General features: G+C 36.1%; 4 protein-coding genes across 4 annotated transcripts; 2 read left to right on the forward strand and 2 right to left on the reverse strand.

The window, feature by feature from the left end:
* The first annotated feature begins 11380 nt into the window (after positions 1 to 11380).
* LOC124542629 lies at positions 11381 to 12190 on the forward strand. Its single transcript, XM_047120556.1, has one exon. The coding sequence runs from the start codon at positions 11381 to 11383 to the stop codon at positions 12188 to 12190; it is 810 nt and encodes a 269-aa protein (XP_046976512.1).
* Positions 12191 to 15746: 3556 nt separating this feature from the next.
* LOC124542630 lies at positions 15747 to 16559 on the reverse strand. Its single transcript, XM_047120558.1, has one exon. It carries the CDS (start codon positions 16557 to 16559, stop codon positions 15747 to 15749), a length of 813 nt encoding a protein of 270 aa, XP_046976514.1.
* Positions 16560 to 17888: 1329 nt separating this feature from the next.
* LOC124542631 lies at positions 17889 to 18887 on the reverse strand. The gene has a single exon (XM_047120559.1). It carries the CDS (start codon positions 18885 to 18887, stop codon positions 17889 to 17891), a length of 999 nt encoding a protein of 332 aa, XP_046976515.1.
* A 5620-nt stretch (positions 18888 to 24507) lies between these two features.
* Positions 24508 to 45597, forward strand: LOC124542632. The gene is made up of 5 exons (XM_047120560.1): positions 24508 to 24956; positions 35624 to 35831; positions 37507 to 38394; positions 44232 to 45004; positions 45045 to 45597. The coding sequence occupies exons 1-5, from the start codon at positions 24508 to 24510 to the stop codon at positions 45595 to 45597; spliced, it is 2871 nt and encodes a 956-aa protein (XP_046976516.1).
* The last annotated feature ends 26492 nt before the right edge of the window (positions 45598 to 72089 follow it).

The raw sequence follows: 72089 nt of genomic DNA on the forward strand, positions 1-72089 counted from the left end.
TGGAGAGCTTCGGAGAATCAAAGTTCACGATTATTTAGAATCTGATAATAATGCTGCTGATAAATACGAAGAATTTGACCGGGCTCTTACTGTATCGGAAAGGATCTTGGTACAGAAATTTAAAAGAGTTATCATTAGGGGCAAGCGTGGGCGTGGCGTTCCAGTTTTATTTAGTTAGGAGGTTCAAGAGGACATTAAATTATTGCTCTCGATCAGAGACAGATTTGTGTCAGCATAAAATCGTTTTTTATTTGGTAATCCAGGTTTTGAAAATACAATCCATCCATCCATCCATCAGCCCATTTCCGTCCACTGCTGGACATAGGCTCTCCAATTGCACGCCACTGAGATCGTTCTTGGGCTACTCGCATCCAGCTCCTGCCAGCCGTCTTGCGTAAGTCGTCACTCCACCGTGCCCGAGGACGTCCTACACTACGTTTGCCGAGACGCGGTCTCCACTCTAGAACACGTTTCCCCCAACGGTTATCGGTTCTGCGGCAAATATGGCCAGCCCACTGCCACTTCAGCTTACTAATCCGGTGGGCTATGTCGATGACTTTGGTTCTCTGGCCTCGCCTCATTTCATCATCGGCCTGTGGTATTTAGCTACGTTTATATTGATGGTTATACCGCCATCATTCGGTCGCCAGAGCCTCGTTTGCTATTTGGCAGGATGCACCATGGGCAGGTGAGGTTGGCTTGGGGCGCTAAGATGTAATTTGCGCCCCCTTATGACAAGGTAGAAAATACAATATATGGTTACAAAGTACTAGAAAGGCATGCGAGGCTATCTGGAGCAAAAAATCCGAAATCAATTTCATCAACAAGGCTTAGAAGACATTTAGCCACGTTATCACAAATATTTAGTATGTCTGAAAATGACATGGAACAGTTAGCTACATTTATGGGCCATATAAATGATGTACACAATAAATTTTTATAAAAAAAAAAACCGCCTTCAAAAATGAACTAAAAAGAAAAAAATAATCAGTTACATCCATATCCAATAAACGATTTTTTAATCACCTCTCAAAGTCGGTGCCGACATTGCTAATATAGGTACATAATACATACATACAAAAACTAAATCTATTTATTGTATAGATGACACCATTAGACAAACCTTACTATCGATACAAATTAAATGATTTCAATATAGGAATTTATTTACTTTGTTGGCTGAAAGGACTGATTTAATTTAAGCATAATCTCACCAAATACACATGTTTTCAACCGACTTCAAAAAGGAGGAGGTTATCAATTCGTCTGTATTATTTTTTTTTTTTTTTTTGTTTGTTACCTCATAACTTTTTACTGGGTGGACCGATTGTGATAATTTTTTTTTTTGTTTGAAAGGTAGTGCTTCCCGTGGGGTCCCATTTTTCATTTTTTTTTTTATTTTTTTCCGATGATGGTATCCGTATGAAAACGACATAAGTCTTAAATTTGCATTATGTATATGCGTGACAAATAGGTGAATAACTCAAAATCACGTTAACCAATTTTGATGATTCTTTTTTTATTATAAAGGTGGTTTTGAAATTGATTGGTGAAAGTTTGGTAAGGTTCTGAGCACAGGATCCATGACAAAATAAGGGAACGGGAGGGAATGGAACAATTCTGAGGAGCACGTTAGCAATACTCGGTCGAGTCTTTTATTTATGGGTTACTTGGATATTTGAATCACCTTCCGGAACGTGGTTATGTTCATGTAATTATCATAATCGAATATTATAATCAACTAGCGACCCGCCCCGACTTCTCACGGATGCAATACTGATACTAAATATACTAAAGAATTTGTTTATTTACGACATCACATTGCAAACTTCTAAAATTGTCAGTGTTTCTTTACTATATTGTTCATTTATTATATACACAAACCTTCCCCTTGAATTACACTATCTATTAAAAAAAACCGCATCAAAATCCGTTGCGTAGTTTTAAAGATATAGGGACAGAGAAAGCGACTTTGTTTTATACTATGTATTGACGGAACTCCTAAAAGGCTTACAGTTAGGGTGCGATTTGGGGCAGAATTTCTTACTGTCTTTAATCAAATTTTGTATATATGATGTGATGTCATATGATGTACGACATAGCATACGAATAGCTCTTTTGCAAAGTTTTTTTACTGAGGTCGATTACAGCTCATTCGAGGGTGGTACCTTGTAGTTTATGCCGCATGACGTATTACAGCCGCATTTTCGAAAGTCTATTTTTGCTTTATTCGAAAGTTTCTTTTGAAATTGTCCCTGAAGTAGTATCTGATTCATATAAACGGCACGCTTAATCTATCTATATTAAGAAAATAATGTTAGTCTACATCAGCTTCACTTAAAATCAAAAAATAAATAAAATTTTAACAAAAAGAAAAACCGACTTCAAACAATAAAGTATTTTAAAACAAATTAAAATGCACTAAAAAGTAATAAAAATAATTGCATATTTAACACATTTTTGAGAGTCCTCCTAGGTAAAATGAAATGAAAACTATTAGACTACTTAAAAGTCGATTTACGATCATATAATGTAGTTATAATTATTGCTATATTTGGAGTCGGTGTCAGCCAACCCTCTCAAAAAACAATACGAGAATACTTTGAGAAATGTTTCTTACAAATTACCTTTTATACGATATTATACTGGGTCAATCAAGAGGCTCGTATCGCTTCTTTCTTTTGATTGTTGAAGCGTGTGCCTGTGGCTGACACCGGCTCCAAATATAACAATAACTATAACTACGTTATATAATCGTAAATCGACTTTTAAGTAGTCTATTAAAAATTTAATTTATAATACTAAAATAGTAAATAATAATTTATTGAAACTTAAGTAATATGGCGGTATTTTAGTTCATTTAGAGGAATCTGTCTAATAATTGATAATACACGAATAAATTAACTTAATTTATAATTTTGTATATCATTGTTAAAAAAAATATTTTTTAGTAAAAATAATATTTAGAAATTAATTCAGATCAAGATGCAGAATATAATTAAGAATATGATGGATTACAATAAATACATTTAAATGAATGATTTTATTGTATTTTTTATTTTATTTATTTGAATGGCACATCAACAGTACATACATTAAACACTTAAAATTAAACATATAAAACTGACACTTATCTGATGTATGTACCAATTACAGACGTACACAGCACTGCTGAAGATTACTGTCTAGCTGGTTAATAATAATACTTAACTATTGAGATTACAAAAATATTACAAAAATAAAATAAAGATAACAAAAGAATTTTCAAATACAAAAATATTACAAAAAAAAATACAGATAACATAAATAAAATTTGAACAAAAAGAAAAACCGACTTCAAACAAAACACTATTTTAAAACAAATAAAAATGCACTAAAAAGTGATAAAAATAATTGCATATTTAACATATTTTTGAGAGTCCTCCTAGGTAAAATGAAATGAAAAATATTAGACTACTTAAAAGTTGATTTACGATTATATAATGTAGTTATAATTATTGTTATATTTGGAGCCGGTGTCAGCCACGGGCGCACGCTTCAACAATCAAAAGAAAGAAGCGATACGATCCTCTTGATTGACCCAGTATAATATCGTATAAAAGGTAATTTGTAAGAAACATATTTCTTACAGTATTCTCGTATTGCTTTTTTGATAGATATAGTATAGGGTTGGCTTTGCTTTTTGATTGTTGGGGCAAGGGCACCGTAGCTGACACCGACTCCAAATATAACAATAATTATAACTACATTATATAATCGTAAATCGACTTTTAAGTAGTCTAATATTTTTCATTTCATTTTACCTAGGAGGACTCTAAAGCATATGTTTAATATGCAATTATTTTTATTATTTTTTAGTGCATTTTTATTTGTTTTAAAATAGTGTTCTGTTTGAAGTCGGTTTTTCTTTTTGTTAAAATTTTATTTATTTTTTGATTTTAAGTGAAACTGATGTTGACTAACTAATTTTTTTTAATATGGATAGATTAAGCGTTTCGTTTATATGAGTTTGAAATTACTTCGAGGACAATTTCAAAGGAAACTTGCGAATAAAGCAAAAATAGACTTTCGAAAATGCGGATTTAATACGTCACGCGGCGTAAACCACAAGGATCCCTCGAAAGAGCTGTAATCGACCTCAGCAAAAAAACTTTGAAAAAGACCAACTATATTTCGTACATCATATGACATCACATCACATACACAAAAATTGATTAAAGATAGTAAGAAATTCTGCCCCATATCGCACCCTAACTGTGAGCCGTATAGGAGTTCGTTCACTACATAGTATAAAACAAAGTCGCTTTCTCTGTCCCTATATCTTTAAATCTATGCAACGGATTTTGATGCGATTTTTTTTTGAAAGATAGTGTGATTCAAGAGGAATGTTTGTGTATATAATACATGAACAATATAGTAAAGAAACACTGATAATTTTAGAAGTTTGCGATGTGATGTCGTAAATAAACAAATTCTGTAGTATATTTAGTATCAGAATTGCACCCGTGCGAAGCCGGGGTGGGTAGCTAATTGATTATAATATTCGACAATGATAATTACATAAACATAACCACATAACGGAAGGTGACTCAAATATCCAAATAACCTATAAATAAAAGATTCGACAGAATATCGCTAACGTGCTCCTCAGAATTGTTCCGCTCCCTTCCGTTCCGCTACTTTGTCATGGATCCTGTGCTCAGAACCTTACCAAACTTTCACCAAATTACCCTTGAAGTATATATTTTATAATAAAAAAAGAATTATCAAAATTGGTTAACGTGATTTTCAGTTATTCACTTATTTGTCGCACACATACATAATGCAAATTTAAGACTTATGTCGTTTTCATACGGATACCATCATCGGAAAAAAATAAAAAAAAATGAAAAATGGGACCCCACGGGAAGCACTACCTTTCAAACAAAAAAAAAATATCAAAATCGGTCCACCCAGTAAAAAGTTATGAGGTAACAAACATAAAAAAAAAAAAATACAGACGAATTGATAACCTCCTCCTTTTTGAAGTCGGTTGAAAATATGTACATATTGCCCGTCACTTTCATTAAAAAATTGAAATAAGTCGTAACAAAGTAGAGGTACTGGAAAGTGTTTCTAGAAAGAACAAATTAGAGCTTGTTAAAGTATTTCATTTACAGTGAAAAGAAATTAAAAATTAATTAATTTGAGGGGTTAAATTAATAAATAACAAATAATAAAAAAAAAATTAATATTGAAAAGAAAAAATAGGGGTTTAAGTATTTTTAATAGAAAAAAATAATAATTTTATAGTTAAATATTACTGTAAAGAAAATTATAAATAATTGAAATTTAATTAAATAAAAAGTAAATTTAATATATATCTTGTGTATCAGAGTTTATTAAATATTAATAATTGTATTAAATAAATCTCGAATTTAAAAGAGCTAATTAATTAAAAAACTTAATGTTGTATAATTATTTTAAATAATTAATTAGCAATGAAATGTTAATCGTTTTTAAATATATCTAGTTTTTTTAGAAAAAAAAAATAATTTTAAATTTAAATAATTTTATAATTATTTAATTAATTATAAAAAAATAATATTTTAAGGGATAAGCTTTAAATTAAAATGTTATAATTAAAAAAAATAAAATTAAAATTTTTAAAATTTATATTGTTTAAAAATTATAAAAAAATTAATTAAAATAAAATTTAAATTAAATTAATTTTTTATAAAAAAAATTAATTAAAATAAAATTTAAATTAAATTAATTTTTTATAAAAAAAATAATTTTTAATAAAAAAAAATAGTAACAATGATAAAATTAGTATATTATATTAATAAAATAAAAATGTAATTAAAATTAAATTAAAGGAATTCGGCAAAATTTTATATTCACTTGTTTATCAAAAATATGTCTTTTTGAAAATAATTTAAAGTCTAATTTGCCCACTGATATAATTATTAAAGGGCTGCAGTATATTGACTGTACAAAGGTAGCATAATCATTAGTCTTTTAATTGAAGACTTGTGTGAAAGATTTTTTTTGAACAACTTCGAGGACGGTACCGTGTATCGCAATCAGTTCCGGTAGAACATGTTCATTGAACATGACCTTGGTTTTATCCAAGTTCATCCGTAGGCCGATACGCATAGAAGAATCAGCCAGATCGTTTAGCATTTGTTGTAGGTCCTGCAGCGTTTCTGCTACGATGACGATGTCGTCCGCGAATCTCAAGTGAGAGATGTATTCGCCATTGATGTTGATGCCACGTTCTTTCCAGTTCAGCGTCTTGAACATATCCTCCATTGCATTAGTGAACAATTTGGGGGAAATAACGTCCCCTTGTCTCACTCCTCGATGCAATGGTATGGGATTTGTTTGCTGATTCTGTACTCGGACGGACATGGTGGCGGCTTCGTAGAGACATCTCATCACTTGGATATATCGCCAATCCACTTGGCAACGCCTTGGCCTTCTAATAGTCCACGAATGCAAGACACAGGGGCCGATTATACTCTTGGGACTTCTGTATAATTTGCCGCACTGTGTGGATGTGGTCTATGGTGGCGTATCCGGTCCGAAACCCGGCCTGTTCTGGGGGTTGGAATTCGTCGAATCTTCGCACAAGACGGTTCGTGATCACTCTTGAAAACAGCTTATAGACGTGACTCAGTAGGGATATGGGACGATAGTTCTTCAGCAGGGTTTTGTCTCCCTTTTTGAAGAACAGGACGACCACACTCCTACTCCACGCCTCCGGAGTTCTCCCTTCGAAGAGGACAGAGTTAAAAAGCTTTTGGAGTTCCTAGAGTACCGGATTACCTCCTGCTTTTAATAACTCTATAGTAATATCGGGGCTTTTCCATTTTTAAGCTTTTTAAGAGCAATCTCGATTTCGCCAACACTGACTTCAGACAGGTCTTCTGAGAAATGGCGTGTTAATGTAGCTCTAGAATCCTCATTTTCGGGATCAGGTCGAGGTGCATGCGATGCGTATAATTGGCCGTAGAAGTCCTCTACTTCCGAAAGAACTGCCGTCTTGGAAGAAACGACTTCTCCACTTGATGTGGTCAACTTCGTCAGGTGGCTCCTTCCAAGAGATTGTACGAACACCTTAGACCCCCGATTCTGCTCGATTGCTCTTTCAATCGTAAGAGTATTGGAGCACCGGAGGTCGTGTCGTACGCGCTTGCTGATCTCTCGGTTTAGTTGCCGCTTCTCTGACGAAGTGACAGGTGGGTTTTCACGTCGTTTCTTCATTAGCCCTAAGGTCTCTTCTGAAAGTTTGGACTTCCTGCCCTTACGCTGCATTCCACAAAATCTTGTACCTTCTTCCCTGAGAATTCGAACTACATTTTCTAGGATCTGGTTTACGTCTGTTGTGGTTTTCACGGCAGCGAATCGGTTCTCCAGGTTTGACTGGAACGTTTCAGATCCCGCAATGGGTTGGAGCAGCTTTGGTCGGAGCGTGGACTTCATCAAACGGACGCACTCGGCCCTAAAATCGATATTCAGAGAGCCTCGGACAAGTCGGTGATCACTACCGGTATTGAACCTGTTAATCACAGAGACGTCTCTGAATATGTGCCTCTTGTCTGTCATGATGAAGTCTATCTCATTTTTGGTCATAGTGTCGGGGCTTTGCCACGTCCACTTCCTTTGGGGCTGTTTCTTGAAGAAGGAGTTCATCAAGAAGAGCCCCTCCCGTTCGAGGAAGTTGACAAGCATTTGCCCCCTATGATTCCTACTTCCAAATCCATGGGGTCCTACTGCCGATTCGCTGCAATTCTGTACTCCCACTTTAGCGTTAAAGTCCCCCATGACAACGTTGTAGTGGGTTTTCGTGGTGAAGTGGAGGGCCCTCGATATATCATCGAACAATTCTTCCACTTCATCGTCCGAGTGTGTCGAGGTCGGTGCGTACGCTTGCACTACCTTGAGGCTGTACCTCTCGATGAGCTTTATTACGAGGTACGCAACCCTGTTCGACACACTGGAGATTTCCACAACGTTGTCAGCTAGGGACTTATTTACCAGAAACCCAACGCCAACTTGGGATTGTTGGTCTCCCTCTCGGAAGTACATTAGGTGGCCCGAATCGAGGGTTACGGTGTCCTCTCCCTCTCTCCGGACTTCACATAACCCTAATATGTGCCACCTAATTTTCCCAAGTTCTACCTCAAGTTGCGCCAGATGCGAGTCAAGCCGTAGCGTGCGTCCGTTGTACGTCGCAAGGGTCAGTCGGTTGTGGTGGCCTCCCGTAGCCCGGTGATTCTTAGCACCCCCGTCCCGCCGTTACCATCATCGCCACCATGACGAGGAATAGCGGGGCTGCCGGGAACTGGGGGCCGTGGCTTGTGTGAGTGCTGCATATAGAGGAGATGTGCCCATAATCGCCACGCTGGGCAGGCGTGTTGGCGATCGCAGAACGTAGCTACTCGCACCGGTGACGCTGCTGCCCGTCATCGGCCTGTGGTATTTAGCTACGTTTATTTTGATGGTTATACCGCCATCATTCGGTCGCCAGAGCCTCGTTTGCTAGTTGGCAGGATGCACCACGGGCAGGTGAGGTTGGCTTGGGGCGCTTAGATGTAATTTGCGCCCCCTTACATAGTCCTCGAAGTTGTTCAAAAATATGTCTACCTTGGGCAGACTCTGCGATTTGGTAGAAACAACCTTGAGGACGAGGTGAATAGAAGAATTCAGCTAGGTTGGGCAGCGTTTGGAAAATTACGTCGAATCTTTACATCGTCGATCCCACAGTGCCTTAAGACGAAAGTCTTCAACCAGTGCGTCCTACCCGTCATGACATACGGAGCCGAAACGTGGACACTCACGGCAAGGCTGGTCCACCAGTTTAAAGTCGCTCAGCGTGCTATGGAAAGGGCTATGCTCGGCGTTTCTCTGCGGGATCGCATCAGAAATGAGGCGATCCGCCAGAGAACCAAAGTCATCGACATAGCCCACCGGATTAGTAAGCTGAAGTGGCAGTGGGCCATATTTGCCGCAGAACCGATAACCGTTGGGGGAAACGTGTTCTAGAGTGGAGACCGCGTCTCGGCAAACGTAGTGTAGGACGTCCTCGGGCACGGTGGAGTGACGACTTACGCAAGACGGCTGGCAGGAGCTGGATGCAAGTAGCCCAAGAACGATCTCAGTGGCGTGCAATTGGAGAGGCCTATGTCCAGCAGTGGACGGAAATGGGCTGATGGAATTGGAATTGAAAGATTTGATGAAATATAAACTGTCTCTAATTTATTAAATAAAATTTAATTTTTAGTTAAAAAGCTAAAATAAAATTAAAAGACGAGAAGACCCTAAAGAAGATTTTAAATTAACATGGTTATTTTTATTATTAAAGTTATTAATTTCGGGATATTTACCATGTTTTTTATTCACCGAACAAAAATAAAAGACCCTATAGAGTTTTATAATTAAATTATTTAATATTAAATATATAATTAAAGTAAAGTAAAGTAAAGTAACAGCCTGTACATTGCTGAGATAAGGCCTCCTCTTCCATTAAGGAGAGGGTTTGGAACATATTCCACCACGCTGTTCCAATGCGGGTTGGTGGAATGCACATGTGGCAGAATTTCGATGAAATTAGACACATGCAGGTTTCCTCACGATGTTTTCCTTCACCGCCGAGCACGAGATGAATTATAAACACAAATTAAGCACATATATATAGTGGTGCTTGCCTGAATGTATTTGCAATGAATGGCAACGGACCTCACAGGAAGACATTAAAAAGCTAATCAGGGCACTTAATAGGCGTATGCAGGCAGTGATTAGGTCAAGAGGAGGAAACACTCCCTATTAAAGTAAGACTTAGGCACCCAGATTTAAAAACAAACGGCATAATCGTTTTGTACACAAAAAAATATAATTGCGTAAAATATCAATTATTTATAAGCTTCTATATTAATAACGACTATTTGAGAATATTTTAAACCTCCATAGAAAATTGAATATAAATATATTATTATTAATTAATTTAAATCGATTTGAAGAAAAATCGATTAAACAACACCCTCAGATACGCGTTTTGGACATCTCTATTTAGTAACTTCGTAAAGTTTCGTGCTTATTACTCACACGTTAGCATTTTCGTGTTGCTATCTCTGTCTTGAGCACAGACGGTGACAAAAGTTTTCGTTGGTTGTTATTATTAAATTGTTTTTTTTTTAGTGTTAGTTCTTCAAAACGAAGTCATTTTTGTAGCTTTCTGTCTCAAAGTGTTTAAATATTTATTTTATTCGTACTTGGTCCCTGTATTAGTATATTTTTATTCGTATTTTGGTTTAAAAAAGTAAATGTCAATAACAGTTTTTTTACGAGTGTACATGCTCAAAAGATCGCAGAGCCTATGTTTAGACTTGCCAAGTTATTTCGGACGTATTGTATTTAGAACTAAGCAAGTACTTCTACAATTTAAATTTTTTTTAATTGTCACTTCAAGACAGGAGCCTACGTCACTAGAAAAATAATTCGAAAACTTGTCTCTTATTACATTTGCACTCATTATTCTTGCATTCAACGTCGGTAGGCTTTGTAGTTCAGAATCATCTATGATCATTTCTACGGGAGATTGTAATCCATCGCGGTTCAGTACAAAGTTGTGTAATATACAACAATCTTTAATAATATCGACTGCAAAATCAATTGAGACGTTAAGGGGTCAATGAAATACTCGCCATTTGTTGGCTGGTATGCCAAAAGCACACTCGACATATCGCCTCGCCCTACTCAAACTGTAGTTAAATATTTGTAGGCGAATTATTACATTTATTTAGTTTATTTTATTTATTACACTTTACATAAACATAATATAATATTTTATTTAATAATTATTTATGTATTAATATTATAAACATCTTACACATTTCACTAATACATACATACATACACATTATAATTTGTATTAAATAATAAAATATATATAAATAATTAATTCACAAGCATACTCGGGCGAAACCCGTAGTATACGGCGTTCGGATATTATTCTCCGACTACCGACTACTGCGGAACAAAAGTCACATACTTAGTCAGCTTTAACGTTCGATGCGATTTGCTTTGTTTCTCATCACTTTATACTTCGAGTTCCTAAGTTTTTGTGTTGTGCTATATTTCTATGTGTGACTGTCTATATTCTATTCTGTCTATCTTCTATTGACCTTTTGAACTTTCTTGTGTGTTTTGTGAACTGTGACTAATATACGTGTACTGGACTGTTAGCGTGAGTACTTTTATTTCCACTGTATAAGTACGTGTTTACGCACATTACCACAAACTGGTGACCCCATCGTTCACGCTTATTTAGAAGATGAGTAGCGACAGTGATTCACACGCTTCGCAAGTGAATACGCGTCCACGCCGCGTTAAGAAGATGGAGCGCGTTGAGTTGGAAAGCACGGATGCTCCTACCCTCACACTTGCTTCTGCACAATTCAGGACACCACCTTTTTGGCCAGAGAAGCCTGCAATATGGTTCGCACAGGTGGAAAGTCAATTTAAATTATTATCGATCACGGATGACGCAACAAAATTTTACCACATTTTGGCGAACTTAGATAGAAATTACGCTGCCGAAGTCGAAGATATAATAATTGGTCCCCCGGATTATAAGCGTCTCAAAACCGAACTAATTAAACGGTTATCGGTGTCTCGAGAAAATAATGTTAAACAGCTGCTGACACACGAGCAGCTCGGCAATCGCAAACCTTCTCAATTTCTTCGGCACCTTCAACATTTGGCTGGACCCAATATCCCCGAAGATTTCATTCGAACAATTTGGACAAGTCGTTTGCCAACGGAGATGCAACCAATTATTGCATCTCAACCAACGCTAACACTCGATGCTATAGCAGAGCTTGCGGACAGAATACACGACATCGCGGCACCCACCCGCCAAGTAGCGGCAACATCTTCTTCAACGCCTATTGAACTGTTGACGAAACAAGTTGCTGAGTTGACCAGACAGGTCAGCGCTCTCACAGATAAGGTCAATCAGCGATCACGATCCAGAGAACGCGGCCGTGGTAACGGAAGACGACGTAGTCGATCCCAATCACGTAGGTCTGACTCGAGTCATCGTCGGTACCCTCTTTGCTGGTACCACAGTAAATACGGCGTCAAAGCTAATAACTGCAACAAGCCCTGCGACTTCACATCGGGAAACGCTCCAAGCAATCGGTAATGGCGACTAACGATTGCGGGAGTTCGACGGGTCGCCTCTTCATCACAGATCACGGTACCAAAAGACAATTTTTAGTAGATACTGGTAGTGATATTTGTGTATATCCAGTTAGTGCAATTAGTGAACGTCGTTATAAGACATCATTCCAACTGAGCGCCGCTAACGGCTCAGCTATAGATACTTATGGTTATATAAATTTAACTTTAAATATTGGTTTACGTCGTAATTTTCCATGGCGATTTATTGTAGCTGACGTAACCAAAGCCATAATCGGAGTCGATTTTCTGTCTCATTACCGACTCGTTGTTGATATTAGTAATCGCAAATTAATAGATAGTTTGACTAATATTAGCACTGTAGCTTCTATAGATAAATCGCATAACCTTGTAACGAGCGTTAAAGTAACGACTGGCGGTGATAGTCTTTATCATAATATTTTATCGGAATTTCCAGATATAACCCGTCCCGCCGGTACTCCGGGTGTAGTCAAACACCACACGTAAGACCTTCATTTTTAAAGACCTTACCACATGCAGCCACGTATTCCTTAGGGAAGACGCGCTGCGTGGTTCACTGCAACCCGCATACACAGGTCCACATAAGGTTATAAGCAGAGGTGCTAAAACTTTTAACATAGACTTTAAAGGTAAAGTCGTGACGGTATCGATTGACCGCCTTAAGCCGGCCTATATACTGTCCGACGATTTGCCACAGCACATACCACCGCCTGACCTCGAACTACCAATTCAGCCACGATACCATAGTCCCCCCATAAAAACTACTCGGTCTGGGAGGAAAGTTCACTTTCCAGATTATTATCGTCCGTAGACACGGCCTCTGGAGGGGAGTAATGTAGGCGAATTATTACATTTATTTAGTTTATTTTATTTATTACACTTTACATAAACATAATATAATATTTTATTTAATAATTATTTATGTATTAATATTATAAACATCTTACACATTTCACTAATACATACATACATACACATTATAATTTGTATTAAATAATAAAATATATATAAATAATTAATTCACAAGCATACTCGGGCGAAACCCGTAGTATACGGCGTTCGGATATTATTCTCCGACTACCGACTACTGCGGAACAAAAGTCACATACTTAGTCGGCTTTAACGTTCGATGCGATTTGCTTTGTTTCTCATCACTTTATACTTCGAGTTCCTAAGTTTTTGTGTTGTGCTATATTTCTATGTGTGACTGTCTATATTCTATTCTGTCTATCTTCTATTGACCTTTTGAACTTTCTTGTGTGTTTTGTGAACTGTGACTAATATACGTGTACTGGACTGTTAGCGTGAGTACTTTTATTTCCACTGTATAAGTACGTGTTTACGCACATTACCACATATTCTTTGTTTCACGGTTAAATGCTTGCCAGAATAAGGGCGCATAACGTTATATGAAATAGAGAAAGCTTCGTCTCCTATGAAAACAAATGGGACCGGTTCCTGAAAGCCTTCTTATATACACTTACTCCTAAATATATGCATAAAATATTTTTAAACATATGAATGGTTTCTTTATATTTAATTTCATAGGGATACCAGTACATTAATATATTTTTATTGATTAATTTTGTATAATTTTACAGGTAATGAAGTATTAAAAAAATGGAGAGAGATCAGCGATACCTTTAAAAATTACGCAAAGAAACTTAAAGACGAAAAGCGATCTGGAACAGAAGCAAAATCTACCAAAGAATACCATCTGTACAAGCAGTAATTATTTCTTAAAAAAAAAATTTACAAAATGAGACAACAGATAGCATTAATGAAACGGAAATACAAGCATCACATGGAAAAGAGGATCAAGCAAGATCTGAAAAATCTCCAAGACGATACCAGCAGAAGCCGCGAAAAAGAAAGGCAAACGAGTTTGAAGATTAAATTATTAACATTATAAAGTAACCGGAAAATAGGGACTTGTCTTTTCTTAAGGGAATTCTACTGTCTCTGGAAAAATTGGATGAGTACAAAACACTTATTTTTTAAAGTCGTGTTCTCCAAACTTTAACAGACTTACTTCAGCCGGCATATCAAGGCTACCCACTCTATAGTTTCTCCTATCAGCCTAGCAACTACCAAACACCGCCGACACGCCCACATTTATCACACGAACAATCATCAAACGCAGGGGAAAATCAAATTAATTCACCTAGTGATAATTATTCTACCTATAGCGCTTTGTCAACGGAAGAAGAGTTTGATTTTACATAATATTAATTACTATTAACTGCTGATAATCATAAATTTTTCGCAAAAAAAAACAATTAAAATGTCAATAAAAATAAATTTTGTTTTACTTTACCTGATAGTCCTAGCATTTCCAAAGGCATAACAGGAATTCTTCATTTAAAAGAACACTTATACATAAAATTGAAATGTTGTAGATATATCGTGTTGACTAGACAAAATGTTAGTAAATATGTCAAATAATATATGTTCCTTGTTTCAATCGTTAAGTAAGAAATTTCTCTCAATGTATTTATTTGTTTTATAGGTAAAGTGTTATACTTCACAAATTCCCTAATCCTAAGAAGGATTCACAACGTTTTCAAACTTGGGTATAAGCATTGGAAGGAAACTTACATTCCTTAGTAAGATGCACGCGTTCTAACCACTGGGCCATCTCAGCTCTTTCTTCTCATTGATTAATAGGATAAAATTGAATTCCTTGAATTTTTTTATTAAAAGTAAATGGTAAAATAATTAAAATTAAAAGTGATATAACTAAAGCAATAACTCCTCCTAATTTATTAGGAATCGTAAAATTGCATAGGCAAATAAGAAATATCATTCTGGTTGAATATTATTTATTTTTTTGTCTTAAATTGTCGCGATTATTACACATTTAAATAAAGCTAGTTTTATAACGGATTTGAATCGCGTATATTAATTATTTTTGGCATCCCGACCAATGTTAGGGCTGTTACCCGGTAGTATTGGTACTGTGAGACTTCAAAATAAAACCACTGGGTATGTACTGCTGGTCAGATAGTGTAATTGTTCTCACTTTATGAAATTACAAAAATTGTATTGTACTTTAGAAAAAACATTTCTATAGCGCGATGTAAAATACATCTAACGCCATCTATTGACGAAATAATAAACTAAATGATTATTTGGCATAATGTCATTTGATCTTGATCATACCGCCCACCAAGGACGTTACTGAAGGAACGTCCTTCCGAGTTTACTTAAAAGTTGTACACATATAATAAGAAACCAGATAAAATATTTTGTTGAATACAATAATATACTGGTTTGAACTAAACTTAAAACTGAACAATAATAACTTAAAAATACTAAGTACCTAAAATTAAATAACAATAAAACATAAAATAAAACTATACTTAAGCTAGGTACATTTAAAGTAATAACATTTAGCAATAGTAAATATTATTTGGTCTCCCTATCTAATACAACTACATTTGTCCTAAGAATAATGTCCAATAAAAACATAACAATAATAATACAAAACTTGGACTAAAACACATGAATATAATATGATCTAATCACACAAACAAAAATTAAACATTCTTTTGTTCGGTAATTGGTAAAATGCAAATTTTAGACGTTGGTCTTTTAATTGTATTGGACTTAGTGCGTACTGTGACTACACGGGTAATATTATCACTACCAGGATGTTTATGTAATATACGACCTAACAACCAACGGCTTGGAGGTAAATTATCTTCCTTTATGAGAACTATGTCACCTACTGATGGTTCAGGAACTTGACAAGACCATTTATACCGGTTCATCAAATTAGACAGGTATTCGTTTGACCAACGTTTCCAAAACGATTGAACCATTCTCTGAACAAATTGCCAACGCGATAAGTGGTTCAACCCTGAACTTTCAAATTGATTATCGGGTACATTCAGTAACGGTTCGCCAATTAGGAAATGTCCAGGTGTTAAAGGTAATGCTTCACCAGGATCAGCGACATGAATAACACTCATGGGTCGCGAATTGAAACAAGCTTCCACTTGAGTCAGAAGCGTGGTCATTTCCTCGAATGTAAGGGTCGAGTCACCTATGACTCTTTTTAAGCGAAATTTTGTTGATTTCACCCCTGCTTCCCACAGTCCGCCGAAATTGGGACTGTGCGGAGGAATGAAGTGCCACTCCGTACCATTCGATTCTAAATGCTTTGCTATAGATGGTTGAATTGATACTAATTCCTGTAACTCTCTTGCGGCACCGACAAAAGTGGTACCGTTATCGCTCCACAACTTAGCATAGTGACCTCGTCTAGACACGAAACGTCTGAAAGCTGCCAAAAATGCCTGCGTGTTCATGTCCCTGACTACTTCTAAATGTAAAGCACGAGTAACCATGCATATAAAAAGACATATATAGCCTTTGTACAAATGGTGCCCACGACGCTTCGTTGTTCTAAGATTTATGGGTCCCGCGTAATCTACACCACTGTGTAAAAATGGACCAGCTGGAGTACATCTAACGGACGGTAATGAACCCATAAATTGATTATTTATATTTGCTCTTTGCTTAGCACACTTAACACACTTGTATATGTGGTGTTTGGCTAAGTTTCTAATTCCTATTATCCAGTAGGCTGCCCTCAAAAAACTTATCATCAACTGAAGACCTCAGTGCAGCGTTTTGACATGAGCATCTACTATTATAAGTCGAGTCACTGGACTACAGCAAGGTAATACAATCGGATGTTTGGTCTGTTCACTCAACTGAGCTTTCTCCAATCTGCCTCTAACTCTTATTTTTCCTTTATTATCAAGGTATTAACAAAGTGACTTCAATACACTTGATTTTATTTGTAAATAGCCTTTATCCTGTAATTGTGTATATTCATTTGTAAATATTTCCTTTTGTGTTTGTCTTATACAACATTCCAGCGCAGCATCTAATTCTACCTTTTGTAAATACATTCCACGATATATTTTGTTATTTTTCAGGAATCTTCGACAATATACAACAACTTTCATTAACCTTTTTAATGTAGCCTTTACAGTACCTTTTTAAAGTAACCTTTCGAAAATTGAATTATTTTGAACAACCGTTACATAAGATTTAACGCACTCTTCTAAATCCAAGTTTAATTTGTCTAAATTATTTGGTCTGTTATAGGCTGTTATGTTATAGGATATATTGTCCTTTTTCAGAATGATGGTCCTGAAAACCATAAATCACAGGTGAGAAGTGATTTCGGCGGTATTCCCCTAGATGCATAGTCTGCGGGGTTGTCCTTTGTCGAAACATGAAACCATTGAGATGCTTTCATGTTCGTTAGTATTTCAGATGTTCGATTAGCTACAAACGTTTTCCATCTACTTGGGTGGTCGTTTATCCAGGCTAGTACAACTATGGAATCGGTCCATGCTATAATTTGATCTTTGGGAATACTCAAGATATTAGCTGTTTCGATTAAAAATTGTGACAGAAGAACTGCTCCACACAACTCTAGCCGTGGAATACTAATTTGTTTTACAGGAGCTACTCTGGTTTTTGCAACAATAAGTGTCACGTGTATTTTACCTTCAAGGTCAATGGTCCTCAAATAAATCACGGCTGAGTAAGGTGTCTTCGAAGCATCACTAAATACATGCAGTTCCAGCTTCTGATTCAATGTAGTGCCTATCCAACGAGGTATGCGCACGTCGGTAAGTAATGACAGTTGCTCTCGATAGTCAATCCACTCCCTCCTTCACTAACTCCACGTTTAGTTCTTCATCCCAACTAACGCCGGTAAGCCATAACTTTTGTATGAATACCATTGCTAGTACTATACTTGGGGCTATCCAACCCAAAGGATCAAATAGCTGTGCTATATTTGAAATGATTGATCTTTTAGTTGCAGGTGCAGTCGTCAGCGGCGGGAGATTAATTAAGTACTGGAAGGTGTCTTGGCTGCGGTTCCAGGTAAGTCCTAATATTTTTATTGTACTATCTATCTTGATTTCTACTTCTTTTACTTCTTCGTATGATATTTCTTTAACCTTGTCTATGTTGTCCATATAAATTATGTCCTTGTTTGTTCTATTTATATATAATTGTTCTTGATCTTTCTCATTCTCCATTTCCTTAATTTCTTTTATTAACTCCTGATTATTAGAATTCCATTTTTGCAATTTTAATCCACCTTTACCTAATAATTCTGTTATTTGTGTATATATTTCTAATCCTTGATCCACTTCGTAACACCCTGTCATAAGATCATCCATATAGAAACAATTGAGTACAATATCTTTTGCAAGTGGATAGTTGCCTCCTTCATCAAAAGCAACTTGGTGTAACGTCCGAACGGCTTGATAAGGTGCAGAAGCTGTACCAAAGGTGACTGTCGTTAATTCATAGGCAACAATTTCTTTTTCCGGACAATCACACCAAAGTATGGGTTGAAACATTGCATCTCCTTCAGCAATTCGGACTTGACGATACATTTTAATTATATCTGCTATCAGTGCTATGGGATACAATCGCCATCTTAATATGGTGTGCCTTAAGTCAGCTTGCAATTTCGGCCCTACCATAAGATTATCATTTAAAGAAACTCCGTTACTGTTCTTCTGAGATGCATTAAAAACTACTCGAACTTTTGTAGTAGTTTTATCGTCACGTACAACCGCCTGATGAGGTAAGTAAAAAGCTTTATCTTTCTTCATATCATCTTTTGCTATTGGTCTCATGTATAACCTCTACGTACTTTTCTTTTAGTTCTTTATTATTTCCTAATCTTTTTTCTAATGACTTAAATCTTTTTTCAGCTATATCTCGTGAATTACCAGACATGCATAGTGTATTCTCTTCACGAAAAGGTAACCTAACAATATATCTCCCACTTTCATCTCTTCTAGTAGTTAGACTATAGAACTCTTCACATGCTTTCTCTTCCGGTGTAAGTATTTGCTTTGTACTAGTTTGTTCTTCTAATTCCCAAAATATTTTTAAAATAACATCTTCTTTATCTACCTGAGCATATAATACATTGATAACCTTTGACCTCTCTTTATCTTCGTTATCCCCCTTCCCCCCTTCGTTACCCGAGATGACCCATCCTAAGGTAGTATTTTGAGCGATTAAATTGCAGACAGGATTTTTTATTATCCCCTCAGTAATGATGTGGCTGTAAACGTCAGCACCTAATAAAATATCAATTTTATTGGAGGTGTGGAATCCTGGATCTGCAAGACACAGGTTTGTGACACTTAGCCAATTTAAGTTAGTGTTGACGCTACGTTCAGGTAAGTAGGATGTTATTGTGTTTAACACGTATGCCTTCACCGTAAACACGAAGTCAAAATTCACTCTTGATCTTATATTTAAACGTACCATAGACCTAGCAATGGTTGAACTATTTTCACCAAGTCCTGATATAACTCCTTGTATAGGTGTCTTTTTTAGACTAAGAAATTGAACTGCTGCTTCGGTTATAAAACAAGCTTGGGAGCCCTGATCAAGTAAGGCACGGACGGGATGATATTCGCCATTCTTCGACTTGACTTTGATTAGCGCTGTGGCTAATAAAACCTGTCTTGGCTTTGACACCCTTCCTGTCGACAAGCACGAAACTATCGGAGGAGAACTACTTGAGGAATTAACATTTTCTATCGTAGGCTTCACTGATGTGGTTTGCTCTGATTGAGGATTAAAATGAAGAAGCGAGTGATAGCGCTTCCGACAAACTCTACAAGTGGTAACCTTTTTGCAATCATATACGGTGTGATTACTACCTAAACAGTTAAAGCAGATTCGGTTCTTCATCACAAACTCTCGTCTACTTTCAACAGGCTGTTTAGTAAACTTCTTGCAAAAACAAAGTTTGTGGGGTTCTGAACAGTATTCACAGCGCATACTTGATGAGTTAGTGACATTACCTTTGCACCATGAGAATTGTTATAGTTATATTTTTTATTTACCTGCTGAGCCATCGATACCTATGGTTCTAAAAATTCTAAAGCACGGAAACGATTTTCAATAAACAGTTTGAATTGTTCAAAGGTTGGCAAATCGTTATTGGAATCGCTGGCGCAAACATTTAACTCAATGGGAGTTTACGAGTTTCACTATCTAGTTTTAGAGTAAAGCGCGGTCGCCGAGCAGGAAGAATTTCGTACATTGACCTGGTTCTACCTGTCTCCCTCTCTCACGCGTGAATAAGTTGCATCCCGCTCACACGATAGCGTCGACCGCGGGCATCAGGAGTTACAAACCTTTTGTGTGCTTACGTAAGGTTTATATTTGTATGCTAGTATTTTTTTGTCTTAAATTTTCGCGATTATTACACATTTAAATAAAACTAATTATAACGGATGAATCGCGTATATTAATTATTTTTAACATCCCGACGTTTCGAGCACTTTGCAGTGTTCGTGGTCACGGGTAGACTAAGATGACATTTGTCTATTTGAAGAACAAAGAAAATATTATTAACAACTACCGCCAACGATTTCTCAATTGATATCTTGAGTAACGTTCCGGTTGCACGCAGAAGGCACTGACTGTATCTTTAGGTCTTGCAGTCTGTTGGATTTGAAATTTTAAATTTTTAATAAGTGGATCCCAGGTGTTAGAAAGTCTCCAACCATCTTCTCTATTGAAGTTCGGATGTTTTTGAATTTCAATAGCCTCGCGTATCATTCTAGGAATGAATCTGTGTTCTCTAGCGAGGATCTGTGGTTTATCAAATCGGATAAAATGGTTAGGTTTATCCAGAGCATGTTCACAGACTGCAGACTTAGAAGAACGCCTATTTTTGACATCTCCTATATGTTCCTTGACCCTGGTACCGATGCTTCTCTTTGTTTGGCCTATGTAAGATAAACCACACTCACATTCGAGTTTATATACTCCTGCAGTTTGTAAAAGGATATTACTCTTGATAGGTCTCAAGAACTGGCTCACTTTCTTATGAGGCTTGTAAACGGTTTTAATCGAAGCTCGCTTCAAGATGTTGCCAATCCTGTCTGTAACTCCTTTCACATATGGTAGAAATGCAGGTTGTCGCTCAACTGTGGGTGGCTTGATACGGCTTCTGCGATGCTGGCGAGGCACGGGCAGCTTGTTCTGGTGGAGTGCAAGCTTGACCTGACGTAGCTCGTCCTCTAGGTGTTCAGCATCGCAGAGATGGTGGGCTCTCTGAAACAAAGATTTGCCAACGGTAGCTAACTGACTAGGGTGGTGGTGCGAGTCACCATTGAGGTATTTGTTGGTGTGTGTGGGTTTCCTATAAACTGTGTGACTTAATGTATTATCAGGATTCTTGATAATAAGGATGTCAAGGAAAGCTAAAGAATTATTTGCCTCTAATTCCATAGTAAATTGAATGTTTTTATTTATAGAATTAAGATGTACTAAAAATGTAGATGTCAGATCACTAGGTAATATTGTGAAAGTGTCATCTATGTACCGTTTATAAAACCTAGGTGTTATTGGTCCGGAGCGAAGAGCCCTCTCCTCCAGGTCTTCCATGAATAAATCGGCGACCACGGGGGATACTGGAGAACCCATGGCTACCCCGTCAACTTGCACATAGAATTCATCATTCCACAATAAATAACCTGATGTGAGGCAGTGATGTAACAGCTCTGTATATTCAATAGGCATGTTGTGTGTCTGTAGCTTCCTCTTAACAATTTCGATGCAGTCTTGTATGGGTAAGCATGTAAACAATGACTGGACATCAAAACTAACCATTGTCTCGTTGTTGGTTAATTTAAGGTCTTTGATTTCACCAACAAACTGGTAAGAATCCTTGACATACGCCGCAGTGTGTCCTCGGAGGGGTGATAATATCCTTGCTATGTGTTGAGCCAATCTATATGTTGGTGTATCGATTTGGCTTACAATAGGACGCAGCGGAGCACCAGTTTTATGGATCTTAGGTAACCCATACAGTTTTGGCGGCTTTGCACATGTAGGCACGAGTGATTTTTTGTCCAGATTTAATTTCTCTTGATGTTTTGATATTAACGCGGATGTCTTTTTAAGAATATTATTTGTAGGATCTTTATTTACTTTTTTATAAGTTTTAACATCCGATAAAATCGCGGAAATTTTCTGGTTATAATCACACGTATCCATCACAACGGTCGCGTTTCCCTTATCTGCTCGGAGGACTGTAATGTCTTTATTGTTGCGTAGGTTCTTCAGAGCAATAGATTCATCACGAGTAAGGTTTATTTTCGGTGGCCGGCTTCGACGTAAAACACTCGAGATGTCCTGTCGAATAGCTTCCGAGTCTTCCTTTGTGATGTTATTTTTGAAAAGACACTCCTCCACATTGCAAATAATGTCTTCAAACGGTATTTTGGATGGAGCCGGTGCAAAATTTAAGCCTTTATTTAATACCGCAACAGTTGATTCATCTAAACTTTGTTTTGACAGATTGACAAGTGACGTACGCGCAGGTTTTTGAATTTCCCCGGTGTTGCCATTATTGAAATTGTTATAATTTGATTTTACCCCGCTGAGTTTTTCGAACTTTTCTATTTGTTTTATTTTTAAGTTATTATATTTTGTAGCGGCTCGTTTATTGGTAAAATCGTTGCATTTTTGCCAATCTGTTTTTGATAATCGCGACTCGAGTTCTTTACTTAGGTTGTCAATTTGATCCGTTAACCGTCGCGCGTCAAATCGATGTTCTCGGATGAGTTGTAATAATAATTTCTTACTTGCCTGATTGAGTATTTTATCACCATGCCTTATGTCCTTCTTAGGTGCAATCCTTACACAAACCGGAATAAGATTATTGTCACGGCATCTTTTCAGGAAGTTCATGGACGTTACGAATCGGGCATGTTTGACTTTTAGGTACTCCAACCGGCGAATTTGATTTGATGTTTCCAGTCCGTACTGGTTCACATAATGTTGTCTTCAAATAGACAAATGTCATCTTAGTCTACCCGTGACCACGAACACTGCAAAGTGCTCGAAACGTCGGGATGTTAAAAATAATTAATATACGCGATTCATCCGTTATAATTAGTTTTATTTAAACAGTATTTTTTTGACCTTGAGTCAAGCAAGCCTATAACGCCCACTCGACGCTTTATCGCTTGTTCAAAAATCAAAATTTAACGGACGACATTCCATAACGGGATGCGCTAGTGATCGGTCAATTTGTTCGTAGTGAAATAGTTTCTGCAGACGTTTGTGTTTTGTTTTGTTTTCTTGTTAAATTACCGCTAAGTTATCGTTATTTAGTTTTCTTGTTAGTCGGTTCTACGTGGTTAAGTTTTTTTGAAAATGGAACCGGGGCCGTCTACCTCGCGTCCATTCAAAGACTTTGTTTCTCCGCGGAAGAAGCGTAAAATGTCGCACTTTAGTGAAAGTGAGAAGTTGATGATTATCAACGTCTTTAAATACGTAAAAGAATCTTGGCCTGCCGATAAATATCCTTCAAAACAGGAAAGATAAAACGGCCGTTATTCTGGGCGTTTCGAAATCGGCGGTGTACCGTATTCTAAACGAATACACTAAAACGGAAACTGTCAAGCCAGCTGCAGCACCAAAAAAACGCATGTCAATTATTGAAAAGATAGATGATTTCGACAAGTCGTGCATTAGAAAAATTGTGCATAGCTTTTATTTAAAAGGAGAGTTACCTACAGCAAAAAAGGTATTACAGGTAGTTAATGCCGATGAATCCCTACCAAGCATGGGCCTGACATCGCTGAAAAAAGTTCTAAAACATTTGAAATTTAAATATGTCAAACGAAGGAGAAATAATGCGTTAATCGATAGAGATGACATAGCATTGTGGCGTATAAAATATTTGAAAAACATGAAAACTTTTCGAGAGCAAGGACGACCAATATATTACTTGGATGAAACTTGGGTGAATGCAGGTAAGACTATATATTTGATTTACATTTAACCCGCGATTTCATTAGTTTAAAAACTATTCTACATATTTCTTATTTTTTTTAAATTGTATTTATTTTTTATTTTTTCTATTCAATTTAAACATATAATAAAACAAAAAATATATTTTCAGGGCACACTGTCGGCAAAGTGTGGGAAGACACTACAGTGAAGTCACGCAAACAAGCCTTTTTAGAGGGTCTGTCGACGGGCGCTAAGAATCCTACGTCTAAAGGCAACCGCTTAATTATTCTGCATATTGGAGGCGAAGAAGGATTCGTGCCGGAATCAGAATTGGTTTTTGAATGCAAAGGTTAGCAATAGGCTTTGCCTACACCTTTATGTAAACGTGTATTATTTACTTTAATGTAGGTTATTATTTGTGGAAATAAACACATTTGCATTTGTATTTAATTTTTAGGTACAGGCGATTATCACGAATCAATGAACGCCGCCAAATTCGAAAATTGGTTCAAAGAAATGTTGCCAAGACTTGAGCCGAACGCGGTGGTTGTGATGGATAATGCGAGCTACCACTCAAGGCGAAAGGAGAAAACCCCCGTCACAAGTTGGAATAAAACAAATATTCAAAAATGGCTCACATCTAAGAAGATTACTTATGAACCAAAAGAAACCAAAGTTCAGTTATTGGAAAAGGTGAAAGGTGTAAAAACAGAGTACCAATCGTACGTTAAAGATGAAATGGCGAAAGAAGTTGGTGTGGAGGTATTAAGATTACCTCCATACCACTGTGAGTTGAACCCTATTGAATTGGTGTGGGCAGACGTGAAGGGCTACGTGGCAAGAAATAATACCACATTTAAAATGGTAGACGTAAAAAAAACTGCTCCAAGAGGCGTTGAAAAACATTACACCGGAAAAATGGAAAAACTGTATAAGACACGTAAAAAAGGAGGAAATAAAATTAGGTGGTTTAGACAATAATATCGACAAAACTATTGATTCTTTTATCATCAATGTAACAGGTGAAACGTCGTCTGAGGAAAGCAGCAGTTCTGATACCACGGAATCTGATTCTGATTAATAAATAATAAATATTTATTTTTAAAATGATTTTATTTATTAACATCAAATCTAAAATACCTAATTATATTACCTATTACAAAAAACTGTCATAGAATAGAATACCTATTTCAAATAAAAATATTTATTTGCCACTTTTCCGTTATTCAACGTAGGTAAATATAAAAATCCTATATTTTTAACTAGTACACGACAAAAAATGTTTGTGACCACTGTCAGTAGGTAAATAGGTCAATGTACGAAATTCTTCCTGCTCGGCGACCGTGCTTTAATAATGTGCATGATAATAATATCCCATGTATTTACGTTAATATTTAAGTTTCTAAGTGCATGTAAACAATCACATGTGGTATCTAACAATTCTTTCAACGATGAAGCTGACTCGACATTTATTCGTTTTTGACCAAACAATCTTTTTAAAATACAATTAGTCAGATATTTCTTGTTATGATATCGTTTTTCTAATTGAGCCCAGCACTCACTATAGTTAGCGGAAGTTATTGGAGTGTGGCGAATGAGCTGTTCAGCTTCACCAGAAAGGTGACTTTTCAAATAATGCATTTTTTGTACATTATCTAATGAATCATTTTTGTGCACTAAAGATGTAAAAAGATCGTGAAATGTTGTCCATTCCCCGTATTTACCAGAAAATATTGGGATGGCGATCTTTGGTAGTTTAACAAAAGGAGTAACTGGTTTCGACATACCTGAAGTATTTTCATTTTCAACCGACTTCAAAAAGGAGGTTATCAATTCGTCTGTATTTTTTTTTTTTTTTTTTTTATGTTTGTTACCTCATAACTTTTTACGGGGTGGACCGATTTTGATAATTTTTTTTTGTTTAAAAGGTAGTGCTTCCCGTGGGGTCCCATTTTTTTTTTATTTTTTTCCGATGATGGTATTCGTATGAAATCGACATAAGTCTTAAATTTGCATTATGTATATGCGCGACAAATCACGTTAACCAATTTTGATGATTAAGGGTAGTTTGGTGAAAGTTTGGTAAGGTTCTGAGCACAGATTCCATGACAAATTAAGGGAACGGGAGGGAACGGAACAATTCTGAGAAGCACGTTAGCAATACTCGGTCGAATCTTTTATTTATGGGTTACTTGGATATTTGAATCACCTTCCGGAACGTGGTTATGTTCATGTAATTGTCATAATCGAATATTATAATCAACTAGCGACCCGCCCCGACTCCTCACGGGTGCAATACTGATACTAAATATACTAAAGAATTTGTTTATTTACGACATCACATTGCAAACTTCTAAAATTGTCAATGTTTCTTTACTATATTGTGCATTTATTATATACACAAACCTTCCCCTTGAATTACACTATCTATTAAAAAAAAACGCATCAAAATCCGTTGCGTAGTTTTAAAGATATAGGGACAGAGAAAGCGACTTGGTTTTATACTATGTATTGACGGAACTCCTAAACGGCTTACAGTTAGGGTGCGATTTGGGGCAGAATTTCTTTCTGTCTTTAATCAAATTTTGTGTATATGATGTGATGTCATATGATGTACGACATAGCATACGAATAGCTCTTTTGCAAAGTTTTTTTACTGAGGTCGATTACAGCTCATTCGAGGGTACCTTGTAGTTTATGCCGCATGACGTATTAAAGCCGCATTTTTGAAAGTCTATTTTTGCTTTATTCGAAAGTTTCTTTTGAAATTGTCCCCGAAGTAGTTACTGATTCATATAAACGGCACGCTTAATCTATCCATATTAAGAAAAAATGTTAGTCTACATCAGCTTCACTTAAAATCAAAAAATAAATAAAATTTTAACAAAAAGAAAAACCGACTTCAAACAAAACAGTATTTTAAAATAAATTAAAATGCGCTAAAAAGTAATAAAAATAATTGCATATTTAACATATTTTTGAGAGTCCTCGTAGGTAAAATGAAATGAAAGATATTAGACTACTTAAAAGTCGATTTACGATTATATAATGTAGTTATAATTATTGCTATATTTGGAGTCGGTGTCAGCCAACCCTATACTATACCTATCAAAAAACAATACGAGAATACTTTAAGGGGACTACATGAGCTAAATGCAAGTTTTAAAATGCCAAAAAGTATATAATCCAATGCAATAAACCAAATGAAAAAAATATATGTTAATCTTCAGGACAGATGCTAGTTATTAATTGTGTTGAAAACATGATGTAATTAATTTGGTACGATAGAAAAAAATCGCAAAGTTACCTCTAAAAAAGTATTTTTTTGTTTTTTAACTACACTTATATACCTTCAATAATTTTGGTCTTTTGTCAGATTATTCTACAAACAATATACTAAAAATTTATTATCTTAATTATTTAGTAAAATCAATAGATTTTTTTAAATCAGATTTTCTTATTTTCGACCAAAATGCGTAAGCATGTGTGCGTGAGCGCCTCGTACAGACACTGCCGGCCGAGGCCTGTTGCTATACAGACGTGTCGCTCTTTTCACCGCATCGTTGCGAATAAAATGTCGTAGATTTTATTTTTGTGTAATTTTAATTGTCGAATATTATTCTTTTATGTAAATAAATATATTAAGTTAAAATAGTCTAGTTGTAGTTAGCCATTTATTTTTTTGTTAAGTTATTTTTTATAAAGTTTAATTTTGTAAACATGGGAAATAAAGTACAATCTGTGAAGAAAACTAAAAAACGTTCATATAAATTAAAAAGCCGAACATATGAAAGATAATATGAAAATGTAAGAGTATTTAATTAGTAAACATATATATATAAATAATGGTTATTGGAAACATTTATTAAAAACAATGCAATTAGTTCGCATAGAATCAGATTTTTCGACAGATTTCTTACAGTCACCATGGAGTATTTGGTCAATGCAAGCAAGTCCAAGAAGAATGTGCGGGTTCGATCCCCGCACTCTGAACTAAAATTTTATTATTTTTAAAGGACTATATTTAAAAATATATGTATATTTTATAATTATTAAAATTTAATTCCTAACAACTATGCATTTATTTTTCCAGAATTAAGAAAATATTTCTATTACGTTAGAGTTTAATTTTATCAATTTTGTTTATAATAGGAAATATAGTTATGTATGGATGAAATTTAATAATAAAAAAAATAAATAAATACAAATTAGCACATCACATGAATATTTAGTGGTGCTTGTCTGGGTTTGAACCCGCAATAAGATGCGCGCGTTCTACCCACTGGGCCATCTTGAAATATGTAATTGTTGTGAACCAAAGAACTAAAATATTTAGAAGTGTCATATACGTAATTCAATATTTTTTAAAGATTGGAAATAGTATCAATTGAAAAATTTTAGCTCGTAGCTTTAGTGAAAGTGGGTGAAATATTGATTGCAAGTATCCAAGATATTTTAATAACGAACGACGACGAACGAATAATTAAAAAAAATATTTTAATAAAAAAATTGAAACGAATTTTTTTTGTTTTTTTGTTAAACCAAAAATAAATAAAAATATTTGAATTTAATTGAATCAGTTTTATTTCAAATATCAGTCAAAAACAATACAAATAATTCTAATATCCAAACTATTTTTATGAGACTGATATTAGTAAAACGAACAAACTCTACGCTTTTTGTCAGTGTACAAATTACGAACAGTTCCAATTTTATTTAATAAATCGCTTAACAAACTTACAAAATTTAAAAATAGGTACGATTTAATATTTAGCATTACAACTAATTGAATTGATACAGTAAAAATTAAAGAAAAAAATGTTTAAATTAACTATTTTTTGTACATAAAATAATAATAATTTAAGTTTAATTAATTCAGTTTAATTTTATCATAATTTTTTAAATGACACAAAGAAATTAAAATAATTCTGTTGTCCTGTCTATTTTTATGAAATCTATGATTGATAGAATTGATAGAATTGACTTCGCTTCGCTTTCGCTCGGCGCGGCGCGCGGCGGTTCGGCGCCATCTATTGGAATATTCAGGCGTAACCTCGCCGCCTCGCTAAGCGTAGTGCGCGGGGGGACATGCCGTTTTTGTCGTTAGTGTAAGTGTGTGCGCGTGATTCTCAAGGGCAATTAGCTCCTGTAGTCCCCTTAAGAAATGTTTCTTACAAATTACCTTTTATACGATATTATACTGGGTCAATCAAGAGGCTCGTATCGCTTCTTTCTTTTGATTGTTGAAGCGTGTGCCTGTGGCTGACACCGGCTCCAAATATAACAATAACTATAACTACGTTATATAATCGTAAATCGACTTTTAAGTAGTCTAATATTTTTCATTTCATTTTACCTAGGAGGACTCTCAAAAATATGTTAAATATGCAATTATTTTTATTACTTTTTAGCGCATTTTAATTTATTTTAAAATACTGTTTTGTTTGAAGTCGGTTTTTCTTTTTGTTAAAATTTTATGTACTGATCCCTTTGTCGAACAGATTTTGTTAAGCGTTGTTTTCATAAGACTTTTATAACTCAAACTCAAAACTCAACTCAAATATCTTTATTCAATATAGAAGCATTACACTTTCTTATTGATGGTCAATTGAAACACTACCGCCGGTTCGGAAAGAAAATACCCTGACCTGAGAAGAACCGGCGAAAGAAACTCAGCGGGTTTTTTTTTTTTGTTTGTCTTATGTATTATATAAATAAACAATTTAATATGAGATGAAATAGCCAGGAGGCGATCGTATCATTCCCAAGGTGTGCTATCGATCATAAACTCATTAATTGTATAATAACCTTTTGCACACAAGCGTTCCTTAATAATTTTTTTTAATTTGGCAACAGAGGCATTTTGAACGCTTTCTGGGATCCTGTTGTAAAACCGTATACATTTATATAAACTATATAAGTATTCTCAACATCATCATATATATCACCTACCATTTGTTCTATGTCCTCCAATTTAAATCTTTCATATAATTTAGTATTATTCTCTTTAAATATAGACCAATCCATTTCTAACAATTCTTGCTTGGTTTCAATATATTCTACTGTTAGTCTATCTTTACTACATTTTTTAAAGTTAATTAGACCTTTCTTTATTACATTTTGCGAATCTTTTAAAACAATTATTAACCTTCCATTTTTAAAATATCCAAATTATGAATTAAGATAATTTAAAAGCATGAATTTTTTTTTTCAAATCAAATCTCTAAAATTTTACAAGAGTTTTGAATTTTTTTTTCGTAAATTAATTATTCTAAGTCCTTAACTAACATGCTTAAAATTATAAAGTAAATCTAAATTAATCAATAAATTTTCTAAGTTTAAAATTCTTCGTAAATTTTCAAAGTTCAAAATTTCTTCAAATTGAAATATTATTAGAAATTCAAAGTTCAAAAGAAAGCTAACTTTTTCACTTTTGATTATTCACCAATAAATATTGAAAATAATGTACTCACAGGATTGCACTTCACACAAACACAATTTGTTGACCTGGTGTAAGTGGCGCCCTCTGTAGGTGGCGACACTTTGAACTAATCCGCTGCAGTTGCTCCGTCCGCCCACCAATGCACGGCTGGGGTCCCGCTGCTGCGGCCTCTGATGCGTGTTTCCTTACTGCAGCAATCCACTGCGGAGACACGGGGGAAGCGGCTTCACCGCTCACAAAAAACACTATCCGGCTCGACTGGACCAATGTTAGGGCTGTTACTCGGTAGTATTGGTACTGTGAGACTTCAAAATAAAATCACCGAGTATGTACTGCTGGTCAGATAGTGTAATTGTTTATGTTATTTATAAACATTTTATTGCACACAAAAGACAAAAGATACAGTGTACATAACATTACATGAACATATAACAAAAAAGAGAAGCGTGCAAAGGCGGTCTTATTGCTTAAAGCAATCTCTTACAGACAACCCTTTAGAGTAAGAATTTGTCAGTGGGAAACGGGATGGTGCAAACAAGCATGTTTTATTCTTAAACAGCTAAAAATTAATTTTTAAATAATGCAAATAATATATAACAAAATACATATATATAAGTTTAATAAATACATATGTATTATATGTACCAAATAATTATATAAATAAAATTATATATATATATATATATATATATATATATATATATATATATATAGCAGAAAGTTATACTAAACATATAATATAAAAATAAAACTTACGTACATAAAATATAATACTTAATAAATAAATACTAATAGTATGATAATATAGGAAATAGTATTTACGCAGATTGAATAGATAAATAATACTTATGTAACCTATTTTTAAATATATAAATTGACTCAGATTGACGAATTTCGGCAGGGAGCGTATTCCATAGCTTTGCAGCTGTCATCGTAAAGGATTCGCTATAGAAGTTGGTATGAGCGACCGGCAGTGACAGTTTGTTGTCAGAGCGTGACCGCAGTTCATGTGGATAGCTGACGTCAGTACCCATAAAACAGAACCGTTCCTTCAAATACGCGGGAAGAAGAGGATTATAGAGGATAGAGTAAAGAAGGGATAACATGTGCAAGTTGCGACGATGTCGAATAGTAAGCCACTTAAGTTGCGCCCGATATTCGCAGACGTGATCAAATTTCCGTAGACCAAAGATGAATTTGATGCAAACGTTCTGTAACCTTTCTAGCTTATTGAGTTGGTCCTCAGTAATGTTTGTGTAACAACAATCTGCGTAGTCCAAAATAGGAAGTAGAAGAGTTTGACATAACGTGATTTTAGTCTTAATGGGCAGAAAGTGTTTCCAACGGTTTAACAAATGAAATGTGGCGAAAACTTTTCTACTGACTTCAGCAACTTGCACAGTCCAGGATAATGTATTATCGATAAGAAGACCAAGGTTTTTAACGGAACTGCTAAGTGACAAAGGCGTATTGTTAAAGATGATGGCAGGTAGGTTGGCGTAATCAACTTTAGTAAGTAGTTTGGAGCTGCCAATAATAATGACCTGCGATTTATCTGGATTTACAAGAAGCCCGCACGTCTTGCTCCAAGTACAAATTTTATGCAATTCCTGGTTCAGCCTCTCAATAGCCCCTCCGATACCTGTTAAGGGAGCAGAAACGTAGACCTGCAAGTCGTCTGCATAAAGATGAAAGGAAGACGAGATGAGATGGGATACAGTATTAATAAAAATGGTAAATAAAAGTGGAGAGAGGATACTGCCTTGAGGAACACCAGATGAGAGAGATTCGAGGCTGGATAATTTATTATTAATCCGTACACATTGCTGACGACCAAACAGGTAGCTACGAAACCACTCACATGCATCGGAAGAGATATTAATCGACCGAAGCACTGCCAGCAGGAGATCTAAATCAACCGTATTGAACGCATTACTGAAGTCCAATAATGCCAGGATACTAACATGTCTGTTGTCCATGTTAAAACGTATATCATCGCATACTTTAAGTAGGGCAGTAGTAGTACTATGACCTCTCCGAAATCCTGATTGGAAATCAGAGAGTACATTGTACTCTGCTAGATACTTTGTTAATTGAAGATGGACAATGCGTTCTAACACTTTAGACAGAAATGGAAGGATAGATATTGGACGAAAGTGAGAGAAAGATATGGGATTTTTATTTTTGCGAATAGGAAGGATATAAGCCAAACGCCAAGTGGAAGGGAATTCGTTATGGTCAAGGGAGAAATTGAAAATGTGAAATAATATAGGGAGAACATAATCTAACACAGCAAGTATCATTCTACGGTTGATTCCATCACATCCCGTGGCATCGGATCTTATTGCAAGGATATTGGCCTTAACGTCACTAGCAGTAATTGGGGAAAAGTGAAAAGAGGGTCTGTTAGGAATAGGCAAGGATCTAAAATGATTTAAAGTACTAATTATATCACTGTTGTTCATTAGGACAGTACTAGCAAAAAATCAGTTCAGAGCATTGAGATCAACAGTAAGAGGGATCCTGGTTGCTTGTCGTCCAATACCTAGAGATTGTAGGAATTTCCAGGTCTGAGAAGAATTGCTGTTCTCAATCTTATTTTGTATATATTTACGTTGAGCATCTCTACATACTTTACGGCACCGATTACGTAAACTCTTATATTTCACGAGGTTGTCAATAGTTGGGTTTAATTTAAATTTTGATTTAGCTCTGTCACGCTTCTTCATTAACTTCCGAATGTCCTGAGATAACCAAGGTGCAGGTAGGTGTTTGAGCTTGATGGGACGGAAAGGAGCATGTTTATCGAAGAGATCATTTAGAAAGGAGTTAAAAATTTCAAGTTTCTCATCGATAGTAGAAGCGTTTAAAATTGAGTCCCAATTGATACCACTAAGATCCTGCATAAATTTTTCGTTGTCAAAATGTTTGAAGCTTCGACGCATGACCACAGTGGGTTTAAGTTTCGGCGGACGTACTTTGTACGACAGATATATTAGGTCATGGTACGAAAAGGCTTCAGCAGGTAGTTGTCCGTGAATTTCAACATGCTCCAAGGATGAAACAAAGGATAGGTCAAGTTTGCTTGGGATGCAGTTGGGAAAGTAATGATTGGCATTGGATGGGAGAACATTTAGATTGGAGCTATTAATTATGTTCAACAAGCGCTTGGCACAAGCGTCATTTTTGATAAGGCAGTTAATATTAGGCAAGGAATTTTCCAATCTTTTGAACGTGTCGAAGTAGTCTATGTGGAGCGAAGGACTGTAAAAAACACCGAGTAGTACCTTAATGTGTCCAAATATAACCTCAATGAGTATGTGCTCGGCGGATTCAGAGTATTGGGAATCGGATTTATTCAGGATAGTGAAAGGAATGTGGTTACGTAAATAAATAGCAACTCCTCCGCCTCCTTTTCCAGTTCGATCATTGCGGATAAGGTGAAAGTTAGGTAATGAGAAGGAGGAAGAAGGAAGAGATGGCTTGAGGAATGTTTCGGAGATAAGGATAGCGTGAATATTAGAGTTAGCAAAGGAAGATAAGAGATCAGGATAGTGAGCTGGAATACTCTGCGCATTCAAATGAACAACATTAAAAAATTTTGGGAAAAGAGAGAAGGTTGAATCAAGAGAAGAGGAAAGCGGGATGTAAGTACTATGAAAACTGTCAGCCGAAGAGGAAAGTGATACAAAAGTGTTATCATCGTCTGAGTCAATATTCAAATCAATGTTATCAATACTCATACTAAATAAATATAAATATATATATAATAAATATATTTAAAAATAATATGTTTGTATATTTAAACAAATGTATATAACTCGTAAAAGCTAATTTTATCAGACAAAAACTTACACTTACCAGCACTAACACAAGTTGATCATAGTTAAATGCATAAAATAGAACAAAAACAGTGCAAACAGTAACACCAAACCATAGCAAAAACGACAACAAAAAAAAGAAAAAAAAATAAAAAATTACCTGTTGCCTGTAAAGTCAGTATACGGGCGAAAGTTTTACGTGACAACGACTTTGAGTGGTAAAATAATTTTAATGTGAATATTCATTCGTATAGTAGGAAGGAGGATGAAATAATAGTAACAATTTAAAACATTTATTTAATTAAATTCAAAAACAACGACTTTTTATGTCTGTCTCTCTCGCTCTTAGGCGGGCTAACCATGCCCGAGTGGAAGGGACGCGTGCCTCTCACTCGCTCTCATTGTGAGCGCATAACGTGAGCGGAGCGTAACGCAGTTTCTTGAAGTGTCACCCAGCAAACCAATTTATAAGACGTTGTCACGTCAAAAGTAATAGAAGCAAACCATAAAACATTTAGGCACAAAAATCAATCAATGGATAGATAATAATTAAAACTCCTCGCTTAGTAGTTAGGTATATTCAGCGAATATTTAAACTAAATGGAAACAAATGACAAGTGCTTAAAATGAAAACAAATAGGTATTGATAAAAAACAAATAAATTAAATTACATTAATTTACAAAATATATATCTATGTTTTACCATGAAATAACAGTAGATATATGGTATCCATATTTCTGCTTAAAACGGAACGCTTTTGTTTATGGCTCAATATTTGTTTACTCTGTAATCTCATTTGTCAGTTTGACCTTTGAGTTTGACAGTCATTATAAAGAATGTCGGTATCGGTAAATAAATAAAAGAATTGTGTTCGTTAAATTATATCGCGAGTTGAAGTACTGAGATTTAATTATTATTACTCTATAATTCTAATGAGATCTCACAACAAGCACACACCGAACAATATGATTGTGACAAGTAACTAAGATAAATAAATAAAGAGATAAGCGGATAGAATTATTGCAACCGTAATGAGACAAATAAACAAACACCGCAGAAGCAAAATTAATATAAAACTAAAATAATTTATGACACAAAGATAAGGGATAATTAATAACATAAAACAAAAGAAAATAAAGTATTACTTTTTGACGGTTCTCTTTGGCCTGATGTTGGGGATTTTCAAGTCTTTTGATGCCAGGGTGCCGCAGCTAGTAGAAGCAGTAGGAGTAGTGTTTACCTCTGTGATGTCGGTGGATGAAGTTAAGGACTTTAATTCAGCCATCGTAGAAATCCTCTTCTTAGTGCCATGTGACTCTAAAACTTCCACAGTGCCGTTCTTAGTCCAGCACTTTGTGATCCCGAATCGCTGACGAGCCGCAACAAAAACCTCATGACGTTCTTTAGTGAGGAATTCAGATATAGTAATCCCAGTATTCCTCAAATTGGTTTTACTGAACCAGACCTTATTTCTAAGGTCAATATCTCGGAATTTGATAAGAACGGCACGTGGCTTGTCAGAGCTGGAGCGGCCGAGACGGTGACAACGGCTTATATCTTCCACTTTCAATTCGGGGATTTTTAGATGTTCAGAAAGAATCTTAACGGTACCTGACACCAATTTTTCTGATTTGCTTTCATGAATGCCGTGGACAAGAAGAATTTTTCTACGGGATTTCATTTCTAACTCATGATACTTGCCAGCCAAAAGCCCAAGTTGTAACTGAAGCCCCTCTAGAGCACCCATAAAAAAACTTCTGAAGACACTGAATTGAGCCGCAATATTGGAAGTAGGACTTGTGGCCGGGATGGAAGCACTTTGAAGATTTTTTTGAAACTCAGCCATTTTATTATCAAAGTGATCTCTGAGTTCAAATATTGTGTGTTTCAAGGCCTCCATTGTTCTGCTGCTGTTGTATTGTTTGAAGAATTGGAAAAAATTTATGAAAATTTTTATTGTGAATGCGATAGGTGTTTAGTGTAGACTATAATTGTTGTCATTAAAGGAATGTAATACTGGTAAGTGGCAAGACTTTCACAGCATATTTCTCATTAATTTAATAATAAATATAATATAAATAAAACGAGAGCATTAAAAAACATGAGTTCACTTATTTCACACCTACCCGCGAAAAAAAAAACTTTATGAAATTACAAAAATTGAATTGTACTTTAGAAAAAACATTTCAATAGCGCGATGTAAAATACATCTATCGCCATCTATTAACGAAATAATAAACTAAATGATTATTTGGCATAATGTCATTTGATCTTGAACACGAGCACTTTACAGCGTTCGTGGTCACGGGTAGACTAAGGTGGCATTTGTCTATTTGAGGAACAAAAGAAATATTATTTACAACTACCGCCAAAGATTTCTCAATGGGTATCTTGAGTAACGTTCCGGTTGCACGCAGAAGGCAGTTGTTTCAGAGAGCCCACCATCTCTGCGATGCTGAACACCTAGAGGACGAGCTACGTCAGGTCAAGCTTGCACTCCACCAGAACAAGCTGCCCGTGCCTCGCCAGCATCGCAGAAGCCGTATCAAGCCACCCACAGTTGAGCGACAACCTGCATTTCTACCATATATGAAGGGAGTTACAGACAGGATTGGCAACATCTTGAAGTGAGCTTCAATTAAAACCGTTTACAAGCCCCATAAGAAAGTGAGCCAGTTCTTGAGACCTATCAAGAGTAACATTCCTTTACAAACTGCGGGAGTATATAAACTCGAATGTGAGTTTGGTTTATCTTACATAGGCCAAACAAAGAGGAGTTTAGGTACCAGGGTCAAGGAACATATAGGAGATGTCAAAAATAGGCGTTCTTCAAAATCTGCAGTCTGAGAACATGCTCTGGATAAATCCAACCATTTTATTCGATTTGATAAACCACAGATCCTCGCTAAAGAACACAGATTAATTCCTAGAATGATACGCGAGGCTATTGAAATTCAAAAACATACGAACTTCAATAGAGAAGATGGTTGGAGACTGTCTAACACCTGGGATCCACTTATTAAAAATTTAAAATCCCAAATCCAACAGACTGCAAGACCTAAAGATACAGTCAGTGCCTTCTGCGTGAACCGGAACGTTACTCAAGATACCAATTGAAAATCGTTGGCGGTAGTTATAAATAATATTTCTTTTGTTCCTCAAATAGACAAATGCCACCTTAGTCTACCCGTGACCACGAACGCTGTAAAGTGTAGCACTCACACAAACCACGGCCCCCAGTTCCCGGCAGCCCCGCTATTCCTCGTCATGGTGGCGATGATGGTAACGGCGGGACGGGGGGTGCTAAGAATCACCGGGCTACGGGAGGCCACCACAACCGACTGACCCTTGCGACGTACAACGGACGCACGCTACGGCTTGACTCGCATCTAGCGCAACTTGAGGTAGAACTTGGGAAAATTAGGTGGCACATATTAGGGCTATGTGAAGTCCGGAGAGAGGGAGAGGACACCGTCACCCTCGATTCGGGCCACCTAATGTACTTCCGAGAGGGAGACCAACAATCCCAAGGTGGCGTTGGGTTTCTGGTAAATAAGTCCCTAGCTGACAACGTTGTGGAAATCTCCAGTGTATCGAACAGGGTTGCGTACCTCATAATAAAGCTCACCGAGAGGTACAGCCTCAAGGTAGTGCAAGCGTACGCACCGACCTCGACACACTCGGACGATGAAGTGGAAGAATTGTTCGATGATATATCGAGGGCCCTCCACTTCACCACGAAAACCCACTACAACGTTGTCATGGGGGACTTTAACGCTAAAGTGGGAGTACAGAATTGCAGCGAATCGGTAGTAGGACCCCATGGATTTGGAAGTAGAAATCATAGGGAGCAAATGCTTGTCAACTTCCTCGAACGGGAGGGGCTCTTCTTGATGAACTCCTTCTTCAAGAAACAGCCCCAAAGGAAGTGGACGTGGCAAAGCCCCGACACAATGACCAACAATGAGATAGACTTCATCATGACAGACAAGAGGCACATATTCAGAGACGTCTCTGTGATCAACAGGTTCAATACCGGTAGTGATCACCGACTTGTCCGAGGCTCTCTGAATATCGATTTTAGGGCCGAGCGCGTCCGTCTGATCAAAATCAAAATAAACTTTATTCAAGTAGGCTTTTATAAGCACTTTTGAATCGTCATTTTACAATTAAGTGAAGCTACCACCGGTTCGGAAAGTAGATAATACCGAGAAGAACCGGCAAGAAACTCAGTAGTTATTCTTTTTTAACATTTAAAAAATACAACGTCATGTTAATTAAATACAATTATTTCAATTAATGTATCCTGCTTGGAAGTCAACAGGTATTAACTCCACGCTTTTTTGTCATCTACAAAATCTTGTATCGAATAGTATGCTTTTTCTACCAATATATTTTTAACAAACGATTTGAATTTACTAAACGGCAAAGTTAAAAATTTCTGCGGAATTTTATTATAGAAACGGATACCTTGCCCCAAGAAGGATCCATTGACTTTGCGGAGTCGGAAACTTGGCGTTATAAGTTTATCCTTACTTCTAGTGCATATACAATGATTATCACTGATTTTATCAAAGTGATCAATGTTACTGTGAATATACATGATATTGTTGTAAATATATTGCGACGCAACAGTAAGTATTCCTACTCTGTTAAAAACATCCCGAAGAGAGTCTCTAGCTCCAAGATTATAAATAAACCGAATTGCTCTCTTTTGTAAAATAAAGACAGATTCAATATCTGCAGCGTTACCCCAAAGTAATATGCCATATGATATAATACTGTGAAAATAACCAAAATAAACTAAACGAGCGGTATCAATATCAGTTAGTTGTCTAACTTTTCTAACCGCGTATGTTGCGGAGCTGAGTCTTCCTGTTAGGGATGATAAATGAGAAGTCAACTGAAGTCTGGAATCCAATTCTATTCCTAAAAACACAGTAGTATCAGCTACTTCAAGACGGTCACCATTTAAAGATATATTATAATTTTGCTTGCTAACATTAGGTAGGGTAAAAACTACACATTTTGTTTTTTGAGCATTCAAAACTAAATTATTTACTGTAAACCAATTGTTTATCTGTGATAATGCACCGTTCACATCGTCATAGTCATTTTTTTTCCTGTCAACCTTAAAAATCAGCGAAGTATCGTCAGCAAACAACACTATATCACAAATACCCTTAACATAGAAAGGAAGATCATTTATATATACTAAGAATAGAAAGGGACCCAAAATTGAACCTTGTGGAACTCCCATTTTTAACGTAGATCCAGAAGACTTTATTCCATTAATGAAAACTTGCTGGATTCTTTGACTTAAATATGAAGCGATGAGATCAAGAGCTTTACCTTTAACACCGTAATATTTGAGCTTATAAAGAAGCGTTTCGTGTTCTACACAATCGAATGCTTTAGATAAATCACAGAATACTCCAATAGCGTTCTGTGATTTCTCCCAAGCATCGTAAATATGTTTGAGAAGCGCAATTCCCGCATCAGTTGTCGAGCGACCTCTTCTAAAACCGAATTGCTCACCATGAAAAATAGCATTTGTACCAAAATGGACGAGAAGTTGATTTAAAATAATTTTTTCGAAAATTTTACTTAAGGATGGGAGTATTGAAATAGGCCTGTAATTACCGGGATCGCTTCTGTTTCCAGTTTTAAAAAGTGGTAAAACTTTACTACATTTTAACAAGGTAGGAAATGAACCCGTGTCCAAACTCTTGTTAAAAATTGCTGCTATATACGGAGCAATATCGTATATGATGTTATTAAAAAAATTTACCGAAATGCCCCATATGTCGTTAGTTTTTTTAATATTTATAGTTTTAAATACTTTTATGACATCTATTGCAGAAACCGTTTCAAATGAAAAATCAATAACGCATTTAGAAACACTATTATTTAATAACCTAGCTGCATTTGATGTAGATGATTTTAAATGAAATGTTATTTTATGGGGTACTTTATCAAAAAATGATTCAAATAAATTAGCAACCTCTAATTCAGAACTCGTGTATCTACTACCTGTGTTCAATTCTATTGGTATCATTTCCTTTTTGGGTTTTCCACTAACACTACTAATAACATCCCATGTGGCTTTAATTCTATTATCAGAATTCAGGATTTTTTTCTTTAAATATAAGGACTTAGCAGAAATGCATACTGTTTTAAAAATTTTGGAATATTTAATGACGTATTCTAAAAAGCTACGCTTCGATTCCACCGCCTCATATCATATAAGTCGTATAATTTATTTCTACTTTTATAAATACCAACAGTAGCCCAGTCACTAAACTTTAATTTTGTGTTACTATAACATGATTTCATTTTAAATATATTGTTAAATTCTTTTAGTATTACTTCAAAAAATGAATTATAAAGCTCATTTGGATCCTGTGTCGTAAGATCTAGATTAGACAATTTATACGCCACAATATCTTTAAAACAATGTAATTTGTTAGCCGTTATTGGCCTGTATGTTATTTTTTTTAAATGATTTATTTCTTTGTGTTTTAATGAAAACTTCTGACCACAATGGTCAGAAGTTAAATTATTTATAATTGATACTTCATATATTTCACAGTCACAGAACACATTATCAATACACGTAGAAGTGCCGTCGGTTATTCGCGTCGGTTCATTAACTCTATGAGTTAAATTAAATGACATAAACAAGGCGACCAACCGAACACTTAACGTAGTTTCTTTAAGTAAGTCGACGTTAAAGTCCCCACATACAATTATATATTTATTAGTTTTACATAGCTTTTTAAGAATGTCCTCCATAGTGGTTTCAAACAAATAATAATCTCCCGATGGGGGCCGGTACACGCAGACTATAATGTACTGTGGAAATTCCACGCAGGATAGTTCGATAGTACGTTCGATAGAGAGGGCCACAATATCTTTTCGAGATTTACAAACGATATCATTCCGTACTAATATTAATGAGCCACCACGAATAGCACTCCCTCTTACGAACGCACTTGACAGTTTAAAGTTTGAAATATTAAATATGTCAAATTTTTTAACCCAATGTTCTGTGAAACAAAATACATGTATTTTATAACACTCCGAAAATAATTCTATTTCATGATCTTTGCCACCTATGCCCTGTATATTTTGATGTATAATATTTAAGTAAGAGGGCGCAGATGTTGTCGTTTTATTTAGTTTAAACTATTAATTTGAGTATTTTTAATTTTGTCGGTGTTAATATAAATTAAATTATTATTTTTATTATACATATGATCCTTGGTAACATTACTTGTAAAATAATTTTTGATATTGTAGGCAATTAGGTTACCAATTTGTCTTTTCGATTTCATTGGTAGGTACATAGTATCCTCTGTCCACTTAAATCTATGAATGAATTTATTAATGTCAAATAACATTAAATCATTACTGCAATGTCGAGTCAAATTATACAGACATAGGTTTAAGTCATAAATATGTAAATTCTGTGCATCTGTCAAGGTATGTGAATATGGAAATAAACTAATTATAAATTTTCATTTCTTTTGATTTTGGATTTCAATTAATAATTTAATATCCTTAATTAAACTCTTTTTGTTTAGAGACAAACTGTCACCATGCATTAATACTACTACATTATTAGAACCCAGATGCATAGAGTTTATTTTATTTATTTGGTATTGATAGGTTGCCCCGGGTGAGCATGTGTTAAATACATTTTTTATTTCACTTTTAATTATTGAGCCAAAGCCCTGTCCTAACTTATCCGATACTACAATAACATCTTTATTTACTTCTAACCCCAGTTTATTATGGTTATGGATCCCTGGTGCACATTGACTCAAGGCGAGGTATATTCCAAGGAGACGCATTAAGTCCTCTTTGGTTTTGCCTTGCAATAAACCCTCTCTCTTATCTCCTAAATAAATGTACTTCTGGGTTAAAAGTACCAAATAATAGTTTATCTTAAACTAAAATATCACATCTTCTCTACATGGACGACATTAAGTTATACACTAACAATGTAATATGCCTTTAATGGATCCCTGGTGCACATGGACTGAATTTGATAGGTGATACTTTGGTATTATTACTATTAGGAGGAACCAACTCATTTTCCTGAGTATGCATACAGTTACATTTATTCGATAAGGATTCAAATTTTTCTAAGTTGGAGGTGCATAGCTCAAGAAGATAGTTGGCTGTGTGTATGTGTTCCTCTATCTGTTTTTGAGCCAATTCATATTTTTTATTAACAAAATCTAAAGATCTTTGTAGGCTAGAAATTTCTAATTGCAGTTGTTCAATGTCATTTTCATATATTATTTTATTATTCTGCAATTTATTATTTGATGATTTTACTTTATTAATTAAATGTGACCGGTCTTTTCTCATTTTGCATATGTATTGATAGTTATTAATGTTTTTTTTTGTTTTACGGATGAATTTATTTAATTTTATATATTTTTTTATCTTATTATGTGAACTCATGGGTGTATGTTTAATTTTAGACTCCTGTAAGGTGGTATTGGAGTCAGGGGCAGGTATAACTAACTCATTATACAAACTTTCAGTCGCATCACATTTCTGGCTTGTTTGAATTTTTTCCAATTCTAATTCTGCCTTTTGAGCATTAAAAAGACTCACTTCCAGTTCTGTAATGCGACTCAAAGCTCTTTCATGTTCCTCGCTACACTCTTTAAATGAGGTCACAATCTCAAGAAGGTTGTCCCGCTGGCTAACAACATCTAAACAATGTTCGTTTAATTTAGCTAACTCGCTTTTGAGTTCAGTGTTTTTATTAACAATTTTTTGAATCTCTTCTTCACTGTCCTCACGCTCTTGAAGAAGTTGTCTGTTTAACTCCTTGGAAGATTGTAATTCTTTAAGAGTCAATTGGAATTTGGCCTCCATATCTTTCATTGAAATTTTGCGGGTCATGATAGTATACTCCATGATGTTAAACTGTAAAATTATAATAAGATGTATTTAAATACTCTTAAAGAAGTAATTTTATATAATAAGGGTTGTTCAGATCTATGTGTAAAAAAGATTATTATAGGTAGGTATAACAAGATGTTATTTCTTATTTTTTTGTCAGTTAAGGTACTAGCAATTAATTAAGGCAAACTTATATTATATGTGATATTTGGTATAATATTACAATAGTACTATGTGAATCACATATAATATAATGTTTTTAATTATTTTTTATTTTCTTTTGTAAATATGTAGGTATATAGTTATTTAATTTTTAATTAATTCAAACAATATTATAAGCTTAATGTACACTGAACACAAGGATTACAGCTTACAAAATAAGCTGAGGCCTATGCACAGTACATATATTGTGAAGAACTATCTGAGGACTATGTTAAAATCTTCAACTTTGCTTCCAACTATTTGTCAAGCAAAGTGAGACAGTAATCACGCCAAAGGAGCAGACAGATGCTATCCACAACATGCAAGCCTTGTTCGAATTAGGTTATAACGTGTAAAATATCTTTAAAACAAAATACTCCCCGGGTTTATGCAGAAGATTTCAAGTTAAGCGGCCGTTAGAGTATGACAGTCGATTCGATTCTTCTTTTGTTCAGATTTAGTTGTGTATATGCGTCACAAACACTATTGACACTGTTTTTAAGAATTGTAAGCCAGAATTGCTACCGTAAATATATATTAAAACACTTAAAACTAAATAATTTAAAATATTTAAAATTAATTTAAATTTGACATGTCACCCTGAGCAGTGTTGCCAGTTTCCGATGTCCACGCTCCGACCAAAGCTGCTCCAACCCATTGCGGGATCTGAAACGTTCCAGTCAAACCTGGAGAACCGATTCCCTGCCGTGAAAACCACAACAGACGTAAACCAGACCCTAGAAAATGTAGTTCGAATTCTTAGGGAAGAAGGTACAAGATTTTGCGGCATGCAGCGTAAGGGCAAGAAGTCCAGGGCAGGAAGGCAGGGGCGTGGAGTAGGAGTGTGGTCGTCCTGTTCTTCAAAAAGGGAGACAAAACCCTGCTGAAGAACTATCGTCCCATATCCCTACTGAGTCACGTCTATAAGCTGTTTTCAAGAGTGATCACGAACCGTCTTGCGCGAAGATTCGACGAATTCCAACCCCCAGAACAGGCCGGGTTTCGGACCGGATACGCCACCATAGACCACATTCACACGGTGCGGCAGATTAAACAGAAGTCCCAAGAGTATAATCGGCCCCTGTGTCTTGCATTCGTGGACTATGAGAAGGCCTTTGACTCGGTTGAAATCTGGGCTGTTCTGGAGTCCCTGCAGCGTTGTCAAGTCGATTGGCGATATATCCAAGTGATGAGATGTCTCTACGAAGCTGCCACCATGTCCGTCCGAGTACAGAATCAGCAAACAAATCCCATACCATTGCATCGAGGAGTGAGACAAGGGGACGTTATTTCCCCCAAATTGTTCACTAATGAAATGGAGGATATGTTCAAGACGCTGAACTGGAAAGGACGTGGCATCAACATCAATGGCGAATACATCTCTCACTTGAGATTCGCAGACGACATCGTCATCGTGGCAGAAACGCTGCAGGACCTACAACAAATGCTGAACGATCTGGCTGATTCTTCTATGCGTATCGGCCTACGGATGAACTTGGATAAAACCAAGGTCATGTTCAATGAACATGTTCCACCGGAACCGATTGCGATACACGGTACCGTCCTCGAAGTTGTTCAAAAATATACATATATATATATATATATATATATATGTATATATGTCTACCTTGGGTAGAAACAACCTTGAGGACGAGGTGAATAAAAGAATTCAGCTAGGTTGGGCAGCGTTTGGAAAATTGCGTCGAATCTTTACATCGTCGATCCCACAGTGCCTTAAGACGAAAGTCTTCAACCAGTGCGTCCTACCCGTCATGACATACGGAGCCGAAACGTGGACACTCACGGCAAGGCTGGTCCACCAGTTTAAAGTCGCTCAGCGTGCTATGGAAAGGGCTATGCTCGGCGTTTCTCTGCGGGATCGCATCAGAAATGAGGCGATCCGTCAGAGAACCAAAGTCATCGACATAGCCCACCGGATTAGTAAGCTGAAGTGGCAGTGGGCTGGCCATATTTGCCGCAGAACCGATAACCGTTGGGGGAAACGTGTTCTAGAGTGGAGACCGCGTCTCGGCAAACGTAGTGTAGGACGTCCTGGGGCACGGTGGAGTGACGACTTACGCAAGACGGCTGGCAGGAGCTGGATGCGAGTAGCCCAAGAACGATCTCAGTGGCGTGCAATTGGAGAGGCCTATGTCCAGCAGTGGACGGAAATGGGCTGATGGATGGATGGATGGATGGATGGAATATTCTTGATAATAAACATAATAATAATGTTTGAATTAAAATTAATAATCCTATAGAAAAAGGATGATTTATGAAAAATATAAAAATTTAAATAAAAATTAATAATAAGGATACCGCGCTAATATTTCTCGGGAAAACGTCGAAGAAAACCGGAACAAACTTGTGTCTGAAATCGAGTCTTCGTTAAACGAAGTCTCGAACTGGGGCCGGCTAAATTTAGTCAATTTCAACCCCAAAAAGACGCAATTTTGCGCGTTAACCGCTAAAAAAACACCATTTGTCGTATCTCCACGATTCGAGAACATCCCGATAGCCGCTACAGGTAGTATCGGAATACTTGGCGTTGATATTTCGAGCCTCGTTCAGTTCCGCGGTCATTTGGAAGGCAAAGCCAAATTGGCTTCAAAGAAGCTCGGTGTGCTCAGCAAGGCGAGTCAGTATTTCACGTCGGCCCATCGCCTAAAACTTTACAAGGCGCAAATTCGGCCTCACATGGAGTACTGCTCTCACCTCTGGGCGGGTGCTCCCCAGTACCAGCTCCTTCCATTTGACCGCATCCAACGTAGAGCGGCTCGAGTTATCGACGATCAAGCCCTTTCCGATCTCCTTGATCCTTTGGCTTTGCGTAGAGATGTTGGATCACTCTGCATCTTCTACCGAATTTTTCACGGGGAATGTTCCGAGGAATTGTTCGGATTAATCCCGGCTGCTGAATTTCACCTTCGGACATGTCGTCAAAATTCTAAGTTTCACCCGCACCATCTTGATGTCCGAAAATCCACAACAGCGCGATTTCTTAGACATTTTCTGCCTCGCACAACCACTTTGTGGAACCAGCTTTCGCCGGAGGTTTTTCCGAACCGATACGACATGGGAACCTTCAAGAAAAGAGCCTACTCCTTTCTTAAAGGCCGGCAACGCACCTGCAAGCCTCCTGGTGTTGCAGATGTCCATGGGCGGTGGTAGTCACTTTCCATCAGGTGAGCCTCCTGCTCGTTTACCACCTATTCTTTTTTGAATTTAGTAGTAGGTATTGTAGATTTATTTCAGTCATTTTGTCTTTTAGTGTTGCTGTTAAACTTTTGCGCACAATTTTCGTTGATTGTTTTATTTATCATAAAGTTTCGGTCATTATAACTCAATATGGATCCGCAATTTTTGTTAAAGGATGAAGTGGAATTTGAACTCGCGTGTCGAGGTTATACGCAACAGAGGGGATTAGTTTCTGCATTAAAGAAAATTCTAAAAAAAATGATGCAAGCAGAAAATCTTATGGAGGTAACTTACGATATAAAACCACCACAGTCATGCATTACCAATCCTAGCACGCAATTAGATATTTGTTCGGACAAAATAAGTAATATTCTATGTTATGTTTCTGAATTACTTGAGAAACCTGATAGGCAACTATATAAACGGTTAGTGTCGCGTTTATTTCATGTAGTTAATAGATTAAAACTTATCACAACTACTGATCAAATAGAAACAGAAAAGAAAAAGTTACTTTTAGATAAAGCAGTAATATTGTTAAAGGATTTGGAAGAAAAGGATGATATAGAGGATGATGACAAAATAACGCCCGAAATAAAAGAAGCATTGTATAACTCCTTAGGTGATGACAGTAAAAAAATTTTAAATGACATTGATGATGAGGATCATCTTAAAGATATAGTTCCTTCTACTTCTAAATCCTGTAATAATAGACTGCAAGATGAAGTTTTAGCGGAAAAACAAAATTTAGGCCAAAAAAGGGTTAGCTTTGCTCAAGAAGATTTTGATATTCCGGAATTTCATAGTCCTAACCCTTCACATGCAAAATTATTAAATTCAACTACAATAGAGGGAAGTTTTGGACAGCGTAAACTCAAATTGGTGTCAATTAGCCAATGGGGTGTACAATTTTCGGGTGACAATAAATTTAGTGTTAATGCTTTTATAGAAAGGGTTGAAGAACTTAAATATGCTAGAAATGCAACGGATCAGGATTTGTGGTGCCACGCTATAGATTTTTTCAAAGGTGATGCGTTAATATGGTTTCGCGCCAATAAAGAATATGCCAGGAACTGGGAAGAACTTGTATTACTTCTGAAACGTACTTTTCGAGAGTAGAGTTTAGAGAGTAAAGAGTTATTGGCGGAAGCGAAATCAAGAATTCAGGGCAGAAATGAATCAGTTGTCATCTTTATTTCCGTGATGCAAAATATGTTTAATAGGCTTCCTAACAAAATTCCGGAATCAGAGAAAATTATGATTATTATTAAAAAGTTACAACCTTATTATCAAAGAGCAGTATGTAGGGACACTTTCACGTCGATTTCTGATTTAATTAATATTTTAAGAATAGTTGAAAGGACAAAAATTAATTGTGAAAACTTTCAGGAACCTAAGACTTATATGAACTCTTTGGAGCCAGATTTAGCTTACAAGCCAAATCTTGGCGTTACAGATAAAAAATAAATTTTTGCGATTAAGAGCACGGAATCCAAAAATACTCCTAGTATTAAGATGAGATGTTGGAATTGTCGCGAAATTGGACATTTGTTTCGATCATGTTCAGTGCCAAAACAACGCCTTTTTTGCTATAAATGTGGTCGTTTTGGCGTAACTTCTGCGGATTGTATTTGTAAGGGAAACGCTACAGGGGAGGGTCGAGAACCTGCCAAGTGAGCCTTCCCTTGAATAAAAACGGTAATGAGTGGCAGGACTGGCTTAATTTTGTGCGCAATTTTATGTCTCATAATTCATTATCACAGTTAACAATAAAAAAAGAAAATGACAACAGACCGTATATTATTCTTGATATTTTAGGTTTTAAATGTGAGGGATTGTTAGATTCTGGTGCTTCGCGTTCAGTGGTTAACTCAAAGTTTGCGGATAACCTGAAACAGCTTGGTGTAAAATGTCAGAAAATTAAGTCTATGAACATTTTCACGGCAGATGGCACAAACCATTCGATTTCAAAAGTATGCACCGGTGCGTTTTAACAATCAATTTAATGTTATATCTATGTTACTTATGCCTAATTTATCGCAACTTTTAATTTTAGGTAAAGACCTTTTTAATGTTTTTAGTATATCATTTAATTTTAATAAAGAATCCTTGTTAAGTAAATGTAATATTAACACCATTTCCAATGAGCATACAGCAATCATAAGTTACGATGGTTTAAATGAAAATCAACACCAGAGACTTACAGAGATTATTAACGACATAAGGAACAGCATAGGATCAGGATTAGGTAGAACTAGAATTATTAAACATTATATTGATACAGGCACTAATAAACCGATACATTAAAAACAATATAACTTTTCCCCGGTCATAAAAAAAGAAATAGAACGTGAATTAGATGACATGTTGGAAAAAGATGTAGTAGAACCGTCACATAGTCCATGGTGTTCTCCTATTGTTTTAGTAAAAAAGGCAAACGGCAATAATAGACTCTGTTTAGATAGCAGACAGTTAAATAAAATCTCAAAAAGAGATACGTCTCCCTTGCCTAGAGTTGCGTCTATTTTGGATAATTTGCGGAATGCAAAATTTCTTAGCACAATTGATCTCAAGTCTGCTTTTTGGCAAATAGAACTTGAAGAGTCCAGTAAGGAAAAAACGGCTTTTGCCATACCCGGTAGAGGATTGTTCCATTTTAAAGTGATGCCTTTTGGTCTAGTAAATGCTTCACAGACACAACAAAGATTAATGAACATTTTATTTCACGTATTAGATGGAAAAGTTTGGGCCTATCTTGATGACATTGTCATCTGTTCCGAAACGTTTGATGAACATTTAGAAATCTTAAAAAAGGTTTTGAAATTTTGAAGGAAGCTGATTTAACAATAAATGTAGAAAAATGTAAATTTTCGCGTTCAAGCTTGCGTTTCTTGGGTTATATTATTGACGGTGATGGTTTACGTACCGACCCCGATAAAGTTTCTGCAATAATGAATTTTCCTAGACCAACTAATATGACACAATTAAAAAGATTTATAGGTATAGCTAGCTGGTATAGGCGGTTTGTAAAAAAATTTTCCTTAATAGCAGCCCCTCTTCATAATTTGACTAAAGGTAAACGGAACAAAAAGTTTAAATGGAGTAGTGATGCAGAAAAGGCATTTCTGAAACTTAAAACATTACTTACTTCCACACCAGACATTTCATGTCCAGACTTTACAAAACCCTTTATAATTCAATGCGACGCCTCGAATAAAGGTATTGGGGCAGTACTCTGTCAGAAAATTGATAATGTTGAGCGGCCAATATCATACTTAAGCAGAAAATTAAATGATCGAGAACAGTTATATTCAACGTCAGAACGAGAACTTTTAAGTATAGTTTATGCAGTTGAAAAATTTAGGCCATATATAGAAGGTGTACATTTTACGGTGGTAACTGATCATAGTGCGCTTAAAATGCTTCATAAAATGAAGGATCCACACGGTAGGCTGGCTAGATGGGCTATGAAATTACAACAATTTAGTTTCGACATATCCCATAGACCAGGTAAATGTAATGTTGTGCCAGACGCATTATCTAGATCCATTAATATGCTCACGGATGAAAAGGTGAAACTTGTAGATATTCTCGAAAGCCATAAAGACGATTGGTATAAAAATAAAGTTGATAAATTACTAAATAAACAAGAAGTCAACTCTAATTGGCAGGTAAATAATGGTCTACTTTATAAACGTATACATTTGAAACAATACCCTGATCCAGCTTATGATTGGAAGTTATACATTCCGGATCCTTTAAGGAGTTATGTCTTAAAACATTGTCATGACGATATTAAGGCAGGGCACTTAGGTATTCGCAAAACTGTCTTTCGGATTAAACAATATTATTATTGGCCGGACATATTAAATTATGTGAAACAATACATTAACAATTGTGAAGTATGTGCGAAAGTAAAAGTTTCTCAAAATCTACCATTTGGTCTTATGGGGAATCAAAGAAATGTTACAAGACCTTGGCAGCTAATCTCATTAGATTTAATGGGTCCATTTCCGAAAAGTAAAAAATGTAACACTATGCTTTTGGTCATCACATGTTTATTTAGTAAGTTTATATTACTTTTTCCTTTAAGAACAGGCAAGGCTGATAAAATTTGCGAAATTTAAGAGAATCAGTTTCTACTTTTTGGGATTCCGGAGGCAATTATTTGCGATAATGGTAGGCAATTTGAATCACAAATGTTTAAAGATGTAGTTAACAAGTATAACAGTCAGATTTGGTACACACCAAATTACCATCCACAAAGTAATCCTACCGAGCGGGTGAATAGAGTAATTGATACTATGATAGCTTCTTATATAAATTCAAAGAAACATAATGAATGGGATGCACACTTACAGAAATTCGCACATGCCATTCGGACCTCAGTACATGACACTACTGAATATACACCTTCCTTCTTATTCTTTGGAAGGGAGACTTCTATCCCAGTAAATATTAGTAATAAAGGTAGTAATACATGTGCTATTAATGATGAACCATTCATTATTGACACAAGAGATTATTTATTACAAATAAAATCACGACCTAGTTTGTATCAAAAAGTACAGTATAGACTTGAAACTTCACATAATAAAAGTAAAAAATTTTATAACAGCAATCGTAGAGAAGCCAATTTTCAAGTGGGTGAAGTAGTGTGGAAGAGAACTAAATTTCTATCCAAAGCGGGAAGCAAATTTATGGCTAAATTGGCACCGAAATTCGAGAAAGCTATAATAAAAAAAAAATATCTAATAATGTTTTTCAGTTAAATTATGTCTATGGTAAATCGTTAGGGGTTTGGCATGCCAAAGATTTAAAGAAATGTAACGGAATTGAGTAAAAAAAAAAAAAATTTTTTTTTTTGCTGTTGTTGAGGAATGTTATGATTGTGGTAGTACAGTAGCAAAAATAAATTAGATTAACAATTTCACATCATGGCGCAGTGGTGAGATAGGGTGCTGCGCGAGTGTGAACTCCGAGTTCAAATCCCACGCTAAATGACTTTTGTCATCTTTCTTTAGATTTTTAAAACAAAGATTCTCGGAGAATCTTTGCTAGTATAAATTTCCTTAAAAGATTTAAAAACCTTCTGCCGACTAAGACAAAGATTCTACTAGCCAATAGTCTGTTACTGCCGGTTTTGGACTACGCTGATGCTTGCTATCCAGACTTGTCGGAGGAATTAGTTGGTAAGTTGGATCGTCTTCAAAATCTCTGCATTAGATTTATATTTGGACTTAGGAAATTCGACCATGTCTCGCAGTTCCGTTCTGAACTCGGATGGCTCCCAGTAGGGCTTCGTCGCAACCTACATACTGTTTCTCTCCTATACTCTACCCTATTCAACCCTTACTCTCCTCTTTATTTAAAAGAACGTTTCTCCTTCCGTGCTGATCTTTCCTCAAATATAAATCTACGTTCACAAGATGATAATAAATTGAGCATGCCATTATGCAAAACACAATCGTATTCCAATTCATTTACAATAAAAGAAGTTAGATTGTGGAATTCTCTTCCATTTGAAATTAGACAATCTCAATCAATATGTATTTTTAAAACTCGCGTTAAAAACTTCTACTTGTCCTTAACATAACTTTTATTTTATTTTTGGAGGTATTAGGTACATGAATTATGTGATTAATTGTAGGTACTATGTGTGTAATATCTTGTTAATCATAATTATTATCAATATCATTTACTTTATTTATTTATTTTATTTATGTATGTATCTTATATGTGTATGTATATATAGTTGTTATGTATGTATGTAGGTATATTTATTGTGTATTTATATTGCTTTGTTGTGATTTATTTTGCACTAGCCCGTTGAGTTTGCAAGCTTTTTTCTTTAGGGTCGTCTGGTAGAGATCACTGTTCAGTGATAAGACCGCCCTTTGCACGCTTTGTATGTTAGTGTTAAGTTTGCTTCTTGCTGTATCTGTGATTTTCTTTGATTGTATTATGTGTGCAATAAAGTTATTTATTATTATTATTATTATTATTCTCGTTTAATTTGTTAGAAATGAGGATTCACGTATGGACATTTGAGTATATCGGACGTGTGATCCATATTCTATAATATAAGGTGGCCCAAGGCGTCACTAAAGTTATACAGTGATTCTCGCTATTAACTGATGATATTGTTGACTTTGATTTGAAGTATAATTTATAAAATCAGTGTATATTGAGCGCAAAGGGGGTGAGTTATTTGTTTATTAAGCATTTAGTTAAATGTTGATTGTTTCGCAAAGACTTATAAGTATATGCTTTTGTTTGTCGTAGCCTACGGGAACGCCCCTTTAAGAGCTTCCCAAGTATATAATCATATCCCTGAAGTAGCCGTGGAGTGGTTTTGGCAGAATTCCGTAATAAGGCAGAATAATTTCATAAGCTGGCCTACCTTAAAAATTAATGTTCTCCTGGCGTCCAAAATTAGCATTAGTACTAGCATAGTGACAAGTAGTTTTAGTTTATAAATTAGATGATTAGAAATAGTATAGAAACTAAGTGTATTAGTTACATTAAATTGCATTTATCTTAATATTATAATTTTTTTTTATTTATACTATGAACCTTTAACAATATTTTTATGATTTCAAAGAATAGTTTAATTAAAATAATAATTTTGGAGATTAATGATAAAGATATTCGTTTTCTTTGAAGTTTTTAAAGAAAGTTCTTATTTTTGATTTATTTATTTTATTTTTTTTTTTTTTATTTGGGAAAAGAACAGTACAATAAGTCTTAATATTAACAAATACAAAATAAATCGCAAGCCAATCAAGTTTCCACTCATAAATTAATATACAATATTAGAGCAACAAGAAAAAAGGAGGATATTACACAATTACAATAGCAGCAATTACAATTTTATTTTAATTTAAAGGATAATTTATATAATTAATAAAATTAAACTAATCTGTCACAGGACAGTTGACAGGTGTCAAATAAGTAACACACAAATTCGATCTTTTATTTTAAAAGAATAAGCAATTTGGGATTTATTTATTTATTTCGTCCAAATTATGTACACATGAGTTACAAAACCTGGCAGCAAGATATATTCCTTATTTGTTCACTGATATAACCACTGTATTTTAACTACGATTCAAAATTCAAAAAGTGACAGTTAGAAGACAAAAAATGGACTCATTAAAACAGTCTTTCTCTGCTATGTATGAGATGTTTCACACTCGAATGAACGAGTTCCAGCACGAACTACAGAAGAACTCGAGTAGCAAAATTGCTGCGACCACTTCATCCATTGCTGCTGATTTTGAAGCTTTTAAATATTTTATCATAGCCACGTTGAACACCTTACAATATCAGGTTGAATTCCTTAGAACGGAATTGGATCGTCAGGAGATGCGAAGAAGGCGCAAAATGCTGCTCTTGCACGGTATCCCCGAGATGAAGACGGAAAACCTTAATTCACGGGTCGTGTCTGTTTTCGCTGATCATCTAGATTTGCCGAACTTTTCCAGCTCCAGTATAAAAACGACGAATCGTATGGGTCACTCACCAACAAAAAAACCAAGACCCGTTGTGGTTAAGTTCACCGATGTCGTGGTTCGCAACAAAGTATGGTATGCCAAAACAAAGTTGAAGGGCACGGGCATCACACAGTCAGAGTATTTAACTAAGCCTCGGCACGATTTATTTCTTGAAGCCCGGAAGCGCTTTGGCGTCACCAATTGCTGGACCCGAGAGTCTCGTCGGTACTCGTGCGAGGTGGACGTCTATTGTTTTGAATGCATTCTTTCTTGTTTACAAGTCATTAGTTAATTACTGTGAAACCCGTTCGGCGTGCGGGCCGACCGGTGCCGTTTATCTATCGAACAATTTACTATCGAATGATTGTATTTGTAACCGATTAGGGGAATTACCGCGCGCTATTCACTTGTCTAAATTTTCTCTGTCAGTGTATCGTTTCGTTTGGATACTATAGCGCGTAGACGTGTTGTTAGGAGCTATCCTAAAAGCAAGTGAACATTTGTGTTAGTTACCTAGTACAATATTAGCCAGTATGTTTAAATAAGATGTCGTTTCAAATAGACAAATCCATGTTGTATCAAAAAATGTTTGAAAGTTTTAAAAAATCACATAAAATTACGAAAAATAGAATATACACCTGGAATATAGAATCAAATTGCCTGACCACGATTGAGTAATCGCTGAAAGTCATAAATTAATACCATCTGTTTATGCTGGTATCAAAATCACTTCCAGTATGCTAGGACAACCGCAAGCCGTTGGATATCCTGAACCAACATACATCGCTATTCTAAATAGAAAGTATAATTCATCTACTGCTCACACTCATGCTCAGGATTTCGAGACGCTTCTCGAACTTGAAGAGTTTCGAACATTAGCTAAAACTGACCATGGAGTAGTAAAACCAGTGGTAAACATGACGGTTGATGGAGGGCCAAAAAGTCATAGAGTTTGTTATACAACACTTTAAGCGACATGATCTCGATGCATTTTTTTTAGCTACCAATGCTCCTGGAAGAAGTGCGTATAACAGAGTAGAGCGCAGAATGGCTCCTCTTAGTCGGGAACTGGCTGGTTTAATATTGCCTCATGACCATTTTGGGTCTCATTTAGATGAAGGTGGCGTTACAATTGTTGAACATTTAGAAAGATCTATTGAGTCGAGATGGCCCAGTGGTTAGAACACGTGCAGGGTTCAAATCCAGGCAAGCACCGCTGATTCATGTGCTTAATTTGTCTTTATAATTCATCTCGTGCTCAGCGGTGAAGGAAAACATCGTGAGGAAACCTACATGTGACAAATTTCTTAAAAATTCTGCCACCTGTATTCCACCAACCCGCATTGGAACAGTGTAATGGAGAGACCTTTAGCCCAGCAGTGGGAATTTATAGGCTGTTGTTGTAGAAAGATCTAATTTCGAATATGCAGGAAATGTATTAGCTGAAGTATGGAACTTAATGGAAATTGATGGCTATAATGTTACTGCAAAATATGTTTTTATATTTTCTTATTTTTAAAATTATAAATATAACATTTTAATTATAATTAAAAAAAAATACATTTATAATTGAAAATGTTTACGTAAGCATAGGGGGAGGGGGTAAGAGCTTTGCTTACTTTTGCTGACAAGGGGGATGGGGGGGTAAAAAATTGTAATAAATCTGCTTACGTAATATTTGAACGACCCCTAAAGACGAAGACGAAGGTTGGCAGACAATTATGAAAGAAAAAAAAATTAAAACTCAAGACACAGATATGGAAATGTACATTTCATGTAAAGAAAAGTTTCCCAAACAATTTGCCCATGCAAAATTATTAAAAGAGTTGAAAATTACTGATATAACTAAAATAAAATACTTGAGCCCCTACAAAATTAGAGTTGAATTTGATAATATCAACTATATGAATAGAATGATCACTTGTGAAGATTTGTTAAATAAAGGGTAGAAATTCCAAAATGCATTTCAAGTCAATTTTACATATGGTACAATCAAGGACGTGGATCTCGATTTAACTGAAGAAGAAATTAAAATGCGTATTAAATGTGATAGTCGTGCTGAATTAAGTTCAGTGAGTAGATTGAAACGACGCGATGTGATTAAGGGTTCGTATTTGCCTACTCATGTCTTCGTGGATAGTCTCCGCATTAATGTTGACTCTTACACATTCCCTGTGTCTCAGTGCTCCAAGTGCTGGAAATTAGGACATACACTATCTAGATGCCCATCAGATAAGATTATTTGCCCTAAATGTGGTGGTAATCATGCAAATTGCGAGACAAAGACGTTTGTTTGTGTTAACTGTCAAGGTCCACATATGGCACTCAATAATGGATGCCCTGTTTTTTTGAATGAAAAAAAGATTCGCGAGATCATGTCTCAATTTAATTGTACATACAGGAAAGCTCGTACAGTCTCGTAGAGTCTCCGACCTCAAAATTTAACATCCAAACTGTGAATACTAACGTTGATCAAACACACATTCATACAAATCGCACGTACGCAAATGTTGTTTCACGTGTGTTTCCTACTCATGTGGATTCAGAAGAGGAATCTTCGGCACAATTTTCAAGTGAACAGACTAAAATTCCAAGAATAAAGCGTAAATCCGAAAATGTATCTAGAAAACATAAAGCCTCTAAAACCGAAAATACAAACCTATCTACAAACAATAACCAGTCTAATTCTAAAATTGAATCTGAAGAATTACATCATACAAATCTCGAAAAACCATTAGATAGTGATATTAATTTCTCGGAACTATTCATCAATCATCATCAACAGCCTATTTTTGTCCACTGTTGGACATAGGCCTCTCCCAGTGCACGCCACTGTGGTCTTTCTCCGGCTACTCGCATCCAGCTCCTGCCTGCCGCCTTGCGTATATCGTCACTCCACCGTGCCTGAGGACGTCCTACACTACGTTTGCCGAGACGCGGTCTCCACTCTAGAACACGTTTTCCCCAACGGTTGTCGGTTTTACGACAAATATGACCAGCCCACTGCCACTTCAGCTTACTAATCCTATGTCGATGGGCTATGTCGATGACTTTGGTTCTTTGACGGATCACCTCATTTCTGATGCGATCCCTCAAAGAAACGCCGAGCATAGCCCTTTCCATAGCACGCTGAGCGACTTTAAGCTGGTGGACCAGCCTTGTCGTGAGTGTCCACGTTTCGGCTCCGTATGTCATGACGGGTAGGACGCACTGATTGAAGACTTTCGTCTTAAGGCACTGTGAGATCGACGATGTTAGGATTCGACGTAACTTCCCAAACGCTGCCCAACCCAGCTGAATTCTTCTATTCACCTCGTCCTCAAGGTTGTTTCTACCTAATCGCAGAGTCTGCCCGAGGTAGACATATTTTTGAACAACTTCGAGAACGGTACCGTGTATCGTAGTCGGTTCCGGTAGAACATGTTCATTGAACATGACCTTGGTTTTATCCAAGTTCATCCGTAGGCCTATACGCATAGAAGAATCAGCCAGCTCGTTCAGCATTTGTTGTAGGTCCTGCAGCGTTTCTGCCACGATGACGATGTCGTCTGCGAATCTCAAGTGAGAGATGTATTCGCCATTGATGTTAATGCCACGTCCTTTCCAGTTCAGCGTCTTGAACATATCCTCCATTGCATTAGTGAACAATTTGGAGGAAATAACGTCCCCTTGTCTCACTCCTCGATGCAATGGTATGGAATTTGTTTGCTGATTCTGTACTCGGACGGACATGGTGGCAGCTTCGTAGAGACATCTCATCACTTGGATGTATCGCCAATCAACTTGGCAACGCTGCAGGGACTCCAGAACAGCCCAGATTTCAACCGAGTCAAAGGCCTTCTCATAGTCCACGAATGCAAGACACAGGGGCCGATTATACTCATGGGACTTCTGTATAATCTGCCGCACTGTATGGATGTGGTCTATGGTGCCGTATCCGGTCCGAAACCCGGCCTGCTCCGGGGGTTGGAATTCGTCGAATCTTCGCGCAAGACGGTTCGTGATCACTCTTGAAAACAGCTTATAGACGTGGCTCAGTAGGGATATGGGACGATAGTTCTTCAGCAGGGTTTTGTCTCCCTTTTTGAAGAACAGGACGACCACACTCCTACTCCACGCCTCCGGAGTTCTCCCTTCGAAGAGGACAGAATTAAAAAGCGTCTGAAGTTCCCTAAGTACCGGTTTACCTCCCGCTTTTAATAGCTCTGTGGTAACGCCGTCCTCTCCAGGGGCTTTTCCATTTTTAAGCTGTCCAAGAGCAGTCTCGATTTCGCCAATACTGACTTCAGGCAGGTCTTCGGAGAAATGGCGTGTTAATGTAGCTCTAGGATCCTCATTTTCGGGATCAGGTCGAGATGCATGCGATGCGTATAACCGGCCGTAGAAGTCCTCTACTTCCGAAAGTACTGCCGGCATAGAAGAAACGACTTCTCCACTTGCTGTGGTCAACTTCGTCAGGTGGCTCCTTCCAAGAGATTGTACGAACACCTTAAACCCCCGATTCTGCTCAATAGCTCTTTCTATTGCAAGAGTATTGGAGCACCGGAGGTCGTGTCGTACGCGCCTGCTGATCTCTTGGTTTAATTGCCGTTTCTCTGACGAAGTGACAGGTGGGTTTTCACGTCGTTTCTTCATGAGCCCCAAAGTCTCTTCCGAAAGGTTCGACTTCCTGCCCTTACGCTGCATGCCACAATATCTCGTGCCTTCTTCCCTGAGAATTCGAACTACATTTTCGAGGTTCTGGTTTACGTCCGTTGTGGTTTCCACGGCAGCGAATCGGTTCTCCAGGATTGACTGGAATGTTTCAGATCCCGCAATGGTTTAGAGCAGCTTTGGTCGGAGCGTGGACTTCATCAGACGGGCGCGCTCGGCCTTAAAATTGGTATTCAGAGAGCCTCGGAGGAGTCGGTGATCACTACCGGTATTGAACCTGTTAATCACTGAGACGTCTCTGAATATATGCCTCATGTCCGTCATTATGAAGTCGATCTCGTTTTTCGTCATAGTGTCGGGGCTTTGCCACGTCCACTTCCTTTGCGGCTGCTTCTTGAAGAAGGAGTTCATCAAGAACAGCCCCTCCCGTTCGAGGAAGTTGACAAGCATTTGCCCCCTATGATTCCTGCTTCCAAGTCCATGGGGTCCCACTACCGATTCGCTGCAGTTCTGTACTCCCACTTTAGCGTTGAAGTCCCCCATGACAACGTTGTAGTGGGTTTTCGTGGTGAAGTGGAGGGCCCTCGATATGTCATCGAATAATTCTTCCACTTCATCGTCCGAGTGTGTCGAGGTCGGTGCGTACGCTTGCACCACCTTGAGGCTGTACCTCTCGGTGAGCTTTATAATGAGGTACGCTACCCTGTTCGACACACTGGAGATTTCCACCACGTTGTCAACTAGGGACTTATTTACCAGAAACCCAACGCCACCTTGGGATTGTTGGTCACCCTCTCGGAAGTTCATTAGGTGGCCTGATTCGAGGGTTACGGTGTCCTCTCCCTCTCTACGGACTTCACATAGCCCTAATATGTGCCACCTAATTTTCCCAAGTTCTACCTCAAGTTGCGCTAGATGCGAGTCAAGCCGTAGCGTGCGTCCGTTGTACGTCGCAAGGGTCAGTCGGTTGTGGTGGCCTCCCGTAGCCCGGTGATTCTTGGCACCCCCCGTCCCGCCGTTACCATCGTCGCCACCATGCCGAGGAATAGCGGGGCTGCCGGGAACTGGGGGCCGTGGCTTGCGTGTGTGCTGCATGTGGAGGTTGTGCCCATAATCGCCACGCTGGGCAGGCGGGTTGGCGATCGCAGGCTTCTCGCACCGGTGACGCTGCTGCCCGTCACCGGCCTGTGGTATTTAGCTACGCCTATTATGTTGATAGTTATACCGCCATCAGTCGGTCGCCAGAGCCTCGTTTGCTGGTCGGCAGGATGCACCACGGGCAGGTGAGGTTGGCTTGGGGCACTAAGGTGTAGTTTGCGCCCCCTTACATCCCTATCCCTCGGAACTATTAAGTAGATTAAAAGAAATTTTATTTCTTAAAAGCGGATCTTTTCAACAAAAAGTAAAGAAATCAATTAAGTGTTGTGTTGAGTGGTTGATTTTAATTGTAGTTGAAAATATTTCTGATTGGCCTATCCTAAAGTTAATTTTAGACTATTTAAACACATAAATTCACAAAACTAAACATAATTCAGTGGAACGCACAAAGTCTTAGACCTAAATTGACAAGTTTTGAAAATTTACTGTGGCAGGAAAAGATCCATATTGCTGCCGTATGTGAGACTTGGTTAGAGCCAAATGGTTACTTAAATATCAAAAATTACAATATACACCGATGCGATCGTGCTGACTCGTATGGAGGGATAGCCATAATTGGACATAAATCCATCAAATCTCAGGTATGCAAAGTACGTCAAACTAATTCATTAATCCAGATCATCCATGTTAGGCTTTTGAATTGCGAAGACTTTGATAATGCAATTTCTGTTTATTTTCAAAAACTCAAAATCAAAATCAAAGTACACTTTATTCAAGTGGGCTTTTACAAGCACTTTTGAATCGTCATTTAACAATTAAGTGAAGCTACCACCGGTTCGGAAAGTAGATTCTACCGAGAAGAACCGGCAAGAAACTCAATAGTTACTCTTTTTCAACATTTAAAAAAATACAGTCATGTTAGTTAATACAATTATTAAATTAATATATCCTGCCTGGAAGTCAACGGGTATTAATTCCACGCTTTTTTATCATCTACAAAATCTTGTATCGAATAATACGCCTTTTTCACCAATGTATTTTTTATAAACGATTAGAATTTACGAGACGGCAAAGTTAAAAATGTCTGTGGAATTTTATTATAGAAATGGATACCTTGCCCCAAGAAAGATTTATTGACTTTGCGGAGTCGGAAACTTGGCTTTATAAGCTTATCCTTACTTCTAGTGCACATACAATGATTATCACTGATTTTATCAAAGTTATCAATGTTACTGTGAATATACATGATATTGTTGTAAATATATTGCGACGCAACAGTAAGTATTCCTACTCTGTTAAAAACATCCCGAAGAGAGTCTCTAGCTCCAAGATTATAAATAAACCGAATTGCTCTCTTTTGTAAAATAAAGACAGATTCAATATCTGCAGCGTTACCCCAAAGTAATATGCCATATGACATAATACTGTAAAAATAACCAAAATAAACTAAACGAGCGGTATAAATATCAGTTAGTCGTCTAACTTTTCTAACCGCGTATTCTGCGGAGCTGAGTCTCCCTGTTAGGGACGACAAATGGGGACTCCACTGAAGTCTGGAATCTAATTCTATTCCCAAGAACACGGTAGTATCGGCTACATCAAGCGGGCCACTGCTTAAAGATATATTATAATTTTGCTTTCTAACATTGGGTAGGGTAAAAACTACGCATTTTGTTTTTTGAGTATTCAAAACCAAATTATTTACATTAAACCAATCTTATATCTGTGATAAGGCACCGTTCACAACGTCATAGTCAGTTTTTTTCCTGTCAACCTTAAAAATCAGTGAAGTATCGTCAGCAAACAATACTATATCACAAATATCTTTAACAAAGAAAGGAAGGTCATTTATATATACTAGAAATAGAAAGGGACCCAAAATTGAACCTCTTGGAACACCCATTTTTAGCGTAGATCCAGTAGACTTTATTCCATTAATGAAAACTTGGTGGATTCTTTGACTTAAGTAGCAATGAGATCAAGAGCCCTACCTTTAACGCCGTAATATTTGAGCTTGTAAAGAAGCGTCTCGTGTTCTACACAATCAAATGCTTTAGATAAATTACAGAATACTCCAATAGCATTCTGTGATTTCTCCCAAGCATCGTAAATATGCTTAAGAAGCGCAATTCCCGCATCAGTTGTTGATCGACCTCTCGTAAAACCAAATTGCTCACTATGAAAAATTTTATTTGTACCAAAATGGATAAGAAGTTGATTTAAAATAATTTTTTCGAAAATTTTACTTAAAGATGGGAGTATTGAAATAGGCCTGTAATTACTGGGATCGCTCCTATTTCCATTCTTAAAAAGTGGTGAGCTTTACTACATTTTAACAAGTCAGGAAATGAACCCGTGTCCAAACTCTTGTTAAAAATTACTGCTATATACGGAGCAATATCGTGTATGATGTTATTTATGAATTTTACGGAAATGCCCCATACGTCGTTAGTTTTTTTAATATTGAGTGTTTTAAATACTTTTATAACATCTATTGCAGAAACTGTTTCAAAAGAAAAATCAATAACGCATTTAGAAACATGTTTATTTAATAATCTAGCTGCATCTAATGTAGATGATTTTAAATGAGATGTTATTTTATTAGGTATGTTATCAAAAAATATTTCAAATAAATTTGCAACTTCCAAATCAGAATTTGTGTATTTACTGCCTGTGTTTAATTTGATAGGTATACTTTCCTTTTTAGGTTTTCCACTAACACTTCCAATAATGTCCCAAGTGGCCTTTATTCTATTATCGGAAGTCAAAATTTTGTTCTTTATGTATAAATACTTAGCATAAGTACATACTGTTTTAAATATTTTGGAATATTTATTGACATATCCTAGAAAGGCTTCGTTTTGATTCCACTGCTTCATACCATATAGGTCGTATAATTTATTTCTACTTTTATATATACCAATAGTAGCCCAGTCACTAAACTTCAATTTTGTATTATTATAAAATGATTTCATTTTGAATATTTTATTAAATTCTATTAATATTAATTCAAAAAATGAATTATAAAGTTCATTTGGATCTTGTGTCGTTAGATCTAAATAAGCTAATTTACACGCCACAATATCTTTAAAACAGTTTACTTTATGAGCCGTTATTGGCCTGTACATTATTTTCTTTGTGTTCTAAAGAAAACTTCTGACCACAATGATCAGAAGTTAAATTATTTATAATTGAAAATTCATATATTTCACAGTCACAAAACACATTGTCAATACACGTAGAAGTATCGTTGGTTATTCGTGTTGGTTCATTGACTCGGTGCGTTAAATTAAATGACCTAAACAATGTGACTAATCGAACACTCAGCGAAGTAGCTTTTAATAAGTCTACGTTAAAGTCGCCACATACAATTATATATTTATTACTTGAAATTATCAAGTTGTTAAATATATTCCAAAATATGTGTACCAATTCTTATTGGCGAAATAAAAAACTACCATTGCTCATTAGAATTCACAATTATTACAATGCTCTCAAAATTCACCAAAGTAAGTACTAAACTAGATATGTTTAGTCTAGACACGTGGGTTAGCAGTGTGGATTTATCCTCTCACATTAAATGTTCTTTAGCATCAATTGACAAAAGTAAAAGTAAATATAGTAATGCAGCTTTAAAACTATTATCGGAACGGGAAATTTCAGAAATATATTCATCATTTTATAAAGTGTTTACAGATGGCTCAAAAGATAGCTCTGATGTTGGTGTTGCTTTTTATGACCCTCAAACTAATACTAATTGTCAACTTAGAGTAGATTCTAAGATATCTGTGATGCGTGCAGAGTTATTAGGAATTTTGGAGGCTTTATCATATATCAGTACAATAGATTGTGATAAATTTGTAATTTTTTCCGATTCTAAAAGTGCTTTCCAACATGTGGCTCGGTCTACCTCGACCTTTCGAGGAGCTCCGATAGCCTATGCAATTTTAAAGTCTAGTCTAAGTTTCTCTCGTCAAAATAAAAAACTGATGTTGCAGTGGATTCGATGATGCAGGGTCGAGATGGCCCAGTGGTTAGAACGCGTGCATCTTAACCGATGATTGCGGGTTCAAACCCAGGTAAGCACCGTTGATTCATGTGCTTAATTTGTCCTTATAATTCATCTCGTGCTCAGCGGTGAAGGAAAACATCGTGAGGAATCCTGCATGTGACAAAATTTCATAGAAATTCTGCCACGTGTGTATTCCACCAACCCGCATTGGAAGAGCGTGGTGGAATATGTTCCAAACCTTCTCCTCAAAGGGAGAGGAGGCCTTTAGCCCAGCAGTGGGAATTTACTGGCTGTTGATGATGATGCAGTGGATTCCTGCTCATATTGGTCTAGAGGATAATGAAAAAGTAGATTTTTTAGCAAAAAACGCAACACGAAATGGTGTTTACTACCAATGCCTACCATATCATACGGAATTATTATATCTATCCAAACAAAAATATTACAAATTTTTGAGAGAATATTTTGATGAGCGATCGCTGACTACAGGGATCTGGTACAGAACTATGCAACCCGGACTACGGAAAAGTCTTTGGTTTGATGGAGCCAATATGAGCAGGTCTTCAATTGTCACAGCTCTTCGACTTCGTTCCGGCCACATTCCGTTAAATAACTTTGGTTTTCTAATGGGTAAAACACCTTCACCTAACTGTAGTGTATGTAACACCATAGAAGACACGTTTAATCAATTATTGCGGGGAGGTGGGGGCATGTAATAGTGTCCTCGCTGACCCTACATCAGAACCAGCGCAAGTTTTGTACAAATTAGTGGATGGTGTTTTTAAGAATCGATGTAATTAATCAATTTGTTAAGTTTAATGTTTTGTAAGCACTATGAGGGTGGCATTTTCTTATAGAAAAAACCCTCTTTTCAAAAAAAAAAAAACTGCTGGACCCGCGATGGATATGTGTACATCATCAGCCCCGACGGAGTTCGCCACCAAGTAGAGTGTCGGGGTGATCTGGAACTTATTCCTGTTGCGTCGAGGTCTGCAGTCGAGGAGGGTTCCCCAGCCCTGAGCCCAGGAACGGTGGTAAGGAGCCCTGAGACAAGGCTTCCCATTTCTCGTACAAGAAGAGCGCTTAAGAAATATTTCAATGTACTGATATTTCACTCGTTTATTATTGTTTTGGTCTGTATTTTTTAACTAAAGTAATTATGATATAATTTTAATTTTTATTACTTTTCAACCGACTTCCAAAAGGAGGAGGTTATCAATTCGTCTGTATTTTTTTTTTTATGTTTGTTACCTCATAACTTTTCACTGGGTGGACCGATTTTGATAATTTTTTTTTTGTTTGAAAGGTGGGGTCCCATTTTTTTTTTTTTCCCATGATGGTATCTATATGAAAACGACATAGGTCTTAAATTTGCATTATGTATATGCGCGACAAATAGGTGAATAACTGAAAATCACGTTAACCAATTTTGATAATTCTTTTTTTATTATAAAATATATACTTCAAGGGTAATTTGGTGAAAGTTTGGTAAGGTTCTGAGCACAGGATCCATGACAAAGTAACGGAACGGAAGGGAACGGAACAATTCTGAGGAGCACGTTAGCGATACTCAGTCGAATCTTTTATTTATAGGTTATTTGGATATTTGAGTCACCTTCCGTAATGTGGTTATGTTTATGTAATTATCATAGTCGAATATTATAATCAACTAGCTACCCACCCCGGCTTCGCACGGGTGCAATACTGATACTAAATATACTACAGAATTTGTTTATTTACGACATCACATCGCAAACTTCTAAAATTATCAGTGTTTCTTTACTATATTGTTCATGTATTATATACACAAACCTTCCCCTTGAATCACACTATATTTTAAAAAAAACCGCATCAAAATCCGTTGCGTAGATTTAAAGATATAGGGACAGAGAAAGCGACTTTGTTTTATACTATGTAGTGATGGAATTTTAATTTTAATCAACCATCTAACAAGATTATTTAACATGATAATGGATACTGAAACCGTACCAGAACAATGGCGCACATCTGACATAATTCTAATTTTTAAAAAAGGAAATCCCTCTGACGTGGGAAATTATAGACCCATAAGTCTACTTTCGAGCATGTACAAGCTGTTCTCATCCATACTTTTAACGAGAATAACAGGAACTATCGATAAAATGCAACCAACAGAGCAAGCTGGGTTCAGATCAGGCTTCAGCACAATGGACCACATACAGACGCTAGAACAAATAATAGAAAAACACCAAGAATTTAATAGACCCCTGTATGTGGCCTTCATAGACTACAGCAAAGCATTTGATAGCATTAGCCACTACTCAATTTGGAATGCATTACAATGCTCAGATGTGCACCAAAAATACATCAACATCTTAAAAAATATCTATACAAATAGCACAAGTAGAATAAAACTAGAAACTAGAGGTGACGTAATAAAAATAGAAAGAGGTGTCAGACAGGGAGATCCTTTATCGCCGAAACTCTTTATTGCGGTACTCGAAACCATATTTCGAAAGTTAGACTGGTCAAACAAAGGGGTGCTAGTAAACGGAAAATATCTAAACCACCTAAGATTCGCTGATGACATAGCTATAATTGCCGAAACTCCAAGGGACATTGAAGAAATGATGAGGACACTGGATCATGAAAGCTCAAAAATTGGTTTAGAAATGAACTTAAATAAAACAAAGATAATGACTAACAGTTATGAGCGACCTATCATAATAAAAGGAGACTACATAGAATATGTCCAAGACTATATATATCTGGGTAAACAAGTATCATTCAACAGGACTAGCAACGAAGAAGAAATAACAAGGAGAATTAATGTTACATGGAAAAAATTTTGGTCTCAGAAAGAAATTCTAAAAGGTCATTATGGATTGCATTTAAAAAAAATCGTATTTGATACTTGCCTCTTGCCATGCTTATTATATGGATGCGAAACATGGGTATTCACAAACAAAGCAAAGCAGAAAATCAAATCCACCCAAACAGCAATGGAAAGGAGTATGTTGAAAATCAGAAAAATACATAAAGTGAGGAACGAAACTATCAGACAAAAAACCAAAATCAACGATGCTCTAAAACATGCACTCACACTTAAGTGGAAGTGGGCTGGACATATCTCACGATATACTGACAAAAGATGGACTATTGAGACCACAAGATGGAACGGCCCTGGGGGAAAGAGAAGTGTTGGTAGACCGAGAAAACGGTGGGCTGATGATATCACCAATGTCACAGGGAGCGACTGGCTAATAGTAAGCAAGGACAGAGAGACGTGGAAAAAACTGGAGGAGGCCTTTACCCAAAAAGGGGTCCATATTTCACACAATGGAGACTAACCACACTAGCAATAAATTAAGAAAACCTACTAACAAACTACTAATTTCATTTGAAATGTTATATTGAAATATGGAATAAATGGCTTTATTATTATTATTATTATTATTATTAGTGATGGAACTCCTAAACGGCTCGCAGTTAGGGTGCGATATGGGGCAGAATTTCTTACTATCTTTAATCAAATTTTGTGTATGTGATGTGATGTCATATGATGTACGAAATATAGTTGGTCTTTTTCAAAGTTTTTTTGCTGAATTCGATTACAGCTCTTTCGAGGGATCCTTGTAGTTTACGCCGTGTGACGTATTAAATCCGCATTTTCGAAAGTCTATTTTTGCTTTATTCGCAAGTTTCCTTTGAAATTGTCCTCGAAGTAGTTTCTGACTCATATAAACGGAACGCCTAATCTATCCATATTAAAAAAAATTAGTTAGTCAACATCAGCTTCACTTAAAATCAAAAAATAAATAAAAATTTTAACAAAAAGAAAAACCGACTTCAAACAAAACACTATTTTAAAACCAATGAATATGCACGAAAAAGTAATAAAAATAATTGCGTATTCAACATATTTTTTAGTCTTCCTAAGTTAAATGAAATGAAAAATATTAGACTACTTAAAAGTCGATTAACGATTATATCATGTAGTTATAATTATTGTTATATTTGGAGTCGGTGTCTAATGTAATCATTATATTATATATAAATATATTTTTTCTTTTTTTTCAATGTCTTCGTCTAATTAATTGAGCACAAACTGTAGCTTTCATAGTCTTCCCACTCTTAATGAAACACTTGATTCTGTTTTCTCGGATGTAATGAAAAACTTTAATATTATACACATAAATTCTCAGAGTATTCCTGCACATTATACAGATATGTTAACTTCTTTTGATAACAGGAATATCCATGCTATTCTGATGTCAGAATCTCTCAATGTTCTCCCTGATTTCCAACTTATTCGGAATGATCGCCCTAATCGTACTGGTGGAGGCGTTGCTATTTATCTTCGCTCCCATCTGTCCTTTACGATCATTGGCACGTCTAGTGCTCAAGCAACATCAGGAGTAGAATAATCATTGAACTAGCATTTTCGAAAGTTAAAATTTTACTCTGTGTGTTTTATAGCCCCAATTCAATGATTGACTATTTTACTACTTTTGAATCCCTTCTAGACCAGTATATTCCACTGTATCAACATTCCATTATAATGGGAGATTTTAATACGTGCCTTTTAAAATCTGACTCTCGCTCTTCTCGGCTAAGATCACTAGTCCAATCTGTCAATATTCATATACTCCCTCTTTCTACAACTCCCTAACTGTACCCCGTCTCTTTTAGATTATATATATATATATATATATATATATATATATACATATATATATATATATATATATATATATATATATATATATATATATACATGTATAGTCTTATTCTTGTTTCTTCCACAAATTATGTCGCTAAGCATGGCCAATGCTCTGCTGAAGCCTTCTCCTTTCATGATTTGATTGATTTATCTTTCCTACAGAATACGCCCTTAAGCCAAATCGAAAATCTTTCTGCAGCGCAATTTTAGTGGTATGAATTTAGAGCATTTAAGGGAGGATGCTTTAAAAATTGATTGGAATGATGTTGTCACTGATTCTAATATTGATAACCGAGTGGCAAATTTCAACACACTTCTAGTACAATTATATGACAAACCTGCCCCTATTCGACCTGTTCGGCTTAGGCATCTTCCTGCTCCCTGGCTTACAGAGGATATTAAAACATTGCAACACAAAAAAACATTGCAAAATCAAAATACAAGGCCGATAGTTCTGACGAAAATAGAATCAGCTATAAAAATATTCGGAACCGTTGCAACAGGTTGTGTAGAGATAAACAACGACGCCACATTCATAAATCAATACTCAACGAAGAAGATACTGGCCGAGTTTGGAAATTTCTTAAATCTATTGGAGTTGGGAAAACACGTCATAATAACCATCCTAGTAACATTGATTTGAATCAGCTTAATCAGCACTTCTCGTCTTCTTGCTCTGTCGATGATGCCACGAAATTAAATACTAAAAATCAAATTCTAGCTTTACCCACTTCTAATGATCCAGCTTTCATTTTTTGTCACTATCACTGATAGTGATGTTGAGAGAGGTATTGTAGAGGACTCTGATGCTATCGCTACTGACTCCATTAGTCCTAAGATGATCATCCCCATCATGGACATCCTAGTTCCTATTATTAAAAGCATATTCAATTACTCAATTTCTACTGGATCATTTCCCTCTTCCTGGAAAGATGCCCAAGTTATTCCCTTACCTAAAAAATCAAATCCCTACCGCTTTTCCGATTACCGTCCTATTTTCATACTTCCTTTCCTATCTAAAGTATTTGAACGTATTGTGCATCAACAATTAAACCTTTTCCTATCTAGACAAAACCTCCTTAAGTCTTTTCAATCTGGTTTCCGAAAAGGTCATAGTACGACTACTGCTTTAGTCAATATTACCGAGGATATACGCCTTGCTATGGATAATCAATGTCTAACAGCGTTGATCTTACTAGATTTTAGCAATGCCTTTAACAATGTTGACCACGAGCTCTCACTAGCTAGCTACATTATGCTCTCTTAACATATCTCCTGAAATGATTGACTGGTTTCAAAATTATCTTTGCGGTCGCCGGCAACGAATTCGTGTTGATGATTCCTTTTCCAATTGGTGCACGATCAAGGCTGGTGTGCCGCAAGGTGGCGTGTTGTCTCCTCTCCTTTTTTCTATTTTCATTAATTGCATTACTTCTCAATTATCTTCTCTCTATCACCTGTATGCCGACGATATCCAATTATAAAACAGTCAAAATTAATTGATTTGCCTAAAACAATACATTACATAAAGACCTTGAATCGATTGTACTTTGGAGTAAATCACATGGACTCAAAGTTAATCCTTTAAAAACACAGGCAATTATAATCGGCAGTCAAAAACAAGATGCCCGCATTGATTCGCCCAATTTGCCTAAAATAATTGTTGATGGAACACTTGTTCCATACAGTGAAACTGTAAAAAATCTAGGTGTTGTTTTTGATAGATTTCTGACCTGGACCCCCCCAGTAAGCGAGGTGAGCAGGAAAGTGTTTGCATCTATCGAATCTCTTCGCAGATTGCGAAATTTTCTATCGATACCAACTAAAATTGTGCTTGCACAATCTCTCCTGCTACCGATTCTCGATTACGCTGATACCTGTTATCTCAATTTAAGCGAGGAATTGCTTAATAAACTTGAACGCATCCAGAATCTTTGTATACGGTTCATATTTGGACTTCGTAAATATGACCATGTTTCAGAATTTTGCGAAAAACTCAAGTGGCCCTCAATCCGCCTTCGCAGGAATACTCACATTCTTTCCCTATTATACAATATCCTATTTAATCCTACCACTCCCTCATACCTTAAAGCGCTTTGAATTCCTGAGTGACACTCATTGTCGCTCTTTTCGCTCTAACGATAACGTCATTTTAAAAATCCCCTCCCACAATACATCCTTCTATTCTAAATCCTTTTCTGTGGAAGCTGTACGGCTCTGGAATTCCTTACCACTTACCGTAAGGCGTGCTCAATCCCTAGCAACATTCAAACGGCTATTAGAAGCAAACTTCTTCCCCCCATAAATTTTGTCTACTTGTTTCTTTAATATTTATTATTTTTATTTTTCTATTTATTCTAAACTCCTACTCTGCGATGTATCTGGCTTATATTTTAAATTTATTACTTCATGTTACTTATAGTCATATTTAAACTGTAGTATAAATTAAACATGTACATAGATTATTATATATTGAATGTAGTATATATATGTTTACTATGTATATATTTAATTTCGTATAAGTATGTTTTTCTCTTATATATGTACACCTGAAACGTTTCATTACTGATTACTATGTCCTACGTAACATGGTTGCCTGGCAGAAATCGCTGCTTAGCGATAAAGCCGCCAATTATACATTTAGATCAAGTTTTGCAATTACTGTATAATTTATTTATTCTTTGGTGTACAATAAAGAATACTTACTTACTTACTAATCTGAGCTTGTCTATAAGATAAACTATGAAAACAATAAGCAATTATCAAGATTATAAACATTAAAATTATAAACATTAAATCAGTTATGTAAGATACAAAATTATAAATTAAATTAATAGAAGCAGCAATTTTAAATTATAACGGATTAAAAAAAAAAAAAAAAAATTATACCCATATTAATTAATTATACATTATTATTATTATCATTAAGCATCCGTCCATCCGTTTGGAAACATCCGTTTGGAACCCTCTATCCATGTCTGAAGTGACTTCATGGATAAGTTCACAGAGATTGGTTTCAGTAGACTTCTTACTAATAAAACCGTGTTGTTGGTCAATAACTATAGACCGCAGCAGAGAAAAAATTTGATCGTAAACTATTTTCTCAAATAATTTAGCCAAAACGCATAATTTGGAAATCGGTCTATAGTTCTGAACGTTATGTTTATCACCTGATTTGTACACTGGAACAACATATGATTTTTTCGAGATCAGTGGGATTTCACCGCAGCTCAAAGATTTATTTAATAATAAGTAAATTGAATAGGCAAGAGACATTTGACATGATCTAATAAATAAAGGAGGAAGACCATCTGGACCATAACCTTTAGTAATATCTAAAGCTTTTAGGTACTAATTAATTATATCGATAGATATTGACATGGATCCAATAGAAATATGGGTTTCAGAGGGGTCACTTGTAAGGCTCAATAAATTATAAGTTTCCGGTGGCTCATACACTGATTTAAAGTAGGAGTTAAAAAGGTTGCAGATTTCAATACATCCATGTCCGACAGT

Source organism: Vanessa cardui, chromosome W (assembly GCF_905220365.1).
Source record: "Vanessa cardui chromosome W, ilVanCard2.1, whole genome shotgun sequence".
Taxonomy (NCBI): domain Eukaryota; kingdom Metazoa; phylum Arthropoda; class Insecta; order Lepidoptera; family Nymphalidae; genus Vanessa; species Vanessa cardui.

Excerpts from the sequence above, each read along its gene's own strand:
- LOC124542632 (XM_047120560.1), top strand. The coding sequence starts at position 24,508 with ATGAACGCCGCCAAATTCGAAAATTGGTTCAAAGAAATGTTGCCAAGA. Across the intron at positions 24,957-35,623 it reads ACCGGAAAAATGGAAAAACT|TGCCGTTCTTAGTCCAGCAC; the intron begins GTATAAGACACG and ends AAACTTCCACAG. Across the intron at positions 45,005-45,044 it reads GAAGTTGTTCAAAAATATAC|CTTGGGTAGAAACAACCTTG; the intron begins ATATATATATAT and ends ATATATGTCTAC.
- LOC124542629 (XM_047120556.1), top strand. The coding sequence starts at position 11,381 with ATGGAGCGCGTTGAGTTGGAAAGCACGGATGCTCCTACCCTCACACTT.
- LOC124542630 (XM_047120558.1), bottom strand. The coding sequence starts at position 16,559 with ATGGTTACTCGTGCTTTACATTTAGAAGTAGTCAGGGACATGAACACG.
- LOC124542631 (XM_047120559.1), bottom strand. The coding sequence starts at position 18,887 with ATGAGACCAATAGCAAAAGATGATATGAAGAAAGATAAAGCTTTTTAC.